General features: G+C 44.2%; 1 long non-coding RNA gene across 2 annotated transcripts; it reads left to right on the top strand.

Annotated features, from left to right (window-relative positions):
• The first annotated feature begins 27,670 nt into the window (after positions 1 to 27,670).
• LOC123801591 (uncharacterized) lies at positions 27,671 to 37,534 on the top strand. Of its 2 annotated transcripts, none has more exons than XR_006782265.2 (5): positions 27,671 to 27,822; positions 33,386 to 33,431; positions 36,267 to 36,389; positions 36,771 to 36,881; positions 37,248 to 37,534. It is a non-coding gene; the product is annotated as an uncharacterized LOC123801591 (long non-coding RNA). The 2 variants fall into 2 exon arrangements; XR_015722524.1 differs by having other exon boundaries at positions 27,671 to 28,159.
• The last annotated feature ends 34,555 nt before the right edge of the window (positions 37,535 to 72,089 follow it).

Genomic DNA, 72,089 nt, shown 5'->3' with positions numbered 1-72,089 from the left:
GTACCAATTATTTCAATGTTTATAGTTATTCAGTTGTATATATGCACATACATACGTTTTTTAAAAAAAAAAAGATTTTATTTATTTATTTTTGACAGACAAAGAGAATGAGAGAGTGCCTATGCAGGGATCCAGATGCAGGACTCGATCCCAGGACACTGGGATCATGACCGCAGCAAAAGGCAGACACTTGACCGAATGAGCCACCTGGGCGCCCTGCACATACATACTTTTAAAAACAATCCTCTATTGCTGAATAGTCAGGCTGTTCTCGGTTTATTCCTATTATAAATTATGACGAGATGAGTACTTTATGGCTATTTTTTGCACACATTCTCAATTATTTATTGACAGAAATTCCTAGGTATGCTATTGTTGAATCAAAGATATGAATGTGAGGCTCTTAATTCGTAATTCTAAATTGCCTTCACTTCGTTTTAAAAGGAAAAAAATCAACAATGAAGAACCACCCACACCACCATTGCCAACCCCCAAAATTTAACTGGAAAATATTTACATTTATGAGGACAAGAGGAAATGGATACGAGAATCTGGTCAATAAAATAGAAATTGTATCCGTCAGCTCTTTTGCCAGATGGCTTGACAATTCTGGAAAGATGAAATTCTTTACAATATTCATCTTGGGACTGGGGATAAACTTTTTTCAAAGAACTGTGATTACTTTCTGACTCGATTTTTCAGAGTTGCCATCTACCATTCTTGCCTGGGATGCAGTAGGAAAATGAAAAGAGAGTAAAAGTAGACACTCCACCAGAGTTCTTTCAGCAGTTACCTAAACTTGAAATTCTGAGCATCTGCTTGAAATTTTCATGTAAGAGGAATTAAAAAGAAATTTTGATAGGTATGTCTAAATTAGTACATGTAACATGCCAAATCTAGACCATAGAAAATTCTCCAGAGAAGTTCCTTACCTCGGAAAAATTGCATGATTTTACCAAAAGCATAAGATTTCATCCCCAATTGCTTATTAGGGTAGATTCTGCACATTGACCAGAGGGCAGGGATGTGAGCAGTCATGCCACATAGCAGCTCCCCCTTATCTGTGATCTCAGTTACCCGAGGTCAACCACTGTCCAAAAGCAGACAATCCTCCTCTGACATGTGGTCAGAAGGTCAACAATAGCGTAGTGCTATGTCACAATGCCTGCGTCATTCAGCTCATTCCGCCTCACCATGTAGGCATTTTATCATCTCATATCATCACAAGAAGGGTGAGCACAGTACAATAAGACATGCTGAAAGAGCTAGAAAAACCATGTTCACATACTTTTGTTACAGTATATGGTTATAATTATTCTATTTTATTAATAGTTATTGTGGTTAATCTCTTACTATGAGTAATTTATCCATTACACTTTATCATAGGTATGTATCTATAGGAAAAAAACATGGTAGATGGAGGGTTTAGTACTATCCATAGTCTTAGGCATCCATTGGGGTCTTGGCATGCATCCCCCATGGATAAGGGGGAACCACTGTAATTAGAATTACCTGCTGTAACTAAGTCACCTGTCTCGGTCCATTTGGGCTGTTGTAACAGAATACCATAGGCTTCTCTCAGTTCTGGAGGCTGGGAAGTCCAAGATGAAGGTGTTGGCAGATTTGGTGTCTGGTGAGCACCTACTTCCGGGTTCATAGATGGCTGTCTCATCACTGTAACTTCACCTCATGGAGGGGACAAGGGAGCTCTCTGGGGTCTCTTTTACAAGGTCCCTAACTAATCCCATCTGTGAAGATTCCATCCTTCTGACCCAATCACCTCCCAAAGGCCCCACCCCCACCTACCATCATACCGGGAATTAGGCTTCAACCCATGAATTCGGGGGTAACACAGTTGCCCTCTTGAAATGCTTCTCAGACTTGAGTGTGCACCAGAATCACTGAGGGCTGTTACAACACAGCTGCCTGGGCCTGTTTCTGATTCAGTAGGTCTAGGTGAGGCCTGCATTTCTAGCAACTTCCAAGGTGCTGCTGGTTACGGACCACACTGACAGAACGCTGTCTTAGGCGATGCTACCTGTCACTCATGTCCTTCAGAGTAGCTTTGGATGATCATATAGGTGAGTGATTAAGAGCAGGGATGCTCCATGATCAACAAAACAACTATATAGCTTGTGATAATCATGATGACGAGCTACGACTATGTTTTATTCATGGGCACTTTTTTCCTAAGAGAATTATTGGCGTCCTAATCCTTAGAATTGGCATCAACAGAAGACAAACTTCTCTACACACACACACATCCACACACGAAGTGTCAATCTGGATCATATGTTAACTCTGATACTTGAGTTTTTCACTGTGCTGACTTCGGTGGCTTTAGCAACTGATATTTTTATTGTATGCATAAGTAACACTGGTGTGTGGCTTAAAATATTTTCAGAGATATATCTTGTAGGTCCCCAAATAAAAATACGTAGTCCTTGAGGCAAGGATCCTATTTCCTATCACTTCAGAGCACTTGACATCCAGCCAACGTTCAGTACATGTTGACCAACTCAACCTGCAAGGAAGTCAATCAATAAGGTACATTGACCCATTGGCATCTGAGATAAGGACATATTCACGGAAGGGTGGGAGGTGCGGTAGACAGCTACATGCCCTTGTGTGGTCCCTTCCACAGTGGTTCTGGGCTTGGCCACATGACTTGCTTTGACCAGTAGGACAGCAGCAGATGTGATGGAAAAGCCCCGATTAGCACTGGCACATTGGGGCTTGTCCTCTTGAAATGCTTCCTTTTCAAACGCATCTGCCCTGCTGTAAAAAAGCTTGGGCTAAATCAATGAATGATGACTATCCCAATGGAGAAAGACCCCAGGGATAAAGAGGCCATCCAGAAATTTCCGGCCCCAGCTCCCAGGTGAATGCAGTCTCATGAGTAACCTCAGCTATACTGCATTTGGTGCTGAAGAACTGGGAAATGATCCTTGTCGAGTGCGGACTCCTAAGAAATCAGGGCAGGTGGTTGTTAGAAAGTAAGAGGCAACTGAAACAGCAGGAATGCAGGATATTTTTAAAAGCAGTGTATTTTAAAATCTAAACAATAATTCAATAATCACACGAGATTTCCCTGAGGTCATTTCAGCTTTCGTGATACGTTTACAACAGTCCTTTGTTGAAATCTGGGAAAAACTAGTGATGTCACGAAATTTTCATTCATGTATTTATTCACTCAATAGTCTCCTGTTGACCTTCTAGTATAAGCCAGGCTCAGCGTGAATAGAGGGGATAGGGAGGGAGGGAGACTCAAGGAAGCCAATGATCCCGGGGGAGTGGGGGGGCGGTGTGTGGAAAGTGCCCGGAAGGGCAGCGTGAAAAGCGTAGGGAGGTTAGAAAGGAAGGGAGGAATGAGGCGATTTCCCAAGATGGGCCATCCTAGAGGGAAAGATTTTGCTGGCTAGTGACTTCTATGGACCCCTGACTTGGGGTGATTTAATTCCAGGGAGCTTTATAAAATTCAGGATAGAAGGTAAACATTAGAACAAAACAACTATAGAGGTAGACAAGAAGATAAAAGCTTTCGTTATTTATTTCAAGATTTCAAATACAGCTCCTCACAAGATCTGAACCATCCTTCCTGGCTTCCTTAAAGCACATCCTGGACATGTGGCCAAGAAACTGTTTCCTTCAATCACCGTGACAGAACGCCTCCTGTGACAATACAGTGCGCCCTCCCCACCCCTCCCCCCACGCTCATGCTGAAAGTCGGGGCTCAGACTCACACACACTCGTCCTGCCTCTGTCACTAACGACCTGGGAATGGCTGGGAGAGAAGCCTGGCATGTGTGGGAGCCACCGTAAGAGAAACCGTCCCAGAAGAGAGGCGCTAACTAGGTGAAGACATATGACTCTGAGCGCTCCTTCCTAATTCTAATGGAGGGAGAGCCTGGCACTGAGCCAGGAAACAGAAAAGGCATGAAAGGAAGAACTAATTTGGAGCTGGCGAAGGGAGTGTTTTCTGGCTTATTTAAACACATAGATATAGAATTCAAACAGGGAGGAGGAATCTGACTACCAGATGGAACTGCTGCGTGAGGCAGGATGTCAGCAATGGAGTCAACAATGCCCAGGCATGAAAGGAGACATTTTGACAGCAGGGAAGCCATAGAAAGAAAGATGCTTGGTGGACTGGGTGGGTTCACCTTATTCTCAGTACTTTATTTCCATCTAAATCCCTTGGAGGCAGAGGTAGAGGACAGCTACTCGAGACCTCACCAAACATGGTTTTATTGGATGTCCATTATGAGGCAGGCACTGGGTTGGCACCCAGGGATCCATCAAGGAGCATGACCGAGACTCTCTGCTCACAGAGAGCATCCATTCTTGTTGTCATTTAGTCGGTCAAACACACAAAGGTGAGTGGAGCACAGGGGAGGTCAGAGGGATAGCTGCCGGTGTGGTGGGGAGCTCCCGGGAGACCTGGCTCAGAGCGCTCTCTGCAGGTCACTCACTCTGTGACCATAGGCGCGTCCCTGACCCTCTCTTTTTCCCATCTGTAAGTTGGTGATGGCAATATGTACCTTATAGGGTCATGCTGAGGAGTCACGGAGGCAATGTTAGGTGGTAACGAGTTGCTGGAGGGGAGAGGAAGGGCAAGGCTTTGAGAGGAGACAGGCTTTGAACTTACGCTTTTGGCCGGATGGGGACCGAGACTCCTGTGTATGGTAGCTCAGAGGGAATGTGGTTGCCCATGGGTAAAGATGTGGGAATGAGAAAGATGAGAAAAGCCAGCAGGAAAACTGAGAGAGAAGAGCCAGAGAGAACACGTATGCCATCCATCTCCGGATAATTTTGTAGAGTCTGGAATTCATTGCCTTTCCCTCAATGTGATTTCGTGATTCATGGTTCTCTGGACGTGATGTCATGCGCTCTGTGATGTTTATTACACTGCATTCCAGGGATGGTGTGCAGAGCCATGGCCAATGTCGGAAAGCTTGGAAAAAGAGTCCTTGGTTTATTTTTAACTCTTTCTATAAACAGTGACTTAGTTTGAGGAAGGCACAGTCTGGCCAGACCGCAGCCCCTGTCTTTCTTCCTTCTCTTCACCCCCTTCCTCCTGCCCTCAGTCAAACTGTCTTGCCTTTATCTCACACATGGACTGTGCGAATAAGTGCAGGATGATTTGTGTGCTCAGCTAACTTGAGAAGAGAAAAAGTGTGTCAGCGAAGCAAAACACTCCAGCCAAGTCAGGAACCTCTGCAGGCGGGAGCCACCTCCTCTTTTCTCCTTGTGAAATGTCATCTCGGCAGGGGGGATGAAGGTCCAGGCAAAGGCCATGACTACAGTGCCAACAAATGACTGTCCAGAAGAGAGCCCCTTCTTTCCCTCGCAGCCCCAGCTCCAGCTGGATTCTCCCCCCGCCCCCCACCTTGAGCAGTAGGTCAAGTTCTCTTTCTATTCTTTGTGTAAATTAAGTGAGCTTCTGAGGGCTGCTTGTGGCTGAGGGAACTACCCTCTGGTTGTTTATGGCTTTTCCCTCCTTCACTCTACCCATCAACGAGGCTGAGCCTGCTCACATTTATAGATGGACAGCATCTTGAAAACACAGAGAAATAAAACCTCCCCTTTAATTGCTCAGGTGCAAACAAAGGAGCTGAACTTCCCACTGGGAGCCCTCTGGTGAGTGTGTGAGTCCCAGTTATTGGCCCAGGGATGGGCGGGAACGGGTCAGGGGAGACGGGAATGTCAGAGTCACGTGTGAACTTGGTGGGATGAGGGGACAGCGGGACAAGCCGAGGCTGAAATGGCAAGTTCTGACTGGGTCAGCAAACTTTTTCTATAAAAGGCCAGATAGTAATTAATTTGCTTTCTTCATGAGCCATCCCGTCTCTGTCACAACCACTCAACTCTACCTTGTAGGGCACATTTGGCCTGAGACAATTGAAAAATGCTTGAAAATGACCGTGTTCCAACAAAAAAATGGTTTACGACAACAGGTGGCAGGCTGGATTTGGCCAGTGCGCTGTATTCTTCTGATCCCTGATCTAGAGGACACACTTTCCCTCTTGCCCCCTCCACAGTTACTTTTAACTAACTATGTCCTGCACGGAGACCGGTGTGCCTCCCTGCTCCCAAACCTTTGCGTGATCGTGCTTTCTCCACCCTCCTGGGCCCTATTTCACACCCCAAGTGCTGGAATTGACCATTTATCTCGACAAGGTAAGGCAAAATGGGGGTCACGACTACAGGTGTCATGATTTTGTTGATAAACTCCCACTACTGGCCGGAATGGGACAGGTAGAGAACGTAGGTGCCAAAACTCACCTCCTCTTGTCAGTTAAGGAGAGGCGTAAGGGCATCACGTAAGCAATTTGGTTTAGAGTCATATAGTTCTCCTAGTTTCCATCTCTGTATGGAATTATTGGAATGTTGACACTTACAATTATGTTGACACTTCGACTTCATTTTCTACATTTCTTGGCGTTCCTTTTACATTTTCTATCACTTTATATATTCTTTGTGCTTTCAAGGCCTTGGCCTAAGTTCAATCCATACGTTGAACTTCATTCAAGGTATACGTTGAATGCCTTCTTTGGCTGCGTTCATGGTGCCATTTTCTTCTACCTTTCGTCAAGCATTACCTTTCTGGGAGCAAGGGAGTGGGATACGGTTCAGGCTGTTCTAGGAGATACACTGGGTTCAGTTCTAGCTCTACCTGTCATCACAGGCAAGGCACTAACCCTCTCTGTACCTCAATGTGCTCATCTGAAAAATGGGCTTAAATACATGAGGGACTTGTGTGGGGCACTTAGGTCAAGGGCATATTTGAACCCATGGTGTTTTCATACCTAGTGCTTCACCTTCCTTATTGGTACTCACTAGATTTTATATTGATAATGCCTTCCCTGTTTCTTCACTTATATGTATGGTGAGCAGTTTAAGCCCCAGCTCTTCTAATCCATCTGGATCAGGTAGTATTTGTCCTACAGATTGTAGCCCTTTTCAGCCATCGAGGCCCTCAGGGGTCTGGTTGTGCTCAGGCGAGCTCACAGTCTTGAGAACATCTGCTACAGTTTGGAGTGCTATGTATTTGAGAAGGGCGGTGAGTTTAGGAAAGAGGCAGGGCATGAGTCCCTAATTGGAGCCTGAGTCGCCCTAGGACCACTGTCCATTATTACATCAGAAATCTCTCTGGTTAGGGTTAACTTTCATGCTTTACAGTGAATTTGCACGGGAAGGCAGCATTCTCCAGGGTGGCTACCCATGACCCTAAGGGGGGCTGCTCAGACCTAACTCCACCTTCAATTAGGGTTCCTTCTGCCCAGGTATGAGCACTGCTCATACCCTAAGCCTTTAGACACATGGACATCAGTGATGAGCCATTGCTGTGACATTGGGGTCCTCAGGATTGTCCTCAGGCTACCAGGAATGGGCATGGGGTGGGAAGACCAGAGCAACTTACAAAGCTTTCTGCCAACTTCTTCTTCCCCTGCCACTTCAACCCACTTCACAGGCCCCAGACTTCAGGTGCCTGTCTCTCACATTCTCACCAAAAGACGAGCTTCCATCACCCAATGACAACTCAACGTTTTATGTGGTTATCATTGTTCTCAGTTCCTGGAATCCATCTTTCTCTCTCGTGTCTGCTGTTTCTTGAGGAATGACTTCGGTGGCAGGAGAATGCATGCTGTGCTAATTCCCTATCTCAGGAAGAAACAGAAAATAGAATCACAAAGTCCAAAGAAACAGCAACACTGCCCAGCTTTCTGTGCTAGGTAGGAATATCCCATGCTTGCCCAAAGAAGATGTCGTCTGGCGTCTACCTCAACAGCTCCACAACGGGAAACACAAGCATGAGACGAACCTGTTCATTTTTTTTTTTTAACTTTTTGGCTAAAAAACAACAAAGGTACTGAGAAGTTCACAAGCTGTCAGTGTACAGCTCTATCAACTTTCACAAAAAAGAACCATCCAAATAATAGACATCCCAATTTCAGTCTTGACAAGTTAGCTCTTTGAGTCATTCCACAGGCTAATTTTCCAAGACTAAGTATTTACCGGAGCAAGTAACTTAAGTTATTTTTACCCTGGCCCAGCATTGTTCAGCTCAAAACCAGGAAACTAGGCTTTATCCCAGAATTGTTTAGCACAGCAATGGGAAAATGTGTTAGTTTTGGTTCTTATGGGTTTGCAAAATTTGTTTATACTACAATTTAAGCATGTGGAGGAAATATGGTTTTAATATTTTGCCTATAACTGATCTGCTCTTCAGGGCGAGCTGGTTAGAGGGGAAATAATAATGAAGTCAGTGAAGCAGCCCTGTTAGCGAATACTTAGCTGCTCTAAGTAAAAATGCCTGATCTTGGCAATTTTTCATACTTCTACTCCTTTCTCCAGCTCCTCCCCAAGCTTGTGTCTAGGTGTCTAAAGGAAGGGATGGGACTTCTGTGTCTTCTTGGCAGAGGCGAAAAGGGACAGCTCAGAGTTTTCTGGTTCCCATGGTCTCCAGAGCAATGACCCTCGGCCACCTGCTTGCTACCTACCCTGTCCGATTGTACAACTAAGGTTGATGATTCTCACTTTGTTTAGGACTAGTGGTTCAATCTGGGTGAACTGATCTTCTCTTGGCATTAGCTGTTTGTAACACTTCTAACTCTGTGTCCCCATTCTATTCCCCAGCGTAAGTGGGCGATGTCCTGTGTATTGGTCTGTCTGAGCTGCTGTCACAAAATATCACAGACCAGCGGTCTTTTACACAACAGAAATTCATTTCTCACCATTCTGGAAAATGGAAGTCCAAGGTCAGGGTGGGAGCATGATTGGATTCTGGTGAAAACCCTCTCCTGGATTGCAGACTGCTGACTTCTTGCTGTGTCTTCACCTGGTGGAAGGGGCAAAGAATCTTTGTGGGGTCTTTTTCTGCAAAGGCACAAATCAATCCCATTTGTGATGGTTCCACTCTCATGACCTAAGCCCCTCCCAAAGGCGCTACCTTCTAATACCACCACATTGGGCATTACGATTTCAACATGTGAATTTTGGCAGATACAAATACTCAGGAGGAAGCACTGCCCTGTCATAGGAGCCCCCAGCTTGGACCAACTGGCTCCATTCAAAGCTTCTGTCCTGTCAAAATAAACAAAGACCACCCAAATGAGAAAAGCAAAGGTGATTTATTCCGAGCTTGCTGTAGCATGGGAGTCAGCCATTTTGCATTATGGCAGACTGAAAGGCAGGCACAGGGGTGGGAAAATTTTATAGTGGGGGAAAAAGGGAAGGCTTCACCTATGACCTGATTGGAGGCTGTAAGCGAGCTCACTAGTGGCAGGGTATCCTATGTGATTGATTGGGTGTGCCTTCTTAGCTTTCTCTGCTTGGTTCTAAGTTGGAAGCAGGGATGAAAATTAGGGAGGTTGTCAGTAATTAATCAAGCCCTGGTCATTCGGGACCAGTTATAGAAGGTGCTGTTCAGCTTCCGGGATTAGCGCTAGAGATAGCGATCTGGCTTCCTGGAAGATGGACTTAGAGCAGGCTGCCTTCCTAGGCTGATTATTGGAGAGAAGGGGTTGGTTTCCTGGGCAGATTGCTGCAAATGTGGGGTCAGGCTTCTCTTTTTCAGTATGGTCTGGCCATTGTCCATTTGTATATTCTACCTCTCACTGTCAAGCGGGAACTGACAAAATCTCCCGGAAGTGCTCTAGCTCCTGTTTCCAACCCCACCCTATCCGTTTACCAATGGTGGGCGCCTCCATTTTGTCTCAGTGCCCCTACTGTTTACATCAGTTCCTTCTGGATATTCCTAAATCAAACTCTCTGTTCTACTCTCTTCATTCTTCCTCTCCTCAACTCCTGGGACAGGAAGGGCGGGACTTTCCTACCTTCCCCTGTGGCATCTTCTCTTCTGGTGGAGAAGCAAGCATCAAGTCCTCGTAATACCTCCAGGGGACAAACTTTTCTACCCGCAGGAGAACTCTCACATCCTGGGTGCCTCTGGCTGGTGCTTAGTAAGCCAAAGGAGAAGATAAAGGAATTCAGACTGGGTCTCAAAAGAACCATCTTCTTGCAAGACTATTATCTTTCTTCAAATCAGATTTTGAATATCAAAAGCTGAATATCAATTCTTTCCTTCTCTTTGCATACCGCATGTGACCTACCCACAGACCTCCGGGCAGATGACCCTGAAACCAATTAGGAAGAAGGACCTATCATTGCACACTGAAAGAGAAAATTACATGAATATTTTTTCAAAATATGGCTCCCATTACAGAAGGTATTCTTCTTTATGTTCACACAGAATTCCTTTGTCCTGCTTGCTTCAACTGGCTTTCTTTGGGGGAACAGAGGTTAATAGGGAGAAATGAAGCTATTTCTAGTGCCCTGTTTGGAAATGATCTCTTCCTCTTCATTTTAAGTGCTGGAGTATAAAGTCTCTTTTATCCCTTTAGCACAGGGCTCCATCTTCTCAAAAGGGTCTCCATTGGCTTTTCTGTTTCTTCCCCATAATTTGAGCTCCCCACCCCCGCTTGCTTGAATCTTAATGGGAAATAGATCTGCAATCCATCACTTTTAAGGATCTTGTTCACAGGGCTCCCCACTTAGCTCCCCCTTTACAGCAAGCTCTCTTTAAAGTTTGTGTGCGTGTGTGCACGTGTAATAATAGGCCCTCTATCCCTTCCCTGTCTTGATCGCTCTTACAGACTGCATGTAATAATAATTTTATATCTGACTTTGGCTGTTACTTCATTCCCTCTAGTTCTAACCCATTATTTTACATTTTCAGAGGCTCATTATGACTCATTGGGTAGCCGAAGAAACATAATGAGTCCAAGATGATTGCACATGGCGGTGCTCCACAAATAGATATTAAACAGCTCATGAAATCTATAAATGTCCTTACTATCCTGGGTGCATTATAAAGCTATGAATCAATAATTCAGGCAAGTTTTTTTATCCTCTCTAAAAATCTAGCTTTCTGGACTTTTTTCTTGTGGAAATGGAAGCTGGATACATATGGGGGAAAAGAAAGCTGAAAGAGAGAAACAGGAGGTGAATAGAGGGAAAGGTGGAGAAGAAGAAGAATACAAAGAAAAAAGAGAAAGCAGAAATTATTTTAAGAGTATATGCCTTTTCTCACATCTCCTTGACAGGTGTCCACATCAGGGATAAACAATGGTAGGCACAAAGTAGTTGCTCAAGAAGAATTTGTTGAGTGAGCAAATAAGTTTTATGACTGTTTTGGATTGAGTTGATACATTGGTTTTGATAATACCCTTTACTGAATATGTAATCTGTGCCTGGAACAATGGATATATCGCTCATTAATCCTTAATATGAGGAGAAAACTAATATTATACCCAGAAGCCACTGATGCACCAGCAATATACAAGCTGAATATTTGATAAAAGCTAATAATCAAAGGGAATTCATTAGCACACTGAAAAAAAAAATTGAATGAAGAGTGAATTGAATCACATCCCCCCTTAGGAGTTCCTCTGTTGATAGATGAGTCCACCACTTACCAACTTGCCAAACCCAGAACCCTGGGAATCATTCTAGAATGTTCCACCAGAAATAGTTCCCCACCAAGTTCTCACTATTTCTCCATAGTTCTTATATACAATCTCTTCTATCCCACCACCGTGGGCAAAGTCCAAATTGTCATCGATTCTTGCCTCGGTCATTATATACACTTGCTAATCAATCTTCCTGCTTTCTTCCACACTGCTCACCAAAGTAATCCTCTAAAACACAAACCTGATCATGTCATTCTTCAGTTTAAAAATATTTCAGTTATTCCCTGTTTTCTGCAAGATACAATCCAAACTCATTAACAGGACATACAGAGCCCTTCGTAAGCTCGCCCTTCTTCCTGCTTCCAACCCGATCCATTACCAGCCTCTCTCTTCGCTAGTCTTCCCCCGTCATCTTGAACATCGCACCTTCCCGGGATATGCTCATGTCTCTGAGCATCTACAGTTTGCTCTCTGAAGTTCTCTCTCCCTTCTTCTCCTTTCTTTAGCTGGCTACCTACAAGACATCTTTCAAGATTTAGCTCCATTTTTCTCTGGGACACTTTCCCGTTCTCCTGTCCCACCCCTTCCCTCTCTTCATCTCACTACCCCCCGACTATTTCCAATGCACACATGTCTCAAAAGTGGATTTCATGCCTCTATCAGCTAGGGTCCCAGCAGGACACAGATGGCACCCTCCGATCCATCTAAATTGAAGGAGGATTTATTTATAAGGCACTAATTACAGACATGTGGGTAGGATGACATGGAACCCCAGGAAGGGATATAAAAGCCGACCACATTGCAGAACTGCCACCGTCACTAGGTCAGGAGGGAAAAGGTGAGAAACAGAGCAGGTCAGCTGAGGATGAGTTGTGATTTTTGATTGTGTCATCCTCCCAGGAAGGGAAATAAATACCACGGAGCTCCCTTTCTCTCTTCTTTTGATCTGAAATGGTCCACATCGATGGAAGCCACCAAGAAGCCAGAGGACCCCAGAGCCTGGTCTCCACGGACAAGCAAAGGGTAGCAGAGAGGAAGAAAGGCTTTTCTTCTACCCCCTTCAAGTCTGTGCCTGGGCCTAGGAATTAAACTGACAAAAGAGAGACTCATGGGAGAAAAGCATACAGATTTTATTTGATATTAACATTTTTACGGGACACAGGAGTCTTCCTAGCAAAGAAATGAAGAGCCAAAGAAGTGGATAGGCCTGAGAGCTTTTATACCAATTCTACAAAGAACAATACAGTGTGGAGATGTGCCAAGAGGAAGGGAAAAGACGTCTGGGCTGGGGTGGTAAATAATGGGAAATTGACCAGGAGAACATAGGAGGGAAACTAATGGAACAGAAGGATATTTTTGTAGGTTGGTTTGTACAGATTCTCCTCAGGTGGTGGAGAGGTACCATTCTCAAGGGAAGTGTGTCCTACTTTTAAGGTCGAAAGGGAAGATAGGAGAGTCCTTTCTGCATCTTCGATTTCTCAAGTGCTTTCAGCTCAAAACAATCAATATGTCACAGTGACATATTTCGGGGTAGGCTGTTCGGATCCTCTTCAGCGGGGAAGTGTCAGGAATGGAGCTGGAAGGACACGGTGCCCCACAATGTCCCCGCCCTGTATATTCTGCAATCCTCCCCCTCCTGCTGGACCCTGATCGCTTAACTGCTGGACTCTCCAACAAGTCTATCTGCTTCCTCCCTTTACCCCAGCGCCTGCCACAGTGACTGGCATGTGATAGGGACTCGGTAGGTGCTCTCTAAAACGAAGTAACAACATTTTCATGTATTCGGTGCCAGAATTGTTAGAAGCTTTAGAGGTACATCAGTCCACTCTTCTTATTTCAAAGGTGGGGGGAAATGTAGGATAAGAGAAAAAATAAAATAAAATAATATAATATAATAAAATGAATTTGGACCAAAAATGAAAAAGAAAGAAAGAAAGAAAGAAAGAAAGAAAGAAAGAAAGAAAGAAAGAAAGAAAGAAAGAAGGAAAGAAAAGAAAGAAAGCCTAGAGGTAAATGGACTTGGCCCAGGGTTGCAATTAGATCAGGACCAAATCCTACGTCTCCTGCTTCCCAGCTTCCCTCTACTTCCTTCTACTGGTCCTTCTACTACTTAATTTTAATTTTCAGGTTATTCGCTGGAAGGAGACTTCATGCGAGTTTCCCATAAAACCAAGAGTCTTATGTTTTGGCAACACAAGAGAGACAGAGAGAAGGTTGGATCTGCCTGCTTTGAGTCCTCTGCCAAAAGCCGACTCTGAGCTCTCTGGATAAGCAATGCTTTCAAAGCCAGCGAAGTGCCAGGCACCGGAGTCCTGAAGCGAAGCGAAGCGCCGGGCTCGCGAATAACGCATTTACACAAACTACCCCTGGGGGTGGGTGGTGAGGGTAGTTTTGCTTGAACACCCTATTAGCATACTATCTTCAGTTTCCAAAGCCTTTCTTGGTTCCAAACCTACAGGTGGTGATGGTGGGTGGGAGGGAGGTTGGGTAAAAGGCTCCCTCAGTTGGGAGGCAAAGCTGTTGGCGCCTCCTCACTTGATGATTTCGCGATTGGCTGTTGCTGCTGCGGTCCCTGCTGTTCCCTCCCTGGGAAGAGCAGGCATTGCTTGGAGAGGGACTGTGCGCCAGGAGCGAAAGACATGCAGAGCATCTACTATAGGGGATTAGAATCATGCCTGTACGGCTCTGCCCTCGGCGATCTGTGTGCTCTTCGAGGGCACAAGTCCCGTCTTTGGTCTAGGTAACCTCAGACCCTCGTCAAGCATCGAAAGCATATGGTGCCACCCCACGGAATGAAGAAAACACCAGGGAGACTGGAGGGCATAGATTTGGTGGTGAAGGGCTAAACCCTAACACCTGGCACGCCTCTTAGCACTGTGATGTCCCCTCATCTCTCGGAGAGAGGTGTCTCTATTACCGCCACGTGGCTGATGGGACGATCCAGGAAGATCTGGTGCTGGCAATGCCACGCGACATCAACTGTAAAGGTTGACTACGGCTTAATTTTCCAGAAGCCATTGACTTGTACGACGTTGGACAAATTGAACCACGTGCATGGACCTCAGCAGCCAAATAAGAAGTTTGGAAACTGACATATCGGGTCCCTTACTTTTTTGAAATTCCCTCAATTTTCCCTGCTATCAAACACCTCAATTTCCCTCTTTGGTAGGGTAGAGGCCAATCCCCGAAACCACCGCTGGAAAGGGTGTTGGGGGGGGGCATGCAGATTTATGATCATAACCAGGTTTGCCATTGCCCAAAGAAAAGCAGTCTGAATTTTGTAGTTTCTCAGAGGACATGCAATGTGGAAAATCATCTTCGTTCTTGCAGTTTTAAAAAAGAAAGAGGCAGGTAGAAGAGCTATTACATTCTGTGCATAACTTTTCTACTTACCGACAGAATTTCTAATGCATTTTTTTTCTTTCCTGGAGGTGTAAGGGAGAATTCCCACAGCTGGAGGAGTGTGGCAGTCAGAGGCTGTGCAGGAAGGCAGGCGTGATGCGGAGACTGCACTTAATTCATTAAAATGTGTGGTGTATGAAAACCGTTTTGCCAAAAGTGACTTTGTGGGAAGGAAAAGGCAGTGGGGATATGCATGTGTGGGGGGGAAGGAGGAGTGAGAAGTGCCAAGCGAGAAGGAAGTCTTATTTGTTGCTAAAGGTTGAATCCCACACAAGGACACTTGGTGAGCCAAAGCAAGGGGATTAAAATGCAAATCGGGGGAGTGGAAATCTATTAGGCACAGCTATGGTGTACTGACATTGTTATTGTCCTGCTTTTACACTAATTGTGAATATTCTCCAATGACTAGAAGTTTCAGGAAGCTTCTTTTGAGTTACCAGCCTTTCTCATTTTTTATCTTTTCTCAAATGAAATGGCAGTAACACAATAACATTGTATTTTTATTCCTTTCTGTTAATTCTGTGAATTATTTAAGAAACCAGCTGCATTAGTTAGGGTAACACTAGCTACTGTAACAAATAAACCCAAACTTTGGGGGGTCCTGGGTGGCTCAGTCAGTTAGGCGTCGGACTCTTGATTTCGGCTCAGTTCGTGATCTCCGGGTCGTGAGACCGAGCCCCTGGTCAGACTAGGTGCTGGGTGTGGAGCCTGCTTAAGATTCTCTCTCTCTCCCTCCTTTCTCCCTCTGCCCCCTATCCCCGGTTCCCTTTCTCTAAAAAAATAAAAATAAACCCCAACTTTAGCCACTTAACACAACATATGCTTCTTTCTCATTCTAGAACAGTCCAGTGCAGGAATTCCCCGGGCAAGTTTTGCTCCATGAGATAACTTAAGGATCGAGGCGCCTTGTGTCTTGCAGCTTTGCTTATCTCATAGGAACTGGGAGTCCTTAGGATGTCGCCATGGAAAGAGAGAGTGAGAGTGGAGAAGATAGCTGGCCCTTCCTCTTGATTGCCTTGGCTCCAAGTGACAAATCCTATTTCTATACATATTCTACTGGCCCAACCCAGACTTCACGGGGTGCTGGAAAAGAGAGTCCCTGACAGCTTAGCTCGACCCCCCAGCGACATTTTCCTAGGTAACGAAGAGCATGAATTTTGACCAACAGCCATTGTCGCTCTGGCCATTAGTCTTCATCGCTCTTAGACGCCAAGGAAAAGAGCAGCATTTCCTTGTCCGTTGAGGGTAACTTTTCCTCTAAAGATTTCTGAAGCAGAACCCTAATCCATCTCTCCTGTGAAACCCATGATTCAAAGGGAAGTTCCCACCCAGGCACTACCAGCTTCATTACACATCTGCCTCTAGGCTTTTCCCCTGATCCTTCTCCACCCCTGTTTGGAATCCGCTTCCTTTCAGGAACTGGTGCCCAGACCCTGTGGTTTCTTCTGCATTCATTGTGCCTCTGCTTGTTTTTACCTTGGGGGGTGGGGTCTCCTCCCTCAGAGATACTTCTTTGAAAAGCTTTGTTTCCCTAAAAGGCATTCCAAGCATTCCCAAACCAGTGGGAGGATAACTTCCCTTAAGAAATCTCTTGACCATTCAGCGTCCCTGGATCACACCCAGGCCATCCCTGACAGTAGCCACCAGTAACCAAAGGGTTCCGCTTCCTCACTTGTAAGTCAGAGTGTTAGAGTCAACGTACTTTGTAGAGGTTTTGAAACTGAGGTCCAGGGAGGTTAAGGAGGACCTTAGCTGACATTTCACTGCTAGTTTGCGAAGACCTAGGCCTAGGATCCAGGAGTTTTGACATTCCACTAGCATTGTTTTCATGCTATCCTGTAGTCTTCAAGCACACAGCCTGTGAGTCAATGCCCGCAGATATTTAAACCCCATGGAAGACAGAGTGACGTGAATACATTTATATGTGTCCTACGTGTCATTGTTTGTGTCAGTCTTGCATTTTCCTTTCCCATCCAAATCTTTTTATTTCTTGAGACACGGTATTTTAGATTCCCACAATATTTTCATTAGGGCATGGTTGATCAGTGACTAGTCAGTAGTTGGTTTTCTCTCTCTCTTTTTTTAACATAAAAGCTAGTACTGACATAAATTTGTAATAGCATTCAAAGTACCTAGAAATAAGCCTATCAGATACATATAAGATATCAGTCAGAAAACCTACATATTACTGAAAGAAATTAAAGAAGAGCTAAATAGATTTTTAAAAAAAATACACGACGTTCATGAATTGGAAGGCTCATCATTGTAAATAAGTAAAATCTCTGCAAAGTGATCTGTAGAGACAACGTAAAACCAATTCAAGTCCCAGCAAGTTGTTTTGAAGAAATTGTCAAATTGATGGTAAAATTTATAAGGAGACTCAAAGTTTCAAGAACAGCAGAGACAATTGAAGAAAAACAAGTGGGAGGATATCATGACTCACTATAAAAATGCACCAACTTGAACAGAATGGCATTGGTCATAGGCTAGAAAAATGGGCCAAGAGACAAGATAGAAAATCCAGAAACAGCTTCATGCATGCAAGGTATTCTTGATATATGATGCCACAGAACTGTGGGGAAAGAACAATCTTTGTGACCAGTAGTCTTGGCTTAACTGGATATACATATAAAAAAAATGAATCTCGATTTCTCCCACATACTGTACAAAAATATCAAGGCCAAGCAGGAAAGGCAAAATAATAAAACTTCTCAAACAGAATTCGGCAAATTTTTTTTTTTTTTTGTGAAGAGCCAGATAGTAAACATTTTGGGCATTGAGGGTCATATAATCGGCCACTGTAGAAGGAAAACAGTCATAGAAAATATATGAACAAATGAGAGTGACTCTATCCCGTTTAAAGTTTGTTTACAGAAACAGGTGGCGGAATGGATTGGACCACAGTCTGCAGTTTGCCAACCCTGTCTGAAGATAATAATGGAGAGTTTCTTTATGATCCTGGGGTAGGAAAAGAAGATTCTTTTTTTTTTTCTAAGATTTTACTTATTTACTTCAGAGAGAGAGAGAGAGCATGAGCAGGGGGAGGGGCAGAGGGAGAAGCGGGCTCCCGGGCTCCCGCTGAGTAGGGAGCCTGATGAGGGACTTGATCCTAAGACCCTGAGATCATGACCTGAGACGAAGGCAGATGTTTAACCGACTGAGCCATCCAGGCGCCCCAGGAAGAGAAGATTCTTAAATAGGCACAGGAAGCACTAATCATAAAGGAAGAGATACATTGGATTCCTTTAAATTTAAGGGCTTCCATTCACTAAGAAAAGTAGTATTAAAAGAGTGAAGGGACAATCTATGGAGTGGGAAAAGTTATTTGCCCTGCGCAAGACTCGTATCCAGAATACACAAGAGCTGTAAATCAATAAGGAAAAGACAAATAACCCAATGATGTGGCCAGACACTTCACAGAAGAAGGCAACCAAATTGATGATAAACATTTTAAAAGGTACTCTACCTCATTAGTCAGCAGGGAAATGAAAATTAAAACCACAATGAGCTACCACCACATCCCTCCCAGAATGACCACACAGGCAGTCCCCAGCTTACAGTGGTTCATTCGACCCAGGATTTGTCGACTTTACCATAGTGCGAAAGTGAGATGAATTCAGTAGAAACCGTTCTTCACAATCTGAGTTTGGATCTTTTCCTGGGCTAGCGATGTTCAGAGTGATCCCCTTTGTGATGCAGGGGCAGGGGTGGCCCCAGCCCCAGCGAGCCCCGCGATCACGAGGATGAACAACGGACACACTGACAAGCGCTCTGCACCCACACAACCATTCTGTTTTTCACTTTCAGTACAGTGTTCAATCAATTCTATGAGAGAGTCGACACTTCATTATCAAATAGGTTTTGTGTTAGACGAGTTTGCCCGACTGAAGGCTGATAACGTTAAGTGTTCTGAGCACATTTAGGGTAGGCGAGGCTGAGCTATGGTATCAACAGGTTAGGTGTATTAAATGCATTTTCGGCTTAACGATGTTTTCAATGTATGGTGGGTTTATTGGGACGTAAGTCAAAGAAGACCTATGATTTAAAACACTGATAATACCAAATGTTAGGAAGGGTTTTGAGCATATGCACTGCTGGTGGACGTGTTGGAAAACCTTTTGGCAAATTTCTCTAACATGAATGTACGTATACTCTATGACTCAGCAGTTCTACTCTTGGCATACACCACCCTCCTTCACCCCAAAATTTGTACCAAAAGACACGCACAAGAATGTTCAGAGCAGATGTATTCATAAGAGCCTCAAACTTTAAAGCACCTAAATGTTCATCAAATAGATCGTAGAATAGATAATTATGGCATATTTATAGAACGGAATAGTATGGAGCAATGAAAATAAAAGAACTCCTATTATACACAAATACACAGAAACTTGCAAATATGACGTTAAGTAAAAATAACATTTTGTGAGATCTCACTGAGCTGTATATTTATGATCTGTGTACTTAACCGTATGCATGCAATAATACTACGTTCAAGGTTTAAAAATCTATTGAATGAAAAACAAACAAACAACCCCCTCCCCCTGCCAAAAACCCCCCACCGCTCCTCCTCCAACCCCATTTTTCAACCCCCAGAAGAGGGCAAGAGAGAGTAGCTGCATAGACACTTAGGTAAGACTGAAAAGCAGCTGGACAAAAAAACATGACTTGGAAATGCCCACACAATCAAAGACCCTGATGGCTCCAATATATTAAACTTAAAAGGACATCTGGTCTACTGACAACTGCACAGAAAGAATAGTGTCTGGGGACATCCAGAGGCGTTCATCTCAGAATTACCAGGTCAAGAGAATGAGGTCATGTAGTCAGCAGAACTGTAATGCTCTTCTGTTCTAACAACTGCCCCACATCGGTCTCTCTCTTTGCTGTCACTACACAATTAAGTCTCACAGAAGGCGTTTCTATGCACAGGACTAGTGGCTTTCCATATCAGGCGGCTTAGACTGAGTTTTCCCTAAAGCTGGGATCAGTTGATTGGATATATTTGGGGCTCTCTTGTTTTTTAATATGCAGTAGCCGAGAACTGTATTCCTGAGTTCTGGAGCTGTAATCTTCCTAAGGTAAATAAAGGGAATTTTGATCTCCCCAGTCAGAGTAGAATAATAATTATTCCAACTCCTTCATATTTGCCGCTTCTAATCCTTGAACTCTTAGGAGGTCTGCAATTAAGAACTCCTAAATTTAGTTCCTCTAAGTATTCCACAGTAGCTAGAACCATTATTGGTGCTGAGAACGTTCTTTGGCCCATGTACAATGGCTCTTCTGTCAGCGTCCAGGGGAAGATGACTGTAGTGCCATGTTTTCATAAGCTTCGGTGGTTGAGAGGATGCCGGCAGGATGGCAAGCAGAGGACGTTTCAAACGTGTCACCTTGAATGTAGCTTAACAGAAAAAGCACAGGCTTTGGAAGCAGACAGATCTCGGCTCAAACACAATGTCCAACAACCACTAGGTGTTTGACCGTGCACAAATGACTTGACGTCTCTTAGATCCCGTTTCTTCAGTTATAAAGTCAGTACGATGGTGTTTATTTTACAGAGATGGTATATGTGAGACCTAAGACAATCTATGTAAAATTCCTAGCACCATGACTGACCCAGACGATAATCAAAATTAATAGCCATGGTAGTAATTCCTCAGTAGAACTTCCCGTGTACCAGGCACTGCTGTATGTACCGTCTCTATGTCAACTCATTTATTGTCACAACAATCCTGTGAGATAGGTCCTGTTCATATTACCAATTTATAAATGAGAAGTCAAAGCCCAGAGAAGTTAAGTAACTTGCCTGAGGTCAGACAACAATGCAATGGCAGAGTGAGGACATTGACCCAGTCTGGCCTCAGGGTCCAGGTACTTATCCACAGCAACAAACTGGTTTCTTGCTTCTTCTTCTTCTTTTTTTTAGATTATTTATTTATTTATTTGAGAGAGAGAGCATGAGAGAGGGGAAGGGCAGAGGAAGAGGGAGAAGCAGACTCCCCACTGAGCAGAGAGACCGACATGGGGCTCGATCCACGGCTGAGATCACGACCTGAGCCAAAGGCAGCCACTGAACCAGCTGAGCAACCCAGGCGCCCCTGGTCTCTTGTTTCTAAAGTGGGGGCAGAAAGCATCGGCTCCTTGCTTCAAGCAACTCTCCTTTCATGCTCTTTCTCGCAAATCTTGATGGCCTATCTACTTTTTAGTTTGAAAGAGAGAAATAAACAAGGTCCCTGTCTGTTTTTCTCCATGTAGCGAATCCCCCTTGATCTTGTTTTCACCTCCTCAGCGAGCAGGACGTCTTTGATCAGCTTCCATAACATTGGCAAGCACACATTGAGCACCTATGGCATGCCAAGCACTGTGCTAGGTGACAGAGAAATGAGAGCTCCGTCAGCTTCTTCCCCATCCATCCTTCCTCTCCTTGGGAGTCGCACTCCACATGGGAGCACTGGGACATCAAGACCGGAGAACATGCTCTCGCCCCTTCTATCGGTTTCAGAGAGGCTCCTGTGACTCCAGAACCAAACCCAACCCTGAGCTGGGCCAAGACACCCTCTCTGGCCTGGATTTGCTTTGCTGGTTCGCTGCCCCAAACAGGGAGTACATTGTTCCTAACTCCCAGACACACTTGCCAGCAGCGGCTCATGACCTTCCAGAAACTGCTTTGCTTTTACATAGCAGGCTTTAATTTTAACTCCCTTCCTTTTTATTTTTTTAATCAAAAAATAATTAAAACACCATAGCAGGCTTAGAATTCATTCACTCTGATTGGCAAGAAAGGAAAAAGAAAAAAAAACACACACACTTGTTTGCCACACCTGGGCTGGTGGTGTCCTCAAGGGTTTTGCTGAGGTTGGAATTCAAGACCATCTCTCCTCCAGCCCAAACACTTCCTTTTTTTTTTTTTTTAATTTAAATTCAATTTAGTTACCATATAGTGTATTATTAGTCTCAGGGGTAGAATTTAGTGATTCATCAGTTGCATATAACACCCAGTGTTCATCATATCATGTACCCTCCTTAATGCCCATCGCCCAGTTACCCCATCCACCCACCCACCTTCCCTCCAGCAACCCCCGGTTTGTTCCCTAGAGTTAAGAGTCTCTTATGGTTTGCCTCCCTCTGTGTTTTTATCTTATTTTATTTTTCCTTTTCTTCCCTTATGTTCATCTACTTTGTTTCTTAAATTCTACATATGAGGGAAATCATATGGTATTTGTCTTTCTCTGACTTATTTCACTTAGCACAATTCCCTCCTGTTCCATCCATGTTATTACAAATGGCAAGCTTTCATTCTTTTTGATGGCTCAGTAATATTCCATTATAAATCTACACCACCTCTTCTTTATTTATTCATCTGTCAATGGGCATCTGGGCCCTTTCCATAGTTTAGCTATTGTGGACATTGCTGCCATAAACACTTCTGCTGACTGTGGCTGTGACTCCCTGGGCCTTCCTCAGAGCTGTGGGTTGAACAGAGAGGCCAGGCCCTGAAGGGCACACCTGGCGCAACCTCAATGATTTACTACAAACACAAAGGCAAATTTTATTGCTGTTCAAGGCCCTCCTCTCCCTCACTCTACCTCTCTCCTTCCCTTGTAGCTTCTCCTTCCCTTGACAGATCCAAGCAGCAGCCTCCCTAGGACTAGAGCTCTGCATGGGTAGTCATGCCCCAGTCCACCCTTAGGAGGCTCTCAGGCCTTGCCAGCTGAAACCAAGTATAAGAACTGGGACTTGGAGAGCTTTCTTGACCCTGTAGGCTTCCGGGCCAAGCTTGTATCTTCAGAATTTTTTCAGGGTTGTGCCCAGAGCCACAGTGATCACTGCAAACCCAAACTCTGCTTAGAGATCTGGAGGGAGTTTCCTGGCGTGCACATCAGGCTGAAACAAATGTTGATGATTCTCCTACATGAGGCATGCTTGGAGTTTTTATGAAAGGTAGGAAGGACAAGATGGAGGAACTGTGGTTCTAATGTGCACCATTTGCTGCCCTCCCTGTGCCTGGTCGTCCACTGCCTGCTCCGTGGAATGGGAAGAGTTAATTCCAAGGCTCGCAGGGTTGGGAGGGAGGACAGAGCTGACAGCTCCCAGTGGGGAAGCCATGGGCTTTCCATACAGCTTTCTTGAGCTACAGGATTGATTTTCAGCTGGACTTCCCAAGTGTCAATGAATCCACAGTTCTCCTTCCAGGAATTATTGGACTCTAGGGAGACAATAAGAAAGGAACTAAAAGTATTTTTGAAAAGTTTTCCAGAGTTGGTGAATGCCATATAAGGCCCCCGTTGGCTTTGATTTCTTGCTGCACTGGAGGGAGCAGAAAACACAAGGTGGCTGTGTGGTTGGAAGCTTTGGCCAGGGCCCATGTTTCTCTGAATTAAGACTGAGGAAGCAGAATTTCCCCTGGGGCTCTGGTGCTGACTTTGAGTTGAGATCTTCCAGAAGATTCTGTGGAGTGGGAAAACAGTGGCCCATTATGCTAGTGCAACAGGATGATAGTCCTTCACTCCAAGCCTCTTAATGAGACAGCCTGGGAAGGCCAAACTTTAAGAGGACAAGAAACCATCTGAGCTGAGGGGGAGCTGTGTTGTTGAGCTGGGGTCTCAGAGCAAACATTGCCTCTTGTGCCTTCCTTTGTGTCTTGGGCTAGATTTCCCAGAAGCAGACACGAGGGAGACATTCAAGGAATGTTCCCAGGAAAAACCAGCAGGCGGTTTGAGAAATGACCAAAGAAAGGAAGGATGTCGGGTAAAGGTGCAACATCATGGAAAGCCCCAGGGAGGGAAGTGGTGAGGGGTGACTGACGCTCTCTCCAGAGTGTTCCTGTGGCCCGCGCTGTGGTCCTGATCAGAGGCCAGGGAAGCTGAAGCATTAACACCCCCTCCCGTCTGTCATTCACTAGTTAAGGGATGACATCCCTGGAAAGCTGCAAGTTCTCATCATTGCTTCTTCTATAAGCAGGCAAGGTAGTTTCAGGACCCTGAGGGTAACCTTCCAGCAGAGACGCAGGTGCTGCTTGACACACCTGAGGGGGGTGTGCATGAAAATGATCAAGGGCTCCCCAGGAGCACGGAGAGAGTGCTGACTACATTGCCATCCCTCGTCTGGACTCGAAAGCCCTAGGCCGACAGGACATCCCTTGAGATCAGGGTTATCCAGAGCAGGTACGATTATCCATAAGAGAAACTCTGCTGAAGCAATCCATGGCGGCACAGGTAAAGAAGGATCTAGATGGTCACTGTTGATCCTTGAGTGCCCCAGATGCTGTCATTGATTCCAGAATTACTGTCAACCACTGGTCCTCTGGGGTTATGCCCTTCATCTTCCCTGAACTTGTTTTGGTTCCCATGCTCCGCTCCTCCCCCTTGACTGCGCGGAGGCGAGGCGGTGGCTGGGGGAGGGCTGTTGCATTAGCTGGAGAACAACATACAGCTCTAAGTTCTCTTCTATGTGCCACATCTGAAAGGAGGGCATAAGGCCAGACACCGAAGGATCAGCACATCTTGCTAAAAACCTTGGGCATCCCTCAGTCTGGAGTTCCTACCACAATGTAGGAACCATCCGGATTATAGATGTTCAGCCAGCCTGCTCCTGTGACTCAAAGGAGTGACCGGAGCTCCCAGTCTTTATAACGACCGGGCACAGCACCGCGGGCAGAGCTCTGAAGGCATTGGCTCTTGTTCCGCAGAAGCAAGAAAGTGCTTCTTGAAGCCTGAAGCTCAGCTGTTGGCCTCTTGAGTGAGCCATGCTTAGCGGTGCCGGGCCAGCCTGGAGGGGAACAGAGAAATAAGATGGAAAGCCTGGTCTGGGACCAGTTTCCCCTCTTCCTGCAGCACTGGGAGACCGGCAGGGAGAAAAATAGGAGGCAACAGCCCAGAAGCAGAGCACCCAACGACTGGTTTTGTGCAGGTGCAAATCCTGCTGGTTACGCCAGGCCACCGTGGAGCCTCTCGATCCTTGTCAAGCCTCTTCCTCGAACTAAAAATAATCACTCATATATAAACAAACATAAATATATTTTTAACATGCCTCAGAAAACCACCTTCCTGTTGGGTTTCTGGGCTCTCTCTGCGAGTCAACTGGCAGATCGTAAAAGCAGCTGCAACCCGGGTTGGAACTTTCCACCGCGGGCGGGCCGCTGTGACCTCAGGTGACATCTGATCGTCCGTGCTGAGTGACTTTGGTTGAGAGATTAGGATCTCTAACTGCTTTGTGGTTTCGGGAGGCAAGAGAGACCAGAGCCAAGGAGACGGGTGAGGGCTTAAAACTTCAGGGTGAATACCACCAGAAAGCCCTCACAGTTTGAGGGTCACTCGTGTGGCTTCCTGAGGAAAGTTCCAGCAGCCAGAGCGTGCAATGCCGTTGCAATATTAGCCGGTGGAAACCAAGGAAGCCCATCCCTCTGCCAGGCAGCTCGTTGAGTGATGGAGACGGTATTCCCCCCCATGTGGGCAGGCGGAGGTGGGAAAGAAACTGACCAACTGACAGCACTCCGAGAGAATGTGGCCTGATGAAAAATGTATTTTCTCTTAAAGGCGTACGCACAGCAGATGACCCGTGAGCAGTAGCATATGTCTAATCAACTAATGCTGGGTGTTCCTGCCAAGGTAGTCTTTCTAACTCACTGATCAGACATCAGACGTCTCTTATGTCTCCTTGGAACTTGTCATCATTCCATGAAAGGAAGAGATCGGGGCAAATAAGGATTTGCATCGGGAGGACATTGTGTGCTTTTCAAAGAGTGGTGCACACCCTCAGGGAGGCAAGGAAAGGAATGATTAGGAAAATGTGCGGGATAAAGACGCAGAGACTGAGGGCAGGAAGACATGCACCCAGAGTCACGTGGCTCAGAGCCAGTCAAGTGGCAGAGGCATTTTGCTGGGCACCCAAGTTAAGATGGCTTGACACCCAAGCGCTGCTTTGGCGATGACCTAATGCTTCCAATTCTTCTGAAGAAACAGCGGATGCTCAGTCCAACCAACCAAACAAGAAGTTCTGCTCAGGCGGGCAGAGCTCTGAGCCCCCAACTCCGCCATTCTCAGCCTCCGGTCTCCACCTTTAGACATGTTGGGGAGGTTCCTTCTTTAGCCTTCAGCCCCAGACAGGGTCATTTCTCTGCCCACGGGTAAAAGAGGAATTCTTCTCGCCATGCCAACATCACCCTCTCCTTCTCACCAGTGGAGAGAGCAGAGAGCGGGCGAGACCAGGCCTGCCCAAGGATGGAGTTTTCAGCCATGAGGTCATGTTGGTTCCTCATCTAGGACTGAAACCAGAGGGCGCTTGGCAGCAGCCCTGAGGGAAGAGAGTGTCAGATTTGAGATTTCATGTTTGGCCTGGATGTTTTCCAACCTTAAACTCAAGTGAAAACTTTAGAAATGTTATATGACCCAAGTGGGCGTGCATGCATGTGTGGGGTGGGGGACGGATTGTCTCGGGGAAGTGGGCTTTTATACAGCTAAGCAAGAACACCTGAAATACAGCAGACCCTCATGGGCCCCACAAAGAGGAGGGGTCCTTACCACCCAAATTCTCGGATTCTGTGCTGCAATCACACAGCAGTCCGGGCGTATGACTGAACACCTGGGCTCCACTCCTTTGCTTTGCTTTACCTTAAATCTCCACCTCTCGGGCCCCCAACTTCTCCAGGTGTAAATCACAGGCATGAATCAGAGATTAGGCATCTTTCCACTCAAGAGCGTGGTGCTCGCCTGTGATTTCTGAATATCAGTCACCCAGGCTTCCAAGGCGGATTTGAAAAATGGGAAATGCTGGGAGGCTCGCTGCATCTCGTTTCTGTCCTTTGCAAAGGACTTTTCCCATTTCAGGCAACTCTCTCTGCCGTGAGCTGAGCGTGTGTGTGTGTGTGTGTGCGTGTGTGTGTGTGTGTGTGTGTGTGAAAGCATATGTTTGCAAAACAGATGAAACAGTTGCGTATAATAGCATTTTCACAGCGGTTAGTATAAACAGGGAGAAACTTATCTTCTGCAAGAGATTAGGAGTGGCTTTTCGTGAGTGTCTGCGAAATGACAGATTGCAATTTTTAGGGAAAAAAAGTTTGTCGGAAAAAACCCTACAGGCAATAATATTTCGACCTTGAGGGGAACAAATATGTTAGCTTGTTTATAGAAAATCAACTCCTCTCCAAAGTTTACATTCGGAAGAAACTTGGTTTGCTTGCTCATAAATTGAGAACAGAATTGTGGATTGCTGGGGTTAATGTTCTTTTACGAAAGTGAAACAATTGTACGTAATTAGATTAAGAAGAGATTTCCGACAAAAGGGTGAGGATTTGAATAATCGCGGAATCGATACAGGCACATTTTGGTTTTATTAGCCAGCTATTAGAGCGTCTTTGGCGTTTTATGAGTGACACGCAGCGTTGGGATGTTGCCGTTGAAAGTCATTTGTGTCTGCTGTCTGGACTAATTGAGCGACAATAATAAAACGCTGTTTTTAGATAAACAATGGGTGGCGGAGCTCCCTGGGTCCCTGCAGGGAGCGTGTTGATGCCTTTCAAAAAGCGACTGGCTGAGCTCACATGCCACAGTCATTTCACAGAGGAAAGTCAAGTCGTTTAAATCAACTAAATTGAACACAGTTTTGAAATGGAAATCAGTAATCCCAGTTTGGAGCTGCCTCGTCCTCAGTGGGAAGCTAGAGGCGCAGATCGCCTTCTGGTTCTCTCTCAAGCCTCATTCAGAGGAAGGGGGCCCCTGAGCGACGGAGATCGCAAGTTAGCAATCCAAGGGAATGAACTATCACATGTCATATGTTTGGGGTAGTGTGTGGGTGCCGAACAGGCTGACATGAAGATATCATCATAAACCCCAGCTGCCCGCTTCGGCTCCCTCTCTCCTGCGCAGAAACAAGATGGGCCCCAGACAGACGGACACCCAGAAGGTTCCAAGGAGGATTTAAATGGGTGACTCGCTGCTCCCCGCACCCGGTAGGAAGGCATTTCTCTTTAGGAGCATAAGGTCTTACTTACCTTCTCTCTCCTCCTCAAAAGGTGCTCCTTCCCTCCTTCCCCCTCCATGCCCTTTAGAATAAAGAATGTCTAGAGGCAAACATCTACTTTGCGTAGAGATTAAGATCTCTGGTTACAGACTGAGAACAGAAAGGCATTTGCAGGCTAGTCCCCTTAAAAGTCCTTTATCTTAGCATTGGCTCAGACAACCACCAGGCTCATGTAGCCGCCAAGGGGTGGCTGGGGGTGTCTCAACACCGCCCTCTTCTCAGCTGTCTGCCTTCCCGGAGCTGAGTCAGACAACCACACAATCTAGGTAAGAACGGCGTGCTTGCTTGACGAACGCAGCTTCGAGATAAGGGTCACTGTACCCCACGATCTAAGTTGCTCCCCCCCCCCACTGTGTTATTTTGTTGTCGCCGCTGAGCTTGAGGAAGCTGGGTGCAGTCCAGTGACCTTCTCATTCAACAACTCTTGTGCGAGCACCTGCTCGGCCCCGGGTCTCCGGGGCATCCTCTCAAAAGAGGAGGCATCCTCTCAAAAGACCAGCTGTGGAACCTGAAGACTTGTAGGGACAGAGAGAAGCAGGCCAATATAATACGATAGAATATTGTCCCGGTGAGACACGTTCAGGAGGCTGCCAGTGGCTTCCTCTGTATCATATTTGCTAGGGCCGCTAAAACACAAGACCACAGGCTAGGGGGCTTAAACGACAGGTGTTTATGTCTTAAGAGTTCTGGAGGCTGGAAGTTCAATCTGAAGGGGCTGGCAGATTCGTCTCTTGGTGAGATTCAGTTCCAGGCTGCCTTCTTGCTCACAGCGGGGAGAGAGGAAGATCTGCCGTCTCTTCCTCTTCTTACAGACGCACTAATCCCATCACACAACCTCATCTGAACCTAATTATCTCCCAAAGGTTCCACCATCAGAGTGGAGGTTAGGGCCCCACATATGAATGGGGGGGCTGCCAGCGTACCCAGGCCCTTAGCCAGTTCTCCTTAGTGCCCCACCTTATACCACCCCACGCTGACTTTCTAGTCACCCCCTTTCCCACCCTTTATGCCAGGGCAAATTCCCTTGCTTCCTGATGGCTGAAAACACGGTGTTCTTTCTGCCCATTCCCCTGGTCCAAACCACTGGGACAGATTAAAACTACTCTTTACACAATGGTTAATTGATGACCCCTCGGAGTCCTGCCCCACTGGTACATTGCTCAGGACAAAAAGCCAAGATTTCTCCACTTTCTCTTCTGATTACCATTTCCTGGCTTTCCCTATCTTGGACACATTGTAGTATTCACTCAAAAATAATCTGCAACGGCTAATGTTATTTGTCAACTTGCTTAGGCTATGGTGCCCTGGTTTTTGGTCCAATACCAGTCCAGACGTCGCTGTGGAGGTATCTTTTAGACGAGATTGCCATTTAAATCAGTAGACTCTAAATGAAGGAGATTATCCTCCATCAGGTGGACGGGCTCAGGGGACAGAGCATGGAGCCAAAATGGGTTATTCTCAAGCTTTAAAATCTAATGGAACTTACTCTGCTAGGTGTTAAACTTCCTTGGGACCCATAACACCTTTTTGTTGTTTTTTTCCTTCCAGGTTTTTGCTTTTGGAATGGGAATGTCTAGCCTTGGCTCGCTCCACCTTTGTATTTTGGAAGCAGACAACTTGCCTGCTTTTACAGGTTCACACATGGAAAACAATTTTGCCCCAGAGTGAGTCATACTCTGAGTCTCACCCTTAGCTCATTTAGATGAGTTCTAGGACTTAGAGTTGCTGCTGGAATAGCTTAAGACTTTGGGGGCTGCTGGGATGGGGTGAATGTATTTTGCATGTGAGAAAGACATTAATTTGGGGGGAGGGGCGAGAGGGTGGACTGTTATGGGTTGAAATGTGGCCCCCCCACCACATTTCTGTTTTGAAGCCCCAGCATGTGACTATTTGGAAATAAGGTCTTTGCAGATACAATGAGTTGAGATGAATCCATGCTGGAATAAAGCGGTCCCCTAATCCAATATGACTTCGGTTCTTATAAAAAGGGCTCCTTTGGACAGACACACATAGGGGAGGACCTTGAGAAGATTGGGGCATGCTGCCATGAGCCAAGGAACTAGCAGAAGCTAGGAGATAGGCATGGGACGGATTCTTCTCTGGAGCCATCAGAGGAAGCATGGCCCTGCCGACGCATTGGTTGCAGACTTCTAACCTCCAGAACACAGAGACAAGACATTTCTGTTAAGTCACCCATTTGTGGTACTTGGCCACAGCAGTCCTAGCAAAGGAATAGTGCCATCTCTTATCACGTCTGCGCTGTTCTCCCCGCGGGATTATCATCTGGAAGCCCACCTTGTTGGACACTCCTATGTCAGGTAGGGGTGATGAGGTGGTCCTACCCCACAGCCCCCATGACTCCGGCCCCTCTGGCTTGCCCACCCTGTCTCTACAGCACGAGTATCAACATGGGCAGGAGGCAGCCGCACTCTGATTAAAAAATTGTTTCAACACCAGTTTAACCGAAAATGAAGCCCCAAATTATTAAATGGCTTAAGTGTATTAGTATCTCACATACGGAGATCACGCTCCTACCGAAACACCCATTCGTGTAAAAAAAAAAAAAAAAGTGAAAGGAGAAAAAAAATGCAACCTCAAAAGTGATCTTGGTCCTTGTTGAAAATGCTGGCAACATTAGGTCCAGGTTCGTCAACAAGACCCAGGTGCTTCTTACATGAACTAGCCCTGAAAACCCAGGGGGCACCTGGCTGGCTCAGTCCGTAGAGCTTGCAACTCTTGATCTCCAGGTTGTAAGTTCAAGCCCCACACTGGGTGTGAAGATCGCTTAAAAAAAAATAAAAGTAAAACCCAATTTATTTCTTCCAGTGAATGCCTCTCATGAATTAGGAATACGGAACAGTGTAAGAGGCACTGGTTTGGGAGTGTAGGACCTGGGTTCGAATTCTGACTGGCTCTCTGACCAGCCACCTGATCTTAGATAAATGACTCACCAAGCCTTTTAAGCATCACCTTTCTCTTTTGCAAATGAAGGCAAACAAAAGCCCAACTCAGCCCTGTACGGACTTTCCCTTTGAGTCCCTTATTATCTCAGGCCTCTGACTCCTGTATGGGAAGGAGTATGTTAGCATGAAATACTCAGGTTATGTAGTGAGAAGCCATCATGATTCACATGAGGAAGGTTGGCCGTGTAGACGTCCCACCATGAAAAAAGGGAAACACAAGAGTGCGGCCCAGTTGGGGCCAGGAATGGCCATCAGCTCCCAGAAGAGCATTATTGTTTCGTGGGGCCCTGACTTCATCGATTTGGCGGCCTTTTTGAAGGTGTAGAAATCCTACATGCAAATACAGAGTAGGTTGGGACCTTGAAAAAGCCTTGATGACTCCAACAAGCCCACTTGGGACATGGGAATAGGGCCGAGACCTCAGGTCACAGAGAAGGGAAAAAGGAGGAGGATTAAAATAATAACAAAAAGGATTCTAGAACACCCATCCAAAGACGATCCGGTATGGCTAGAGGGTCAATCAATGTCCACGTTCAGGTGTTTGTGACCACTAGCAAGATTAAACGCCTGTTTTTGTTCTTTTTTTTTTTTTCCTTGCTAACTGACCAGACCTGAATATCTGCTCAGATCTAAAAATATGGTATCTACTTGTCTCTTTCTTACTATGGTGCTAAGAATGATTGTTTCCTTATGAAACTGCCACGTGCGCTCAGGGCCCAGCTTTGGTCCAGCCATGGATCATTGCCCACTGGTCCTATTGAACCCGAGGAGACCTAGCGAAACCTGTTTGCACGAGCCTGGAGGGTGGTCCCTCCCCGCAGAGGAAGGAGCCAAGAGCTGAGAACTGGACCCATAACAAAGCCCGGGTGTGGGAGGAAGGAGCCCTTCAGACTCATTCAGCTCTTAGTTATTGAAACATGCCTAAGCCACCAGCACAGATCCAAAGCCCCTGAGGTCAGACGGGTTTCAGAATTCAGTGCTGCAGGGTTTAAAAGAAAAGAGGGTGCATACACCAAATACAATGTAACATCCCAAGGGGTTTGAAGTGGCACTCTGTGAATCAAAGATGCTAATGTTTCCACCGTCCTGTATCAGCAAAATATATGAATATTCACACTAAGTGGGATAAATGGCGCTTTATATCACTTCACTTCCCCTTTGGCCACCAAAGCGGTTATAAAAATCTGTTTTCAAAGCCTTTTGGAGTTTAGAATTATGGATCCGAGGCTGTGGGGCTGGGCCAAGCGCCAGGCAGGGTCTAAGTGCTGGGGAAACAGCGCCGAGGACCTCAGACTGTGTCCCCGCCGGAGCTGGTGGGTCCTCGCCAGGCCACATCACACACAGGTATAAACCCAGGGGACGAAGGCGGGTTTTAAAGAGAAGACTCCACCGTGTTCCATTAAGGCCTTATAAAACAGTAGAGGATAAGCCTGAATGTTTTTTTAAAAAGTCTCCAACGGAAAATCACACAGAGAAGAGAGAGAGGACCACCCCCCAACACACACACACACACACACACACACACACACACACACACACACACACACTTCATCCGTCCACAATAGGAGGCTCAGTGGCTCTGGTGTCCTGAGGGCCAAGGACCTCAGCTGTGGTTGGAGCCCCGAGTGCCTGGCAGGGCACGCAGGCCACAGCTGGTGCCTGCCCTGCAGAAACAGACTCCCATGGGAGGAGACCCACTTCACGGGGTGTGTGTGCCACTGTGCGTGTCAGGTGGGGTGACGAAGGGGCATTGTGGGACCAGTAGCCAGAGGATTTTCCGATTTCAGTATTGTCAGAGGGCCTGCAGCTACTGTCGGTTATCAAAATACATAACTCTGTGTGTGTGTGCAGACATGTAAACATACACATATAAAGTTGTATAAACACACGTTTATAAACCGTTTATTTGTATATATAAATTTGTGTACATATATATGGATGTGTGTGTATGTATATATACATTTGTATATATAAACAGCTGGGAGAAAACTATTCCTCTACCCACTTGGGTTTAAATGGCCAGGCCTTGCAAAGGAACTGACAATAGAGGAACAGGAGAAAAGACACGGTTTATTTACTGTGCATTTGGGAGTTTTCAGTAATGAGTAACTCACCGAATCGAATACTTAGAGGTAAAGGTTTATATACCAATTTAATAAAAATGTGTATGTGTGTGTGTTGTGGGCGTCTTAGGGCTTCAACAGGAAAGGATGGAAGGTTCTGCAGGGTTTTTCTTGATGCTAATGGGAATGGGCCGTCTGTCTTCTTCCTGGAATTCACAGGAAACCCCCTTGGAGGGCGGGGGGCGGGGGAGTGGCAGCTGTATTTTTCGAAAGGCTCTGGCATAGTCAGATAAGGGAAGTTCAGATAAGATTTCAAATATTTTCATTTTAAAGTAATCTTTATGCCCAAACCATGATGCCTTTAATGCCTTTCGACACCACATAGAATTAGCCTTAGATGGGGGCCTGTATCACTACTTTTAAAATCTCCCTGTTTTTTCTCTCACTGTCCTCTGCCCCCTCCCAGGACCCTGGCTTGCAGGATCAGAACTCAGAGGACAGCCGAGGAGAAGGTAGGAGAGTGGCATCAGGCTAGGTGGGGGTGGGCTGGGGTGGGAGGAGCGGCTGGCTGAGGGCAGCTCCGGGCTGTGGATTTTAGAGGAAACCAGCTACGTGTGGCTCAGGTTCATTACCCTCCAAGAAGACTTCCCAGGCAATCTCAGAAACACCAGCACGGAAGGGAGGGCTTTTTGGGGTGCATTTCTTCCTGCATCAGCAGGTGTGAAAGATGAGCCAAGGAAACTGGGCTGGACATTCACTGGCATCCCTCAGGGTATAGACACCCTGGTGAAGACCTCCCACAGAATCGAAGAACTTTCTGCCTCTTTCTGCACTGTGCCATCCCTGGTGACTCCCCCACTTTCCCAGAGGTCATTCTGAATTTTTCCAAGAAACAGCTTAGGGACAGTTCTCGCTCCTTTTTCTCTTCCTCGGGGATAGCCTGTGCGGACCACCTCCCCGGACCACCCCCGGTGCTCTGCGTCTCCTCCCAGCCCTTCCATCTGATTTCTGGGCCGCAGGGCATTCCCACCTGCACCACCCACACGGACACACCCCACCCGTTCGGGGCTCCCCACAATTAGCAGGGCTTTCCCGCCACGGGGAAGCCTCTGCCCGGAGGCATATGTGTCGCTAAAGAAAAGGTGAAGACATTTCTGCAGCACAGCTCCCTGTGAGAAGGGAAAAGCAGCTCTGGTCATACTTGGGGCCAAGTCTCTCGTGAGTGTTTTGGTTCCCTTGGTAGACGTCTTCCGCTACTGTTTATGCAGCGCAGGGGAAGTGCTTTGAATAGATGTCTTGGCTGACACGGATCCCTTCGCTCTGTGAATAGGGCGATTACCAAACAATGAAGCTATTACATAAGGAGCCCGGAGCTGGCTGGAGCCAACAGATCTTGTACTCTAGCTTTACAGAGCTATAATTATCCAAAGTTTTAAAACACAATGGTATCTGCTGAAAGGGAACATCTGGGAGGCAACCAAGCCATCCCAATTAAATGAATGATACACATCCCCGGGATTGCATGACTCCGTGTTAACCGGGTGGCGATTTTTTTCAATGTCACTCAAGTTAACAAATGTGCTGAAAGGTTTAAGCAGAGCAAATGCACGGGGCAGGTGGGATGGGGGTGGCCAAATCAGATCAAGAAGAGAGATCCATTCTAGAAGGTCAGCTACAAATTGGGGAAAGCATTCCAGGCTGCCCTCGTGACAGAAGTCTTGCCTTCTGCCAAGAGACGGAAATGCATGATGAGGTTTTCCCCGTATGAAACAAAAAGCTTTTCCCAAGTGCCGTTTCACTTCCAAATGGACTCTTCTAGCCTCCAGGGGACAACGAGTAGAAGAGGGGTGTGGGGCGTGGTGCGCTAGTGGGGAGGCACTGGGGCATACCATTAAGGTGAGTGGAAATCAGTTGTTACAAGAGATTGGAGCAGATTTATCCAGAAAACAGATTTGGCTCAGATTGTAGCCTTGGACTCCTCTTTGAGCGTGAAGGTCACGGTGTGTTGTCTCCTGTAATGATCTGTCCCCCACACTAAGTCAGGGCCATATGTTTAGGGCTCCCGAATACTTTCTCAAGATCTACCACCTAAGTGAATGTCTCTATCCAAACTGTTTCTTATGTTGGGGGCAGTTCTTTTCGGTAAAAAACTCAACAAGAACAACAAAAGTGGGCAAAAAAGCTTTCATTTATCACCTTATACCTAAAATGATGTTATAATGGTGTTTTGATGGAGCGAGAGTTTTAGCTGAGGGGAGGGTGGGGGTTGTGGTTGAAGATTATTCTTTCTTTTCTTTTTTTCTTTTTTTGAGATTCTATTTATTTATTTATTTTAAAGAGAGCATGCATGAGCGAGGGGAGGGGCAGAGGGAGAGGCAGAGAATCCCAAGCAGACTCCCTGTTGATCACAGAGCCCCATGTGGGGCTCAATCTCACGATCCTGGTATCATGACCTGAGCAGAAACCAAGAGTCAAATGCTTAAGCGACTGAGCCACCCAGGTGCTCCTAGAGATTATTCTTTCAATTGTTCTTCCTTGCCATCTGCTCGGGGTGGGGGTTGGCAGTGGGGGTGGGGGTGGGGGTTACATAATTGGGTAATTATGGGCTGATGATGCAGCTTGATGGATGATGGACAAATCAGGTAAGAGGTCGATTTTCCAGGTTTTCTCTGGCTGCCCTTCCTGGTCTTATGCTAAGCCCCCTGCTCCAGGGGCCCCCTCCCCACCTCACCCTTTCGCTGCTCTCCCCTTCTGATTGTCTCACCCATAGGCACAGCAAAGCACACGGACGAGCACCCGCTAGCTTTCACTTACTCCAAGGGGTGAAAAAGTTTAAATCTATTTATCAATTTTCCCATAGGTATTTGTATTTTAATTGCCACAAAAACAATATTATAGAAACATGAAAAAATTAATAATTAAAAACAGTTACCAATTAACCTGCCACCCTAATGCCATCTGAGCCAGCCCCGGGCCCTTTTGTCCTCTGAGCCATCACGTGCCTTTTCTACCCTGCTTTGTTAGATACTTGCCATTCCTAAGTTCTCCTGGAAAAAGTAGTACCACCATCAACATGTCCATTACTTTTACCTTCTGTGAAAGATCTTTCTAGAATCTTGGACTCTGATGCCCAGTACTATGAACTGAATTATGTTCCCCGCCCCCCGCCACAATTTGTAAGTTAAAGCCCTAACCTCAACTGTGACTGTATTGGGAGATAGGGCCTTTAAGGAGGTGGTTAAACTTAAATAAAACCGTAAGGGTGAAACCTAATTTGATTAGACCCATGACCTTATAAGAAGAGGAAGACATACTGGAGGTCTCTCTCTCTCTCTCTCTCTGCACAGAAGAAAGGCCATGGAAGGACACAGCTAGAATGTGGCTACCTGCAGACCAAGGAAAGAAGTCTCACAAAAACCAATCCTGCTGGGACCTTCATCATGAACTCCCAGCCTCCAGAACAGTGAGAAGTCCGTGCCTGTGGTTTAAACCCCCCAGTCTGTGGTACTTTGTTCTGGCAGCACAAGCTGACTGATACACACTGTGTTTGGGCTGAAAGGCAAGAAAAGGAGAAAGCAGCCGTTGTCAGCCAGGAGCTGGCCCTGTATTTACAGTTCTCTGTGGAACAGAAACAGTTTCACAGAAAACATTAAACCAGGCCACCACGAGGCCATCATGGGTCAGGACAAAAACAAGATCACACTCCAGAACCGTGTCTTGACCCAGATAAAACATGAACGTTGTCCAAACCACAGAAATAACCAAACATCTGTCTATTTTGGTTAATATGAGTGACCGCTGCCTCTTTCCAAATTTGAGCGTTAGCCTCACCCACCCTTTCCTCCTTCTAGATAAGATTCATTCTTGAATGACCTTCATTTCCTGACGGCATCCAGTCCAGAGGAAGGCTCCACTTCTCTAAAATCTCTCCCAAAACACCGGACACAAGCCCAAATCTTATCGTAAGTCCTGTCTAAGACTTACAGAGGTTTCCCATGGTTCCCCATGGGCATTAAACCCAGCGTGGTCAATTATAGGTGTGTCGTGTGTCTGGTGGTCACTGAAGGACATTGACAAAAGTATGAGTGTGTGCACGGTTTTCGAAACAAATATTTAGCATTGCATATTGTTATGAACTGAATGTTTGTGTACCCCGTTCCTTTCCGAGGTCCGACCCTTAATCCCCACTCTGGTGGTGGTTAGAGGTGGAGACTTTAAGAAGTAATCAGGTTTAGACGGGGTCATGAGGGAATTCCTTATGATGGGATTCATGCTTTGGAAGAAGAGGAGGACAGAGAACTCTCACTCCCTTCATGTGCCTGATCCAGGAAAAGCCATGTGAGGACACAGCAAGACAGTGGCCATCTATAAGCCAGGAAGAGAGCTTTCACCAGAAACCGAATCTGGGGGCGCCTGGGTGGCACAGCGGTTAAGCGTCTGCCTTCGGCTCAGGGCGTGATCCCGGCGTTATGGGATCGAGCCCCACATCAGGCTCCTCCACTATGAGCCTGCTTCTTCCTCTCCCACTCCCCCTGCTTGTGTTCCCTCTCTCGCTGGCTGTCTCTATCTCTGTCAAATAAATAAATAAAATCTTAAAAAAAAAAAAAAAAAGAAACCGAATCTGTCAGCACTTTGATCTTGGACTTTCAGCCTCCAGAACTGTGAGGAATAAATGCCTATTGCTTCAGTCAGTCTAATGGTATTTTTTATAGCAACCTGAGCAAACTAAGATACTTATCAAAGAAGTTGATACATTTTTCTTGCTTTCAAAAATTCTCGCACAACCTGGCCAGTCATTTGAGTGTCAGGATCTTTTAAAATTAATTTGGTAGTGCAAAATGCCTCTTGTTGAAATCAGTATGCTTTATTCATTTTTGGACTGATCATTTCCTGAGTTTTTTTTTTTTTCTACTCGTATTTTCTCTTGTCTATCAGCAGGTTGAGATTCAATGTGGAAAAATAATTTTTGTCCCCTAGTAAAGTAATTTCAGAAGTCTGGAAGGGAAGAGAGGTATTTGAGAGATTGTGGTAATATAAGGCTGTCTTTTGCTTCTACTTCTGGAATCAGTTCACGGTCTGGTGTTTGGGGTCCTCATAATAGCAACAGTATCGCATACTCCCACACACTGTATGGGTTGGTACGATTTGGGCTTAAAGTATAAGAGAATCTCAACTTAAGCAAAAAGGTTATTTCTTTCACTTAGTAAGAAGTCCAGAGGTAGGGCAGACTGCAGACCTGGTTGAGTTGCCCACTTAAAAAATGTCCTTACGGATCCAGGTTTCTGTCTCCTGAGTCCGTTACTTTTAGTTTATGTGACTGGTCATGTGGTCATAGTTGGCATTTACCTTCCTCCATCTACCTTCCTCCACTACCCATTCTGTATTCCCTTGGCCTTTAACAAGTACCTCCAGCTGGTTGGGGTTCTTTACCTGGTAGAGAGAAACCATGGTTCACAAATATGGGCCATTAGTAGTCCTGCTTGGATTGGGTTGTTGTAGTTTTTCATTGACCTTACTCACAGGGCATGATAATATTAAAAGATTCCATAAGGGACTTCTTGTAGTCTAGACATATTTTTCCTTATCTCCATCATGGAGTCGCCGTCCAATTTCCCCTTAGTACTCAAGATCAATCACCCTAGGCAGCACAGTAATTCCCTTCTTTGTCTTTTGATTCAGAGGCATGAAGTGTCTAGATGGGCCAGGCAGTACTCCTCACTTCCAGTTTAATAGCATCTTTGTGTGTCTTCTGGTGGGAACATTCCTCCCTTTGGATCTAGGACCTTTAGGCCAACAGAGCATAAGGCCAAGAGAACAAGAAGCAAAAATGTTGGTAGCTGGTCACAAGGGATAAGAGTGAGGGGTGCCACTTTCAATTCCACTCTTCGATTCCTGTACCCGTGAATCCTGGCTTTGGGAGACACAGCATCATACATTAGACACTGATTCAGAGCACACACAACCTTCTGGAGAACTTGGCCCCAGGCCTGCAAGGTATTACCATCTACATGGTGCTACATGGTAATGAGTCTTCAAAAAGCCATTACACCATGCTGTCAATCCAATGGCTACAGGATGGTGGAGGACATGGTAAGACTAATGAATTACCTGAGCATGGGCCCATTGTCATACTTCATTTGCTGTGAAGTGATTTCTTTGATCAGAGACAATGCTATGTGGAATATCATGACAGTGGATAAGGCATTCTGTATATCCATGGATGGTAGTTTTGGCACTGCCCACAGACAAGGCAAATCTGTACCTGAGTGTCTATTCCAATAAGAACAAAACACTGCCCCTTCTACCACAGAACTGGTCCAATGTAATCAACCTGCCCCTGGGGTAGCTGGCTGATCACTGCAGGTACTTGTGCCATATTGAAGACTCCATGTTGGTCTCTGCTATTGGCACACTGGACACTCGGCAGTGGCTGTAGCCAGGTAAGCCTTCGCAAGTGAAAGGGTCTCCAGGGAGAACCTCCATCCCTGCCATCATGACTACTTTCTTCATGAGCCCATGATGATGATGACAACGGTAACTGGAGAAAGAGGCCAACTGTTATCCACAGAACAGGATATCCTATCTGCTTGACTGTTAAAATCCTCCTCCCTGAGGTCTCCCTTAGGTAAGCATTTATGTAAGATGCAAGTATCTTCGTGTTTCTTGCCCATTCAGAGAGGTCTATCCACATACCTCTTCTCCAAGTTTTCTCATCACCGATTTTTTTATCATGTTCCTTCGAAGTCCCTCACCATCCAACCAAGCTATTGGCCACGGCCCATGGATTGGTATATAATCATATAATTGCACATTTGGTCATTTCTTTTCCATGCAAGTGAATAACCAGGTGCACTGTTCAAAATGCTGACCACTGGGAGGATTTCTCTTTACCATTGCCCTCCAGGGATGTCCCAGCCAGGGTCTATAGTGCTTCGGCCATCCACTTTCTGGTGATGCCTGCCTATCGTAAAGAGCCATCTGTAAACCAGACTCAAGTCTTCTCTCCTGCTAGGAGATAAAAGGCAGTGGAGCAGGGATGGGGACTACAGGCATTTTTTGCCAGTTCTTCATGTAAATTCCTTGTGCCTTAAGGAGCTGCTCAGGCCTAATCACATATCCATTTGATGACAGAGTGCTTCTGTGCACATCCAAGTTTATGCTTTGGTGGGTCAGATAATGCCTGGTTCATGATGGGCAACTCAGGTAACGTGGTAACTCATTCACTCTCCACTAAGGCCCGGTAGAGGTGAAGAGCTCTTCCTCAAAAGGAGAGTAGTTATCTGCAGAGGATGGAAGGGCTTTGTTTGCTCTAAAATCCGAAGAGTCTGCACTGTGATTCATTTCTAGGAGGCTGCCAAAAGCTCCAAACAGCATTTTTATCTGCTGCTGACACTTCAAGCACCATTGAATTCACTGGATCATATGCTCCAAGTGGCAGAGCAGCTTGCATAGCAATCCAGACGTGCTGCAGAGCCTTCTCCTGTGCTGGGCCCTCCTCGAAGCTACTGGCTTTTTGGGGTCTTTGTAAATAGGTAAAAATAACACACCCAAATGCAAAATACGTGGCCTCCAAACTCCAAGGAAGACCAAGGCCTTGTGCCTCTTTCTTGGTCATAGGAAAGACCAGATGCAACAATTTAATCTTCACCTTGGAAGTGATGTTGCAACATGCCCCACGTGACTGAACCCCTAGAAATGTCACTGAGGTAGAAACTTCCAGGATTTTTGTCAGACTTATTTCTCACTTCGGACACACAAATATCTGACCAATACGTCTAGAGTGGTTACGGCTTCTTGCTCACTAGGTTCAGTCAGCATGATGCCATGAGTGTAGTGAACAAGTGTGGTATCTTGTGGAAGGGAAAGGCAACCAAGACCCCTGTGAAATAAGTTATGGTATAGAGCCAGAGAGTTGATATACCCCTGAGGCAGGACAGTGAAGGGGTATTGCTGGCCTTGTCAGTTGAAAGCAAACTGTTCTGGTAGTCCTTATTGACACGTGTGGATAAAAATTCCATTTGCTTCTTGGAGTCCTAGTCTCTCATGGTTTGTCTCCCTCTCTGATTTCCCGCCCTCCATTTTTCCCTTCCTTCTCCTGATGTCCTCCATGCTGTTCCTTATGTTCTACATATGAGCGAAACCATATGATAATTGTCTTTCTCTGCTTGACTTATTTCACTTAGCATAATCCCTTCCAGTTCCATCCGTGTCGATACAAATGGTAGGTATTCATCGTTCCTGATGGCTGAGTCATATTCCATTGTATATATGGACCACATCTTCTTTATCCATTCATCTGTTGAAGGGCATCTTGGCTCCTTCCGCACAGACTCTGGGAAACAAACTAAGAGTTTCAGAGGGGACAGGGGTGGGGGAATGGGTTAGCCCAGTGATGGGTATGAAGGAGGGTACGTATTGCATGGAGCACTGGGTGTTATACGCAAACAACGAATCATGAACACTACATCAAAAACTAATGATGTACTGTATGGTGATTAACATAACACAATAATTTTTTAAAAAGTCCATTTGCCAGATTAGTAACTGTGCACCAGGTACCAGGCAAGGTCTTAATTTGTTCAAGATATGGCACCACATTAGATATCAGCTTCCAAGCTTACAATAACCCAGTGTCATTTTTCAAGGCTCATCGGTCTTCTGCTCAGGTCCAATAGGCAAGGTGAACCGAATATGCTGGGAATCACCACACCTGCATCTTTTAAGTCCCTGAGGATGGGACTAATCTCTGTAATTCCCCCAGGAACACAGTATTGCTTTGGGTTTATTATTTTCTGTGGTAGAGGCATTTCTAATGTTTTCAACTTGGCCTTTTCCACCACGATAGCCCTCACTCCATAGGTCAAAGAACCAAGCTGTTGAGTACATCTATTCCAAGCACGCATTTTGGAACTGGGGAAATAACCACAGGATGGATTCAGGGACATACTGGGCCCACTGTGAGACGGATCCGACTTAAAACTTCATTGATCACCTGACCTCCATAAACCCCTACTCTGACTGGTAGACCACAGTGACATTTTGGGTCTCCTGGAATCAGTGTTAGTTCAGTGTTATCAAATGTCTTATTATTTCCTTTTTTACAGTGCACATTTGCCCTGGTAAAAGGCCAGAGATCCGTCTGGGGAAGGCTGGTAGAAAGATTAATCATTGAAACATGAGAGATCTTTTTTCAAGGGGACCTGGCTTCTCTTTCATTCAAGGGGTTCTGGGTCTGTAAACTGGCACGAGTCTGGGAATTGATTGGGGGACCATGACTCTCTGCTTTATGATTCAAGTTAGACTTTTGTTCACTTTATGTAGTACCTGTCTGCCTGTAGAGATCCTGGAATGTTTTCCAGCACCCCTAAGCAATTTTCCAGTTCTTGGCGGACAGCAACTGGGTGTCCTAAAATTCCACACAGTTGACATTATCCAACTGGAGATAGCTTCCGGTGCCACAGGTTTAGGAGCTCAGTCTCACAAGACTGTTCTCTTTCCAGAAGCCAATTGCAAGGGCAGCTTGTCACCTATGCTTCTGGCTAATTGGCTCTAAAGCAGAGGTTCCCATAACCCTCCTGTCAAGTTCAATCACTCGTTAGAGTGGCTCCCAAAGCTCAGGCAAAGATTTACTTACATTTAGCAGTTTATTATAAAGGGTACAGGTGAATAGCCAGGTGAAGAATTACAGAGGGCAGGGTCCAGATGGGTCTCGAGCACAGGAATTTCTGTTCCCGTGGACCTGAGCTATGCCACCCTCCCAGCATGTGGATGCATTCATCAACCTGGAAGCTCGTTGAATCTTATAGTTCAAAACATTTTTAGAGTTTAATCTCTGGCCCACCCCATCCCTTTTCCCCTGTAGGTCAGTAGGTGGGGCTGAAAGTTCCAATCCTGTAATCACTTGACCTTTCTTTCTAGAGATCAGCCCCATCCTCTACCACCTTATTAACATAAATTCAGGTGTGTGCAAAAGGGGTTCCTTCTGAATAAGGAAAAACCTACCAGGTTCCTAGGGTTTTAGGAAATCTGTGCCAGGAACCAGGAACAAAGATCAAATATAGTTATTATCCCTTGTAGATCAAGTAATAATTTAGTAGGCTTCCTATCTAATTCACTTCTAGAAACAACATGATCAACTAGCCAAAGCCATAGGCCTGCATGAGTCAGACCATCCGATTCATATGGCTGCTTTGAGTTAGCTGTTCATTATGATAATCATGTGTACCTTGCTGTCGGCAGTAAGTGCCACTTGGCTCCTGCCACCCTGGTTTCCAATTACTTCCATTACATTTAACATACATTCTTAATTCAGTGGTTATAATTCTTATGGTTAAGGTCCGACCTACATAGAAGAGTGATCACAGAGCTTTTCAAGGATTCTAGAACTCTCTTTGTGAATTTATTTCTCACGGTCACAGTGAAAGGTACGTTTTTTCTACCCTTTGAGAGTGGATGAGTAGGTCCTAAATGACAAATCCACTCTAACACTCCAATTTCCCTTCCTCTACCTCAAACCAAGACAGGTCTGGCATTTATAACTTACTCACTGGGGGCCACCTTTGGGTCCACGTTTCAACCAAGCAACCAAGCATATTATTAGAGCCCTTTCTAACTCTCTGAGATGCAACATTAAATGCAGAATCTCTGCTTAGTGAGCTCACGTCAATATATTTGGTCTGACCAAACTTTATGCTCTTTCCACCATTTTCCCTCACCCTTAAAAGCCATCCGCATGTGTGTTCCCTAAATTTCTGTCTGTATAAATTAGAAAACTGAAGTCGTTTTTTTAGAGTGTAGCACTCTTCCTCATGAGTCACACATTGTACGTCACCTTTAGGGACCTGCTGGACCTTGAGTCTCATTATAGGTCTAGAAACGAAAAGAGGTGGTAGGGGTGGGTCCTGAGGAGAATCAGCATTATCGTGTATGGCAACTGCCTCTGGGAAGGCCAATACAGTTTCTTCACATAATGCAGGGCTGATCCCCCTGAAAAGAGAGTGGAAGGGATGGAAAAAGCCACTTTCCCTGGAGGTGGAGTGCTCTCTTCCACCAGCAAAGAAGGCTCATCAGAATTTAGGGGCTCGATGTCCTCATCTTCATCAGCAACTTCCCATATGTCCCCATTCAGACTTTCAGAATCCCATTCCTTTCTAATAAATGCCCTCACTGGCACTATAACTCAACCAGTCATAGGTAAGATTCTGTGCTTGATTTTCAGCCATCTCCGGAGATAAGGATCTCCTTGAGGGCTCACATAGAAGCTTCCAGGTCATTTATGTGGCCCTGGAGCTGGGAATTCAAACCACTGAACTCATCTTCTTCTGTCCCCACTTTGTGCAAGGACATGAGGAACAGCCAGCCAATCTCGTTGTATGTGTTAGCTTACAGAAAATGTCCAAAATGATCATATACACGGTCACTCAGCTCCCTGCTTCTTATAAGTGGTTGAGTCAAAGTATCCAGTGGAAATGTTTTATGTATCTCTATGGCCAGATCTTGCTATGGACTGTATCAGTACTCTCTTTACTACTGAAAATAGAATCATTAGCATTTTAAAATCTAATCAGATCGGGGAGTCAATTCCCAGGACCAACTGAGAAAACTCATCCTTAGAAGTTCTGCTCTCCCAGCACGACTCTCAGTAGTGGTGATGATTCTCCAACATTGTCAACACACTTAAAGCCACTGAATTGCACACTTAGAAATAGTTAAAATGGTAAATTTTATGTTACATGTATTTTACCCCAGTAAAAATATATAGCTGCAGAGGAAGGAAAAAGAAAAGAATAACCCAGGCCGAATTAAGGCAGGAAAGTGGCAGAAAGGCCTTAAAATCAGAATTCAAATCAATAGAAAATGCTGGTCCTTTGATGGCTAGATGACAGTAAAAACCCAAGTTTTAGAGTTTTAAAGAAATAAAATGTGAGTCTAAGGCTTTCTATTTTTAATTTTACTTTAATCTTTCTTCTTCTTTTCCCTCCCATCTCAAGAGTTTGATTTTTTTTTTTTCTAGGACTTAGTCAAAAGTCTTTTCAGCTTTTGAACCTATGATTCCATATTAATTTCCACTTTTACCTTAACATCGGCAATATAATTTTCTCCTTGGTAAAATTAAAAGAAAGACTCAACATTAACCTACTTCTCCAGGTATAATTGTAGGGAACATCATATATGGTTTGTAGAGATTTCACAAATGTGCCTTCTAATGTAAATTCCAAAGGGTACCAACAAATTCACTTCACCATATGCCTATAGGGTTGTGGCTCAGGCTTACATCTTAACTCTGCTCCTATCTCACCCGACACCTTTTGCCTACTTTCCCAGAGATCATAGAAGTAATTGTAGGTGGTAATTTGAGTCCCATAGTCATTGGTACATGCTCTTCTGCTTTCTGTTGTCTCTTCCGGGCTCCGTATACGTGGCTAGAAGGAGTAAGGGGGCCATAGATCTTTTCTTCTGACATCCAGGAATCTGCCCAGTGTGCCGGGAATGTTCAGATTTCCCAGCCTCATGTTTGCTGTGCCTTCTGTGCTATGTACAATTGTTCCCAAATGCTTGGCGGTTGCAAGATGACTTTCCCATCCTTCAAGTCTATTAAAAAGGAAGAGAGTCTTGCCTCCTCTCCACCCCACCTCCAGACACTTCATATGGCAATTAGCACCCTGCACAGCCCCTCCCCATACCATCATCAATTTTTTGCCTGCATTCCATCTACTTCACAGCTCGAGACATGCCAAATCACACACGTTCTACGTACTCGTTGCTAGCAACAGATCCATCTTCCTAAGTGGCCAAGCACGGGCTATATTTGGAATGTCAGAGCACCTCACTCCTCCCTGGCTCATTTCCTTTAGTTGAGATGACTCCAAGCCTTAAAGTAACCTTGTCTATGCTTCTTGGTCCTGCTTCTCAAGAGAGGAACTCTGGATCAACTCGGCAAAACACAAAGTGACACAAAGACAGAGAAGCGCTAAGGCTGTTTCCCATCAACTCCTTATTCCTCTGTGAAAATGAGGATTATTAGTAATCCCTACCTCACGGGACGAGTGTGAATATTTAATGAGATCATCACAATATTGAAAACTGTCAGGGAGTGGCAATTGTAAATCGAGGGCATGTCTGTACTCCATACTCAAATACTGCCAGGTATTTCTACTTCTTTTCTCATCCTCTCTCTTTTTTTTTTTATTGAAGTGAAATTCACATAAAATCAGTTTCACTGTTGGGACACCTGGGTGGCTCAGTAGGTTGAGCATCTGACTTTTTGGCTCAGGTCATGATCTCAGGGTTGCGAGATCGAGCCTCATGTCAGGCTCCATGCTCAGTGGGGAGTCTGCTTGAGATTCTCTCTCCCTCTCCCCTAGCTCCTGCACTCTCTCTCTCTCTAAAATAAATAAATAAATAAATCTTTAATTTAAAAAATCAACTGTTTCGAAGCGAACAATTCATTGGCATTTAATATTTACACAATACTGTGAGATCGCATTTTTATCTAGTTCCAGGATATTTTTATCATCCCAAAAGGACACCTGCATTCATTGTACTCCTTAAGCAGTCATTCCCCATCCCCTCCACCCCTGCCCAACTCACCCGCACTTACAAACAATAATGTACTTACTGTCTTCACGGGCTTACCTAGTCTGTATATTCCATTTAAATGGAATCAAACCAGTCTTTGTGTCTGGCTTCTTCCATTCAGCATTGTTTTCAAGGTTCATGTATGTTGTACTTCAACCCTTTTAAAAATTGTTCTTATTCAAAGGTAATTAACATGAGTCCTATATTACCTTTAGGTGTATGATATAATGATTCAACAATTCTATACATTTCTCAGTGCTCATCAAGATAAGTGTATTCTTAATTTCCCCATTAATTCACCCATCCCCCCCCCCCCCCGCCCTGTGGTAACCATCAGTTTCTTCTCTGTATTTAAGGGTCTGTTTTTTGTTTGTCTCTATTTTTTTTCTGTGCATACTCCATGGCTGAAGAATATTCTATTGTATGGATAAACCACAGTTCGTTAGTCCGTTCATCCTTTGTTGGAAGTTCGGGTTGTATCCTCCTTTGGCTTTTGTGAATGGTGCTGCTGTGGACGCGCATGTGTGTACATTTGTTTGACGGCCTGTTTTCAACTCTTTGAGAAGGAGTGGGATTGCTATTCACTGTCTTTTATTTCTACTTCTTCTCTCAATAATCTCATGTCTGCAGGATCTGGAACGATGCCCTATTTTAAAATTCCTGACATATGTGCCTCTTCTCTATTTTAATTGATGAGTTTGGACAGTAATTTTTAAATTGTATTAGTATTTTAATGAACCAATCTATGGTTTTGTGGATCTTATCTATTTATACATTTAAATTTGGTCTTATTATTGTGTTCCTGTAGGGTCTGTTTGCTGCTCTCTTTGTAACTTCTGGAGAGGGCTGCTAGGCTGGGCCTGCTGAGACTGCCCATAGGTTTTGAGATCCCCTTCCCATTCCCATGCACACTACGCTGACTTCCAAGGGCTGGCACCGAATTTTTTGTCAGGAGGTTGCCGTCTAAGTGCCTGAACCCACTTAGTCTGTAGACACAGAGGACTCGATGTGCCTAACGTGCCCCAGGGGAAACCCTTAACTAAAGACCAAACGCTGTCAGGGTATAAATACCCCAGCTTCTTGCTCTTTGGCCAAGAAAATTCTGAAGCATATTTTATATAGTTTTCTAGAGTTTTCTTTGGCAATCGAGCTATAGTTGCCTGCTATTATGGGGCCTTAATAATCTACCCTTTATTGGCTGCCTTCCCTTCTCTGTCTCACTTTCTACTTGTGTTTCTACATGTGTTCCCAGAACCTCCCTGTTATGGGCTGAACTGTGCCTCACCCCACCCCCAATTCATCTGTTGAAGCCCTACCCCCCAGTACCTCAGGAAGTGACTGTGCTTGGAGATACGGCCTTTAAAGAGGTGATTAAATTAACATGAGGTCATGGAATGAGCCCTAATAAGAAGAGGAGATTAGGATTCACACACACACACACACACCCACACACCCACACACACAGACACAGAAGAAAGTCCACATGAGGACACAGGAAGAAGGTGGCCATCTACAAGCCAAGGAGAGAGGCCCCAGAGGAAGGAATCCTGCCAGCACTTTGACCTCGCACTTTCAGCTTCCAGAACTTGTGAAGAAATACGTTTCTGTTGTTTGACCTCTTCAGTCTGTGGCACTTTGCTGTAGTAGCCTTCGCCGACTGCTTATTTCCAATAAACTGTTTGTCCTTGAATCCCTGGCTCGGGATCTGCTGCTGTGGAATCCAAACCAAGATTCAAAGTTTATTGACTTCTTAGCTTTTTTTCTCTCCTAATACGCACTTGAAGCTATACATGTCTTTCTAAGTAAAGCTGTAACTTTGATGTGCAGTATTTGGTAGTCTAATGATACGTATTTGTAGTAGAACGATAAATTTTGACATGGAGTATTATTATTTTATTTGAAGTATTTTCTGTTTTTCATTGTAATTTTTTTTTTGACCTACGGGTTATCGTAACTTGGAAGAGTCTTGCACTGGCCTTGTATATTCTGCAGCCGTGATATGTGTCACTTCTGCTCAAAGCTCAATGGCCAGAACTAGCTATGGGGCTCCACCTAGCCACAAGGGAGCTAAAAGCACAAGCTACCATGTGCCTGGGAGGGATGGGGAAAACCACACTATCTGGCTAATAGCATTAATGACTACCACATAAACCAGGCTGCGTTGGACATCCTTCTACAGATTTCCTCTTGCATATGTGCTAGGATTTCTTCAAAATAGAGGATAAACATGGGAATGGAATTGTAGGTCATCTTATGAACATACCTTCCATTTTACTAGGAATTGCCAAGCTGCTCTCCAAAGTGGTTGTGCCAATTTTCATTTCCTCCAACAACGTGCATGCATATTGCTCCGTATCCTCACAACACATCAAATTAAAATTTCTTGATGAATTGGTAGGTGTGAAACAGTATCATGTTGTGGTTTTAATTTGCATTTCCCTAATGGGTTGGTCAAATATCTTTCATGCCACTTGTCCTGTAGTCCATTTCTAGGTGAGAAAAATGAATGGCTCCTTCCCCAGCGGATGACGTAACAATCCCCTAAAAAGGAATCGATGCATTTGAGCGAGACTTCAGGCATCTATTTAAGGACCAAAGCTGAATTTCAGAATGAAATTTATTGGGGATCTGCAAACTTTTTCTGAAAAGAGCCTGAGAGTAAGGTTTTTTTGTTATTTGTGGGGTTTTTTGTTTTTTGTTTTGCAGGCCATATGGTCTCTGTTGAGACTCTTCCTCTCTGTTGGTGGAGCATGGAAGCAGCTTTGGTCAATATGGTGTGACGGTGCTCCAGTAAAACTTTCCTCTTGGACACTCAAATGTGAATTTGATATCATGTCCTTGTGTCACAAACTATTACTCTTCTTTGATTTTTCCCCAACTATTTAAAAATGTAAAAATGATTCCTGACTCACAGGCTATATAAAAAACAGACAATGGTCCACATTTGGACCATACTTGGTACCCTAGCTTGTTGTCCCCTGAACTATACCAAAAGTTGATCCAAAGGACCAAGAATCTTAATCATCTTGGAAGGCATCTGCCTCCCATTAATGCAACTCTTACTACAATCAACGTTGAGACTTACCATCTTGGCTGGGTCTTTCAAACTTCTTTCTCCACTTTTGTGCTACAAGGATTTTCTTAGATGAATTTCATGAGCACAGCTGGGTCCAGTGTTCCCCAAAGATTCATTCAGCTTTCTGGCTGCACAGCTGCTTCACACAGCAAAGGCTGAGGGCACAAAACTTGCAGTCTTTCGATAGCTGGACCCTACTCATCTCTCACCAGTGGTTCAAAAACACCCATATTACCCATCATCTAAATATGCTTTTAAAGTGCTTTACAAAATGATTTATCCAGAACACTGAATGCTGGGCACCATGTTGTATGGAAGAAGGGAAGACTCAATCATGAGCAATGAATATTTTATCCAAAAAAAAAAAAAAAAAGAGAGAGAGAGAGAGAGAGAACAGCTTAAGAAGGCCTTGAGATTCTTTTTTTTTTTTTTTTTTTGGAGGATTGTCATATGTTGAAAGGGATGAAAGGATTCTAGGAGACAAAACAGAGTATTAGGAAGAGCCGAGAACATTTTTTGTGAACAGTTCCCCAGAGCTGATTTTGGACAGATGCTGGTTATGTAAATATTACACAAGCCCTGAGACTTATCCCAGGAATCTGACTTCGCACAGCTGATAGGATGGTGTCTCAGCATCACTATACTTGATTTTCACTGAAATGCTCTGGATCTATTCAGGGTGTAATTGAACATTTGCTACTGTCTCATTTTCGTCAAGTAGAAAACCACATTTAGGTCAAATACATCTTTGGTTTCTTCCAGGCCTGCAAATACCCTCCACTTGCTGGTATTCTCAAGAATGGAGATTCAGATGACTATCGTGGGATGTCCCAGCCGTATCTCTCAATAGCTGGGATTTTACTTCTATTCTATCCTTGAACACTTTTGTTTGAGTACAATACATTTATTGATGCTGTCAACTCAGGTCGTTGCAGAATGTAGACTTAATACTGCCTTCTTCCAAGGGCTGAGCAGAATCTTCTTTCCATGAACATTTTCAACAGATTTTTTTCAAGGTGAGGAAGTAAGAAGCATAAGGGGACTAAAATCAAGGCAAATCTTTTCTTTCTTCTTTACTTTTTTTACTGAGAACATTTCTATCAAGGAAGTCAATTCCCTTTCATTTTGCCAGATCTAGAGAAACTATGGTATCTCTGTAACCAATTCTTTATTCATAACATATATGAGTAACAAGGGACCTTGTGATCGCAGTTACTGATTACGACAAAAGCTGATGGCTTTCTGAAAGGAGGAGGCGGACCCTCTCAAGAGTGTGGTTATATCATGGCCATGCTGCTCTGTCTAAGGCTCTGTCTTTTCCCTCCTTTGGGGTCTGAGTTATCCACCAAAAAGAAAGAAGGAAAGAAGCAAAAGGTATGTATAGTATTTCTGTGACTTAGGTGGATCCAGAAATTAAAGTCTTCCCCTCTTCCCATTCGTATTTGATCCCAATTTACATCTTTTTGTGGTAAGTAATTTCAGGTTTCAACAACCCACTATAGTATATAATGCCTGTTATGGCTGTTAATGAAGTAGAAGTAATTCCTGTGGTAACTGGCGTAATGTGATTTCTGATCTCCATGCACACTAGGATCTGTTGAGAGATAGAGCCAAACAAGCCTTTAAAATCTGGAAGTGAATAAGAAAGATCCACTTATCCATGGGATATTTATTGAATACCTACTCTTTCGAAGGCATTGGCTCACCACTCTGGGAGATAAATAAAAAATCAGAGAAGAGAGGATGAGCACAAAAAATATAACTGATTAAAGAAGGACTGAAGAAGGGTAGTCAAGGGTTCTGTGTCTCAGGAGGTTCCAAAGGCAGATAGAATCTACAGATAAATTTCAAAGACATTTGTTCTCCCTCCACCCAATTCTGCCTCATCGAGGCTCCATCTTGCCCCTTAGAGACTCAAGTTTTACTTATATTTCGTAGAGGAGACCAAAAGTGATTCTTCCCTACAGCCAGAAATGGAAACATCCCTTGCTTAGGGAAATGACTTCCTTTTCCTCATATTAAGGTTAAATATTTTTTATGGGGCTATAATTAAATACCACCTAAAAAGCAGAAATCTAAGAGTGAAGAGGGGTACAGAGGGGGGTTTTGGCAGTTTGTTTCTAGGATTAGACTGTAAAGTTTCTTTTCTTATGTAGTAATTTTCACATTTGCTAAATTCTGAATGAATCTAAACTTTGTTGCCTAAGAGTTTATTTTCCTCATTAGTATAATAAGTTTTCTCTCCAGAAGATTTTGAAGATGAGGTAGGTTTTCAGTCTAGCTCACTAGATGCCAAGCAATGATAGCCTTTTATATAAAAAAATGAAACAATGAAGAGGCTGTCCGCAACAAAACTGACTCAGTCATTAAAATATTCTACATCTAATCCATTTGCAGTGGAAGATTTTGCATTGTTTTATTTTATGTGGGGGCATCTCCAGCCATGGGTTTGGACCATCTGCATGTAGTTATGGAGTCACTGTCTCTGAAGATACTCTTTCCTCTTTCCTGAGCTGGTGAAACCTAGGGGAATCACTAGAATCAATCCGACTCTATTTATTTGGACGCGTTTCACAGGGAATCCTTTGTATCAGCTCAGTCCCTCCCATCGAAATATCCATGGGAAGTTCACATAACCTCATTTCCCTCTGTTAATGTTACTGAGTTAAGCAAGAGACAGAAATATTCTTAGAAGATATATGGCTTCCTCTTAATCAGAGCTGGCCTAGAGTGGAGAAACAGAGCCCCTAGGGACAAAGTGAGACACTCATGAACTCTGGCCACTGTAAGACAAACAATGGGGACCTTATTCTTAATTTAGTTTCTAAGCAAAGGTTTTCCTGATGACCTTGTCTCCTAGAGCAATCACACCGCCTACTGAGGGATTAGCAATTTACCCCGCTACTGCTTTGCCCCTTACCTTCCATCTTCTTTCAGAATATCTGGCTATTTTTTCTAATTATACATTTCTTCCACAATTGTGCACAAGAGCAAAATTTAATATAACTTCCTGCCTCTTAAAACTTGACCAGGATTCGACTAGAAAAAGTTATTTTGGACATGGATAGAAATGTCTCCATGTGGTGTCCTACCTAGCTATTATCCCAAATTGATCTCATTATGAGGACAAGCCAAGGTCTTTCGTGCTTAGAAAAGCACCGGCTGTGGTGACTTAGCCGGATGTAGCTATTGTACTGGGGTCCGTGAGCCCTGAGGGGTCCACACGGTTTATCTGAAGTGAGAGCTCTTCCCAAAAGTACAATGCACCGGCTTCTCCCTTCAGTGACACCTTCTCAGCATCACCCGCCTTGCCTTCTCTTGTGAAATGAGGAAAGTTCTCTGATAGGGGATTTGGAGACCAGGGAAGAAGAAGTGTGTTGAATATACAGAAAGATAGAAAAGGAGAGAAAGGTGATTTCCTTCCTCTTACTCTCAACCACTAATGGTTTAGAAGAGCATTCTCCGAGGGGCACTGACCCAATTCTGCAGCTGCTTATGGAAGCCCCAAGGGTACTGAAATATCAGCTTTCTTTCACCATGGAAATCACCCACAAAGAACAGTATGCATGCTTTGCATCGATTACACTGTCTTTCAATGGAGCCAATGCAGACAGTTTTTTCCATTGCTGGAACATGACTCTGTATCTTTTTTTCTTTTTTCTTCTTTTTTGTCCCAGATTAAGTATTGAGTATGTACTTAGGGGCCGTGTTGTGTAAAAAATATGGTTGTGGTGGTTGTTGATTTTCCCCAAACATGTGGTTGAATGTGTATATGTTATGTTGAATGTGAGCGTGATGTGTCCCCACTGAAATACAGAAAGTTATGGGGAGCTCTTTTTCCCTGTCCTGGAAAACCTGGCAGAATATCTATGATACTGTAAACTTGATATGGTCACAAGAGTGGTTGACAGGCAGAATTGCACTTCCTTCCTCCTCCAGGAAATGCTTGCTGTTCATTCTGTTAAATCTGCTTGATTCCTAAGACCTACTGGCTTACTCATCCTCCCCTTTCTTTCTCTTCACCAAATGCCTTCTCACTCTAACTATTTCCCTAGGAGAGGTCAACATGTGAGCAACTAGTAAATCATGTGAGGGTCGGATTTCCATCGTAACCTTGTGACTTTATGCCCCAGAGAAGGGAGTCTGGAGGGCAGGGCAGATAGCTTGGAGAGGTTTCTGCTCATGTTTTACTCAGACTTTACATGAAAAATTCTCTTCTGCTCCCTCGTCTCCCCCCCTTTAAACACACAGACACCCACAGAGATGAGCACTACTTTCATTGATTGCTGTCACATACGGAATGGAGACGGCAGGGCCAATCTATATTTCTCCCACAAAATTTAGGGGTGGCATGATATATGTTAGGGAAAAAAAATAAATGCAAATATAATAGAATGGTGTTTTGCATATTGTGGTTTGTTAATATATGTTGATTGACTAAGGTAGATAAAAGTAGATACCATAAATACTTGTCTTCTGCCAATATGCTTAGAAGTGGAATTTTGTTTCATTTTCCCTATCGTCTTGCAATATCGCCAAATAGTAATCAAAATTTTGCATAACTCCAGTATATGTTTTACATTGGGATAATGTAGTGTTGTGTTGAAAAGATTGTCACAATTTTCTGATCAATTCCAAGGCTGATATAATTATTAAACCCGAAAAAGTAAATACAGATGGGTGACAGAATAAAACTTAGAGGTTGAGATCATTTTGCCCAGTACGGATCCTGTTTTCAATTAAGATTTGAGATATTGTTTCAGGGAATTCCCAACCAAGATAGAATGAAATAAAAGCCACATGAGTGAAACAAGTAAAGAGCTATGGGAAAGCAAAAGAAGAGATGGTCATGTTTGTGAGAAAGTTCTTAGAAAACTTTCACAGAGAAGATAATGTTGGAGCAAAGGGCATGGACCCTACTGGTTTTGCCTTACATGGTACCTAGAGACAAACTTTACAATTAGTGGATTCTCAATACATAGTTGTTGAATTTATAATGGAAAGGAAGATGAAGACATAAGAAGTTATAATCTTGGAAAATATCCATATTCACATGGCAGGAAGAGAAGAAGAAAGAGGACAAGAATATTTCAAAAAAGGAAAAAGGAAAAGGGAAAGAAAATCATGCGAAGTATGAAGACATGCCAAAGAGAACTTGTTGAATAATATTTTCTAATGTTGTAAAACGGTGCTATTCGAAGTGGTCCTCAGACCAGCAGCGCAAGTTTCCCCTGGGAACCTGCTGGAAGTGCAAATCTCTGTGCCCATCTCAGATCTAATGAATTAGAATCTTTTGAGGTGGGGGCCCAGAGACCTGTGTTTAGTAAGCCCCCAAAGTGATCTTTATGCACACTAGGATCTGAGAAACAACTTTGTAGCATATTTCTGGAAGATGGGTTGCTACTGGCAAAAATAAGTTTTCTGATTCTGAAATTTCAAGAGTTTTGTTCTAAGATCTTCCCAGAACTAAGTTGCAGGGCGACTGCTATATTAAATTTCTGAAGATTAAATTATATTTAAACTATTCAAGGTAAACAGTTTATGCCATGCTTTATTTCTTAAAATCTTTCTTGCTCTGCCTCACTTCAGTTAGAGTGAAAAGGAAAACAATGTTAATGTTACCCAGTTAACCGTACCTAATGACCCCTCAGACTTATTTTTACAACTCCACTCACCTCTGTCAGTTACAGTCTCAGAGAAAATTTTAAAATATTTTCAATTGAACATAAATAAAAATACAACATCTTTGAATTTGTTGGAGGAAAATAAAGCAGTGCTTGGAGGGACATTCATAACATTAAATGCTTCTGTTAGGAAAGAATAAAGGCTTCAACTCAAAATTGTAGCCTTCCACTTTAAGAAACTAGGGGAAAAAAAAAGAAACCCAAAGGAAGCAGAAAGACGGGTATGATAAAGATAAGAACAGAAATTAATGGAATTTATTTAAAAAATAAAGAAAATTAATGAAATTAAAAAATTGGTTCTTTGACTAGATCAATAAAATTGATAAACCTCTAGTCACACTGACAAAGGGAAAAAGGAGAAAGGACACAAATCACTACTATCAGGAATAAAAGAGAGCACATAGTTACAGACCCCATAGACATTAAAAAGATAATAAGGGAGGGGCGCCTGGGTGGTGCAGTCGTTAGGTGCTGGGTTCTTGGTTTCAGCTTGGGTCATGATCTCAAACCTTGCAAGGACCTCCACACTCAGCACGGAGTCTGCTTGAGGCTCTGCCTCCTGCTGCCTCTGCTCCTTCCATTCGTGCTCTCTCTCCCTCTCTCTCTCTAAATTGAATGAGTAAATCTTAAAAAAAAAAAAAGATAATAAAGGAATATTACAAAGAACTCTACAAACATAAACTTAGATAAAATGGACCAATTCTTTAAAGACACAAGCTATCAAAATTCACCCAAGAAGAAAAAGATAATCTGAATCATTTCATGCTTATTAAAGGAATGGAATTTAGTTGGGGAGCCTGGGTGTCTCAGTCATTAAGCGTCTGCCTTTGGCTCAGGGCATGATCCCAGGGTCCTGGGATTGAGCCCCACATCGGGCTCCGTGCTTCTCTGGGAGCCTGCTTCTTCCTCTCCCACTCTCCCTGCTTGTGTTCCCTCTCTCGCTGGCTGTCTCTCTCTCTGTAAATAAATAAATAAAATCTTTAAAAAAAAAAAAAAAGAAATGGAATTTAGTTTAAACTTACCCAACAAAAGAAATCCTCAGACTGAGATGGTTTTACTCATTAATTTTATTCAACTTTTAAGGATGAATTTATGCAAATTCAACATGAATTTTCCTGAAATTTATGGAAGATTTCCTGAAATTTAAAGAGAAAAGCCTACTTCCCAAGTTATTCTTTTAGGTCAGCAATACCTTAACATTAAAAGCAAACAAAGACCGTTAAAAGGAAAGAAAGCTGCAAAAGAATAACTCCCATAGATATAGATTAAAAATTCTTAAATAAATACTAGTTAGTCACATCCAACAATATATAAAAAGACAATACATCATAATCAAGTAGAATTTATCCTAATAATCCGAAAGAGATTCAATATTTGAAAGCCAATCAAAATAATCTTACAAACAAAGCATCATACAAATAGACCAAAAAAGAAAACCATATGATCATATCAATTGATGCAGAAAAGTCATTTGACAAAACTAAACATCCATTCCTCATCAAAATTCTCTGCAAAGTAGGAAAAGAAGGGCACTTTCTTAACTTTATAAAGGATTTTTTTGTATGATTAGAAACAAAATAAGTATATCTGCTTTTACCACTCTGATTCAACATTTTACTAGTAGTCCTAACCAGTGTAATATAAGGCAAGAAAAAGAAATAAAAGGCATACAAACTAAAAAAACTGCTTCTATTTGAACATGGCATAATTATCTAGAAAGATCCATGGAATCTTACCCAAATCCTCCTAAAGTTAATTAGCATACTTGACAAGCTTACAGGATATAATATCCACATGCATCAATTATATTTCAATAGACTAGCAATCAACAATTGGAAACTGAAATTAAAGAAATACCATTTATAGTAAGTCCCCAAAATAGAACATTTAGGTGAGATCTAATAAAAAAATGCAGAATCTGCATGTTGGAAACTACAAAATGCTACTAAAAGAAGTCAAAGAAGATTTAAATAAGTGGAGAGGCATACCATATTCATGGATTGGAAAACTCACTAGAGTTAAATATCAATCCTCTACCACTTAATCTATGGAGTTAATGTAAACTCTAGCAGGTTTTGTTTTATGTTGTTTGTAGGTACAAAAATATTATAAAATTTATAGGGAAAGGCAAAGAAACCAGAATGACTGAAATAATTTTGAAAAACAGAAAGAATAATGTTGTCAGACACACTGCTTGATTTCAAAAAACAGTATTCCTGTTGTATTGCAGAGTCTATTTGTTAGGTGCTGATTGGGGGGGGTGGTGGAAAGGAATAATACTTACTCTTCCCCTGAAGCAGCTCATTTGGTGTATATTCACCCTCAGTTTCACACTGTGATTCCCTTCCTCCTATGGTCACAAACACTTTTGTGTCCTTGCTACCCAGCAGGCAAAACTAATAACCATATAGATACCATTTGAGAGGTTTAGAAAGACCTATGCCTTGGGCAGTCACCATTCTATTAGAGCTAACACTTTCCAGATCAACCTTCTCTGAGCACTAGAGTAAGTCGATACTCTGAGTTTTGCTTAAACAATGCATTAATGCAGCACTTGTTAAGCACATTTTACTACATTTGCATTTGGATTGGAATATGATATGATCTCTGCCTTGAAGGGGTTCCCAGCTTTGTGGAGAAATCCAACTACTAATAAAAAGATTAATGAAAAAATGAGATGGGGCCATAAAAGAGGACTGAGCAAGTTAATGAAAGTTCTCAACTGTCATGCTAAAAAGTTGTAATTTATGATACAAGTGATGGTAAATCATTAAAGATTTTAAGCAAGGGAGAGCTGTCACTGACATTTTGATTCATGTGTTCACTCATTCATTCATAAAGGGTTATTGTCTCCTATACCTTAGATGCTACTCAGGATTCAGAGAATGCAAAGAAAACTAAGTGGTGACCCAGCCTCCAGCCAACTCACAATACCAAGAAACACTCTACTGTGTGATACTTACTGGTTTACAGGTAAAGCAGTATATTATTTTGCAAAAATAATCAATGAGTTCTTATTTCATTCCCTCTCCCCTACCTTCCCTCCATTCAAGCAGGCTTCAAGTTAACATCCTCAGGCAAAAAAGCTGGCTGGACTGAAAGAAGAAATAGGCTAGTATACTTCCTGGCTTTAGTTTTCAAAAGCTTAAGCCCCAGAATGGGCAGAATATTATTGCAATAGACAAATATTGGTGGCCAGGTGGATGATTGGGCTGAAACATAAGTGTTTTCTTTCCCCACCTTCTCCCTATCAGACTAGAATCTCCTTCATATTTCAAGGAGTGGGGGGAAGTGAAGGAATTGAGGCCTGTGAGTCTTAGAGCAGCAGGAAGCCAGCCTGGCTCCTGGGTATCCTGCTGTGGCCCGAAAATACTGCAAAGAGAAATGGATGCATGACTCATTTAGGCAGCAGATGAGACCAAAGATAGGTTTGCAAATATACAACCGGACATGGCAAAAAGGCAACCGAATGGGAAAACACCCCAAAAGGCTGTATGGAGAGAGACCTAGAGCAGAGGACGTCCATCCCCACCACTGCCCAGCACTGTGCAGCTGCAGTCCCATGGCACAATCCAGGGCTGGGAACAGCAGATCCCAAAGGTGACTGAAGTTAAAATTTTCTCTACCCTGGCAAAGTAACACTTGCCATCAGAAAGTTGTGTTGTGCTGTATTGAGTGCAGAGACAAGTCCTACACAGTTCAGTAGGTGGACTGAGATTAGCTCTGCTAGGCACATCAAATTACCCTATGGAAGGAAAGTTAACAAATTCTGCTAGGGCATAGGAGTGGCTGTATGAGAAAGATGAGAGGTCTTCTCAGAAAGGCTAAAGTCAGACCTGAGCTTTGCAGAGTAAGGTGGGAGCATGTGAATTGGGAGGAGATGTCAGATAAATGGAAAATTAGTGCAAAAACAGTCATGTCAGGAAACTTGAAAAGTTTAGTTTTGTTCTCATGTAGGTACATTTCGAAGATATGCTGGAAAAATATGTCAGAAAATCAGGCACAGAAACCAATATGAAGGGCCTTATTTCTAAGGGTAAGAATTTTGAACTTGAAGATTGACGAGTTTTAAGATGAAAAATAATATGACTAAAATGTCATAGAGAGACAAGAAAAATATTTCAAAGATATTTAATCAGTGCCATGTGGCATAAAACCACATTATTTATTAACCACTCAACTTAAGCATATGTGTGCATATCTAAATCTTAATAAGTCAAAATTCATCTCCGTTTTGCTTACTTTTTTAAGTTCTAACACAGTCCCTGAAATATCAAGGTGCTTAATAAATTTGTTAAAATGAATAAAAAGATATTGTCTGTCTTACATCCCAAAGGTATTTTGATTATTCAACACTGTATTCCAAATGCCAAGCATAGCATCTGGCACATAGGTGCTCAGTAAATATTTGCACAAAAGAAAAGGAAAAAAAAAAAAAAAAAAGGAAGGACTTACTCTGTAAGTGTGAAAAAACTCCAAATAATGAATACATAAAGAACAGTTAATATAAAGATGCAACCACCATAGATTTCTCATGTGAACCGCATTGCTTTTGATCGGGATCGGGTGAAACCCTTCATGAAGTGGGATTATTGTAAGTATTTCTACTGTGGTGTGAGTCCTGGGACCATGGTCAGCCTGATTGTGGTCATGGTCATGTCTTAATGGAATACCGGTCTATGTTCCATGGCGGTTTACACCAGAGTGGTTATTCCCAGATCAGGGCTGTGCTCCTGAGTGGCACTGGGTAAGTTTCCTTAATATCAATCCTCTATAAATCAATCCTCTATAAAATGAGAATTATATTTTCCATCTCACAGGGTTCCTTTGTGGATTGATATAAAGGGAAGCTCAATGGATGATGGGGATGATGATGTTGATGATGATGATGATGATGATGATGTTGATGTTGATGATGATATTGATGATAATGATGTTGATGATGGTGATGATGACGGTGATATGGTGATGATGATGATGGTGATGTTGATAGTGATGATGATGGTGATGATGACGGTGATATGGTGATGATGATGGTGGTGGTGATGATGGTGATGATGATGATGGTGATGTTGATAGTGATGATGATGGTGATGATGACGGTGATATGGTGATGATGATGATGGTGATGTTGATAGTGATGATGATGGTGATGATGACGGTGATATGGTGATGATGATGATGGTGATGTTGATAGTGATGATGATGGTGATGATGATGGTGATATGGTGATGATGATGGTGATGTTGATAGTGATGATGGTGATGATGACGGTGATATGGTGATGATGATGATGATGGTGATGATGATGATGGTGGTGGTGATGATGGTGATGATGATGATGGTGATGTTGATAGTGATGATGATGGTGTTGATGTTGATGTTAAGGATGATATTGATGACATTGATGATAATGATGTCGGTGATGGTGATGATGATGGTGATGATGGCTACTGTAATGCCAGACAAAGATGATTAAATAATCAGCAACCTTTGTGGAGATTGGAGAAAGAAATAATGAAATGGGCACATGAGATGGGATGTGGGGAAAGGACTTTGCGTTATAACTAATCAGATATGAGAAACAAAGGACACAAGAAAAGGCACAGTGATTAAATATCTGTTGAATGCTTCCTAGGTACCAGTCACTCTAGGATTGGTAGTTTGGTCAAAAAATTGATGTTAACTCTAAGATTTACAACAGGTCATGGAGACTATGGCATTGCCCCTGGTTTGGACAAATTGGGAGGGGCAGAGGAAGCCAGAGGGAATAAAGGAGTTGGATCTTTACCATATTCAGCTGAATTGGTGGTGAGACGTCCAGTATGAAATGCCTTGCAGACATGGTAAGAGTTGATCTTGAACTGTTTGCAAAACAATCACCTGAGGAGCTTGTAAAAATTGTTAAGTTCCTAAGCAAAGCCGGCCTTTCAGAGTCTCTGATTCTTGGGTGAGGTTTTGGCCCACTGCCAGAGTAGATAAAGTGTTATATGAACCACAAAGGTCAACTAAGGGCTAGAAAGTCAATTCGTGTGTCATCAGATAATAGACTGTAATCCTATACTTGGGTGTGATAACATTGGCCTGAATCCTGGTTTATAATAAGAAGATTTAGGCACCAAGGTCTTTTACAGCTAGATGGAAGCAATTGCACGTGCACGTTGCTGGCAGAATTGACACAGGAATAGCCAGAAAGGTCTGCAGCAGCTCGGAGTTGTACTTCAGATCGGTGCTGCCCAGGACGTGGCTGCTAGCCACCTGCGTGCGATTCAGATAAAATAAGAGAAGCAATAGTTCATGTACTTTTAGAATACACTCTTCTGAGTGCTCAGGGTCATTTTAAAAAACGCTTTTATTATGGAAAATAAAAAATTGAATTGAATTTATATTTAATTTTAAATGAATGAAAAGCATATAAAATTGAAATTTAGCTCCTCAGGTAAACTAGCCCAGTCAAGTGCCCAATGGCTGCATGTAGCTAGTGTCTGCTATCTAGGACAGACCTGCTATCTAGGTTTAGAACATTTCCATCACTATAGAAAGGTCCGCAGGACACTGTCCCTGAGGGAGGTGTTGATAACCTGCCCAAAGCCCACTCATGATGGAAAAAAGTTGTTACTGGTCTCACTTGAAAGACCAAGCAATGCTTCATGTTTAGTGAATAAAAGACCATTTTAGTTGGTCTTAGTGCCAATGAAAGGACAAAGAAGACTGAAGCGAGCCAGGAGAGATTTGATGACGTGAAGACAAGGCATCCACTTCCATTCGTTTCTTCTCTTTGGTGTCAGAAGTGTGAGGCAGGGACTGAGCCTCTAAACCTTATGGCCCCCATGAGCAATCTACCTAGAATACCCTCTCTCAAGGGACTGTCCTATGAGCCATTGTTGGATCCCGCTGTCCTCCAGGCCCACGCCTTCCCAGTCCCTGGGCTGCCTGACTGCCAAGCGGGTTGGCAGTGCCCAGGTGTGAAACCAGGTAGCTGCATTTCCTCTCTGTGTGTGCTCTGTTGGCCCTCTGCGAGCCCCGTTCGCCTCCATCTGCTCCTCTCGCCCTTCCACGCTGCAGAGTTAGGTGTTGTTTTGTCCCCTGGAGGAAGCCCATATTGTTCTATTCCTACCAGAGAAGAAACAAATCAGGAGCAACAAGGAAAAATATGGAGTGTAAGCATGTGTTTCCAGGTCATCAACATGCAAGCAAACGTGCATGAAAATGAGTGTTAATTTTCTGCATGATTCAGTGTTTGCAAGACTATCAAGTCATTTCCCATAGGCAGTCCAACAGCCATCACATGGGAATGAATTTCTATTATAACCATGATGGTTGAACCAGCAAACCAATGATCGAAGAAAAGAACAAAATAATGACGATGGTGATAACAATAGCGACGGTGTAATAATTAACTGGCAAAGGCATTTCCAGCTGGGGTCGATTGGGTAATAGTTATTTGGGGCAGTAATAACAGAGCTGATTTTCACACTTTAATATTTGCGCTTTCTGCTGCCTTCATGTAAAAAAAAAATTTTTTTTTTGATTCTCAACTATGAAAATAGACCCTACCTAAGAATAAAATAAAAACAAGGTGTGTGCGTAGTAGATTGCAATTTTATTATTATTATTTTATTTTTGGGGTTTTTTTGTATTGGGTTTTGGAGATCCCCTAGAATTTGTCTGGACTGATCTAGGGAAGAAAGATTCCAACTTTTTGGAATTTGGGGTTCAGTACTGAATTATAATCTTCATTTCCAAAGTCCTCATTCATACATAAGTGTCTTTGGTATTACATTAGTTATCTGTAACACTCAGAGCAGACTTGGCCTTCTACGTGGACCAAACCACTTGGAAACAAGCCCCTTTTAAAAAGCATATTTTATCCTTCTTTATCCCTTTTTATTTTTTTCCTCTTCTTGTATTTTTTTTTCTTTTTCTCAGTTAGCATCAAGTATGTTGCAATATCCGATGGAACGGAGAATCGCTCTGATTTTAACACTGGGAAAGTACATGATGAATTTAAAACGTCCGACAGAGAATTCTGAATAACGTTAAGTAGGGTTCGATGCTTAGTTAGCTTTCTTTTTTCCTTTTTCTTTCTCTCTTTCCTCTTTCTTTCTTTCTTTCTTTCTTTCTTTCTTTCTTTCTTTCTTTCTTTCTTGTGTTTTTCATGTGGCACGGGACTACACGTTGCATTTAGTTGTCGTGTTTCTGGTTTGCTCTTTTTCATGAAAAGTTGCCTGCGTTACCCTCATTTTCTTTAATGCAGTGTTGTTATCTAATTTTCCGCAAATATCCTCCAGCGGGTTTCAGCCAGAACAAATATGTACAGCTAAGCCGTCAACTCCAGAAAATGGCTTTGCATCCGCACGCTGGAGGTGGGGTGGGAGGGGCCCAGGGAAAGGCTGACTTTGTCTGGGCTTTAAGAACACAAATGGGGCCCCCACAATACATCATTCAAAGACGCTCCAACGGATGTTTATTGGAAGAATGCTTACCTTGGGGACGCTAAGGTAGAGAGTGTTAAGTCTACGGGGGCTGTGATCCCACGTAACTAATGGGCACACTTTTCACAGCCAGAAGGGCCATGCTTTAGTCATAGTGGTAAAACTGTAGTGACAGACGTTTGTTCTATATTTGTGAATGACCTGATTTGGCATGCATGCAGCTCGTTCTACTGACAATAATGGTAGCATGGTGTGAGGGAGAGAGAGGAAAGAAAGAAGGAAGTGGGGGAGGAGGCGTGGTGGAAGGAGGAGAGAAGCCCAGGCAGACGGCGAGGGGAGAAGGGGCAGGGAATGGCAAATCACCGGAGACCATGAGCACGTTAGGGGGACTCAAAGGAAACGTGCCTTTAGTGGATGACTATTTTCATGCGGGTGCAAGTGTAACCGAGTGGAGGAGAATCGTCTTTCCTTCCTCGGTGCTGCCTCCCTGTTCTTCTCTGCTCCTTTCATGGCAATCTCTGGGGAAGACAGACACTCAGACAGCTGTCAGTCCATGGTAACTGGTAATGGGAGGCTCCTGTACCAAGCAGTCCCTTGTAATTTGCAAAACTTGCCTGGCCCTCCCCCCTTTGTTGCAGCCCTGCAAGCCCTTTGGGTAAGAAAGAAACTGGCCCAAAGTGATGACAAGAATAAGAGGCTGTCAATAATTGAAAGAGAAGTAGCGTTATGCTCTCTGCTACCCCCCTCCCCTCCCCTCCAGCCATCCCTTCTTAAAGCAACAGATGGAATCCATGGTGAGAGCAGTTCTGACATCCAAAGAGACCTCCACGGAGTGAGGAGACGGAATCTTGCATCCAGGTACTAACTTGCTGTGTGACCACAGAGAAGTCTCTTCCCCTCTCTGAGCCTGTTTCCTAATCTGTAAAGTGAAACAATTCAAAGCAGATCTCTAAGGACCTTTTAGCATTAAAAATCATTGTTCTTACGGTAGCTAGGCAGCCTGAAGTCCACCTCCCCAGACATCTTCTCCGACCAGTGTACCCAGAGTATTGCCTGTCCCCCTCATTCCCAAACACAGCTCTTAGCATCATCTGAAACCTCTTGTCGATTTCTTTATAGTTGTTTGATTGACAAACTGGGACATAAGCTCCATAAAAATAGGGATATAGTCTGTCTTACTCACCACTTCCTTAGTGAAAAATACATATATTCTTTATATTCTCAGTATTAAATCAATGCCTGAGGAATCCTGAATGAATCTATCCCTCTCTTTTTCTATTTTGAGTTCTTCCGGTTTGCAAACCATTGAGACACACCAGGTTACCTCCGCAAGCGAGCGTTGATGTGGGATATGCACGCAAGAAAGAGGTCAGGGGACCCTGGGTGGCACAGCGGCTGGGCGTCTGCCTTCGGCTCAGGGCGTGATCCCAGCGTTATGGGATCGAGCCCCACATCAGGCTCCTCCGCTATGAGCCTGCTTCTTCCTCTCCCACTCCCCCTGCTTGTGTTCCCTCTCTCGCTGGCTGTCTCTATCTCTGTTGAATGAATAAATAAATAAATTAAATCTTTAAAAAAAAAAAAGAAAGAAAGAGGTCAGGCGAACCTGGAGGCCGCAGGCAGGCCCTCCTGAGAAATGAGTCACTATCAAGGGTCCAGTCAGACCTTTATAACCTCACAGCTCCTCACAGAAGACACAGCATCTACCCTGCTCCCTGTCCACTCACATCAAGTGTCCCTTGCTTTCCGCGCCAGGGCTCTGATGTGTCAGCCATAGCGGCCCTGGCTCACCACATCCTTCATTCCAGACTCCCCAGCATCCCCACTGCTCTGTGGGTCCTGCAGCCAAACTCCTCCAGAAAGGGTTGTATTGGTTTACCTAATCACTATCCAGTTTAGGGAACCCCTTTGGGGCAACATTTCTGTAATGCCAGCACACAGCTTACCTGGGAAGCACACTTTTCAAAGCACACTTCCTGGGGATCCGGTGATACATAATAAATGAGAATCTCCAGCTGGTGATGAATTGGACTTTGGTATTTTGGAAAGTCTCCCCAGGTGTTTTTGTGGTGCGCCTCTGGACCAGATCCACTGCCATTGCGGGTTGCCTTTTGACCAGGTGCTCATCCTTGGTCCACTCAGCTGTGTCCACGGAGGTGGGGACTCAGGTTCAAGGCACGAGGAGTGAACACTGCAGACACCCAGAACTCCATAGGGTCCTTCCAGATACCCCATCTACCTTCCCATCTGCCTGTCCATCTGTCCTGGTATCTACCTGTATTTTTATCTTCCTAGGTGTGAAATTTAGATTTAGGATCTTGGCGCTAATATCCCTCTCCTTTCCCTTCAGACACACTTACGGGAATTAGGACAAGCCAGCGTGGGTCTAAAAACTGGGAAGAGAAGGGCATGCCTTCCAGCTGTGGTTCTAGAGAGCAGAGCATATAACTCAAGATTCCATTTCAGAATTCAAATTCGGCTTCCTAAAAAATAGTAATTCTTTATTCTGTAGTCTTTCTCATGAATAGTATCTTCAAGGTAGGAGTACCTAGACAGGAAGTTACTCTTTCCTGGGTCACAGGGGGGCAGCCGCTGAATTACTTCTGCAGGATAACTGCTGCTCATTTCCCTTAGAACACCAATGAAACAAGGATGAAGGAAGAGAAAGAAAACAACATCCCAGATGGGCTGGTTTCCATGGCGGACATCAGGAGGCCCTTGGGAAAGAATGGACAAGTAGGAATTAGGGAAGAAGGGGGAGTAAAGTATCCAACATAATGCGTCCTGGGCTCCAATTGTCATGATGTATAGAAGAAATGGAAGATACAGCCCTGCCTTCACCGAGCTGGCTACCCAGCAGGGAGACACATAGAAAGGATGTACAATATTAAAGATCAAGGAGATGAAGAACCTAGTAAGTGCCAAGACTGCTGTGCAATCACTAGATGCTAGTTCCCTTCCACTGAAACCAAGAAGCTGATTCAATAAAAACTGTGTGTATCTGACTCACCTTTCCTCCATTCCAACTTCCTTCTCCCTTGTGTACCTCTACTGGATTTTCTGGGCTTCCTTGCAGCTAGCATGGCCCTAGAACACAAGAGAAGCCTGTCAGTAATTTCTCTACCCTTCCGTGCAGGGTTGAATAGTGTCCCCAAATAATTCATAACCACCAATGAATGCGACCCTATTTGGAAATAGGGTCTTTGCAGATGTAATCAAGTTAAGATGTGGTCCTACTGAGTTAGGGTGGGCCCTGCATCTAATATGATGGTGTCCTTATAAGAAGAGGGACATTTGGACACAAAGGTGCAGACATCCAGGGTTGAAGACCAGTTGAAGATGAAGGCTGAGGTTGGAGTGATGTATCTATAAGCCAAGGATTGCCAAGAATGGCTGGCAACACCAGAAACCAGAAAAGGCAAGGATGGATTCTTCCTTAGACCCTTCAGAGGGAGGACAGCCCTGCCCACACCTTGATTTTTGACTTCCAGCCTCCAGAACTTTGAGAGAATAAATGTCTATCATTTTATGCCACCCAGTCTGTGGTATGTCGTATGGCAGCCCTAGGGAAACAACTTCTTCCTTCTTCCTCGAATGAGGATATGGTGCCTCAAGGAATAGCAGACAGCTTGAGTATGAGGACAGAAGCCATGTGCTAAATAAAGATGGTAGACCAGAAAGACAGTAGAAACCTGCTTCCTTGCGGCAAATTCCCCAGACTCAAGATGACTCAATCCTACCTACTGTTTCAGTTATTGGCTCTCAGATTTTCTGTCAAGGATGGCACATTTCTGATTAATGCCCTGTGGTCGACAGGAACTGACATAAGAGTAACATGGGTCTGTATCTCTGCCATATTGTTATGTCGATGGGTGGCCCTAGGCAAGTCATGAAAACTTCTCCAACTTCATTTTATTCCTGTAACATAGAAACAATAATATCTACTTGTGTTTTAAATGAGATATTTTATGAGAAAGCCAGAGGTCATCAGTGGGGCAGGGGGAAAGCAAGTAGAAATTACTGAGACTATGGAATCCCAAGGGGCCTGGATCCTGTTCGTGTTGCATATTAATACGAATGCTATATAAGGACTGTTTTCCCACCTCCATCCTCCATCCTTGCTGGGAGGACCCCTGATCGTTTTGTTGTTGTTGTTGTTGTTGGTTTTGTTTGTTTGTTTGTTTTGGCAAGAAGCAGCTCTTGGCAGCCCTGGTAAAAGTACTTCATAAAATTAAAAAAAAAAAAAAACTGTACCAACACTGGGGATTGTTTAAGAATAAATTTTTTTTAAAAGATTTTATTTATCTATTTGAGGGAGAGCATGAGTGGGGGGGGAGGGCAGAGAGAGAGGAAGAGAGAAAAAATCTCAAGCAGACTCCTTGCTAAACACAGAGTCCTGCTCAGGGCTCGATTTCACGACCCCAAGATCATGACCTGAGCCAAAGTCAGATGCTTAACTGACTGAGCCACCCAGGCACCCCTAAGTATAAATTAAATGGCTGTGTTACACAACTCATATGAGAAGGGTTAGCGGGAAGAAGGCTCCCGCACTCTTATCCAACAGAAGAGAACAGAAGTGACTTTCCAAGTTCTTTCTGAACTAGTCCCACCCCACCAACTTCCTGACCCTTGCATTCCTTTCTTGCCCAGGGTATCTCCTTCCCGTCCCAGGACACTTCCTTTGGTTCTGATCAAGTACGAGACAAGAGCTTGTAGCCTATGGTGTTGACATTTTCTGGTCAGGAAGCTGCAGAAAGGTAAGGATGGAATGGAATGGCCCATTACATCCGATGGGCCTGGATGTGATCTAATGGCAAACTTCGGGGCTGCCACAGCTCCCTGGAAACCTGAGCCGGGAGTGGACTTTCTCAGGGCACATGACACTAACTATATCTTCACGCTCTTCCCACTTGGCCTAAAGACCTCTCCAGGGCAAGCTTGCTCTGCTAAAGGACTAGACCTTCCCAGGGCTCTGTGCGTCAAGACCCGGGTCCGTCCCTGGCCTGCCGTCCCAGCTCCATTCCTGTCCTGTTCCTCTTAGAATCCAATTCAAATGACCTGTTTGCAGATTCAAGTCTACACCCAGGCAGGCCCGGATCTGTCTTTTCCTCTTCCTTCCGCCCTTTCACACCCTCTCACCACTTCAGAGCTAAGTGAATACGGTTTTCCAAATATAGTTTTGCAGCCAGTGTGTTAGGCCTTCTAATGAGGCACGGTGATTGCTTCTGCTGCTTTGCGAAAGGAAAATCAACCCCCGAAGAGCAGCTGGTTTGTTGTAATGTTCTCCTCCCTCCAATTACATCCCTCTTTCCTACGCGTCAGGCAAAGCCTAGCCTTGACTGCTTCATCCGAGAGCAGGGCCTGTGGGACGGGGCGGGAGGAATGTGCTGATGGCAGGAAACCATTGTGTACTTTCTTGTATTTAAGGACCTAGGGGAGGAGGGCCAGGGAGGGGAGAGATTACTTTTGATTTCTAAGATATCCTATTATGTGTTGTGTTCATCAAAAGATCAGAAGAGATTAACCAGGTTTTCAGATGACGGAGCAAAGATGTTTCTGCCCTCCTTTTTTTTTTTTTTTTCAAGAATCTCTCCAAAACAGCAAAGAGAACAAGAAACAGAAACACAAGCCCCGTATTCTTTGAGGGCAGGAGACATCACGGTCTGGAACCACAGCGCAGGAAGATGAGAAACAGATGGAGGGAGGGCGAAGCGCTTAGTGGATCTACGGAAAGTCAACCCCAAAAGCCCCAGGGTGATGTCCTTGCGCATCTAGCCAGCTCACTCTCAGAACACGGCACTGTCCCAGGAGTCGGGAGGCCCACGTGCTGCTGCGGGCCAGAGCGAGCTCGGTCCTGCCAACAACCCCGTGGGAAGAAGGTAATAAGTAATACCAGCTACATTTATGAAGCACATGCTCGTGCCTGGCCTTTTACGAACACTCTCCCCTGCAATCCTCCAACAATGGCAAGAGATGGTATGGGCACCTGGGTGGCTCCGTCGCTTGGGTGTCCGACTTCTTGATCTCAGGGTCGTGGAATCGAGGCAGGCTCCACGCTCAGTGAGGAGTCTGCTTGAGATTCTCTCTCTCTCTCTCTGCCCCTGCCCTTCCCCCCCCTGCTCAAGCACTCTCTCTCTCTTTCTCTCTCTCAAATAAATAAATAAAATCTTTAAAAGAAGATACCATTTTCCCCATTTCAGAAATGCAAAAACAAAGGCTTGGAGGGAGGGATTTGTTAAGATACAGAACCAATGCCTTCTTAATTCCAAAGCCTCACCACTCAACTCCACCACCACTCCATGGGAAACGAAGGCGTGAGTACCAGCTGTACCTGCGTGGATGGCGTGGCCAGGGTGCCGTCTGGCTGGTTGGCGTGACAGCCGCCGTCGGAGGTCTGGCTACACGGCTTCGCTCAGCCATTAGACGCAAGCTACCCAGTCTACTCTGTTGTTTTGAAAGTTCCTATCGAAACAAAAGTGTCACCATCGCCCCCTCCAGAGGATCTGGTCTACAGGGGCCCCCCCTGCGGAGGTGAGGGTGTGTCTAGGAAGTGAGTCCTTTGAGGTCCACAGTAGCTGAGGGGCCACCCAACAACACAGTGGCCTGTGTTGTGAGAGAAAGGTGGGTCATCAAGGAAACTGCTCTCCCCTTCCTCTCCTCCCCTGTCTCTTGCTGTTCTGTTTCTTGTCCTCCAGGACCCAGAGCAGATACAGATCCCACTGTCACTTCCCACCGCACTCCCTACCCTTGGGGCCATGGCTCGCCAACAGCACGAAACTCTGGGTGCACTTGAGTCACGGAGAAACAAAACATCCAGTGTCAAAACTGCAAAATAAAGTCTGCCATGTCTCTTTCCTAGTTTATATATGCTTTCTGTTCATGGCTCCCAAAGCAATCAGAGGCTTGATGCAAATCTACTACGTAAGGAGTCACTGTGTGAGGCACTTCCGAGGTGAAAAAAAAGGGCAGAGCATCTGCCCTCAAGGAACCATAACCAGCTGGAAAGCAATAGCATCCACCGCTGAGAAAGCATCTGAAGGTCCCAGGCTGTGTGTGGGGGAGAGCTGATGGGGAGTTTCTCGGTGTGGTCCAAGCCTCTCTCATCGTCTGTATCTCTGGCTCTTCCATTGCATTGCGAACTCTCTGAAGGGAGTTTTTGTTTTTCGTTGTTTATAGTTCTAGGCTACAGCATTTTCTGGGGCACATACCGGCTTCTCAGTAAGCAGCTGTTGAACAAATGAATTGAAAAATTGATCAATTAATCAGTATGTTCAGAGGAAGGAGCAGTGAGCAGCCTGGAGTTTGTGGGTGTCAGTGAGGGGACGGGACCACAGCCAGGCAGGAAGTTGTCACCCAATGAACGACGTCATAGTACCAATGGAAACTTCCAAAGAACAGGACAACCCCAGAAAGAGACCAACTTTGGGGAGTAAGCCCAGAAGGCTGACTTATTGCAATGAACTTTCTTGGGACAGATGGAGACAAACGGATGCCATGGGGGACACCTCAACAGACCTTTTCTGGGAAGCACGAAGAAAAAGACAGCTGTGAATGAAAGAAGTATGTGTTCCGATCCAGATGTTGCCACTGAATCTAAATCCCTATCTTGCAAAGATGGGGCAACTTTTTCTAGTGTATTGATTTTTACCCTAGCTGGACCGTCTGGTCATTAATGGTCCGAATTGAATAGCAATGTGTAATTGTAATCAAATGCTATTCAAAAAGGTGTGAAATTCTTGTTGGCATTGAACACGTTGGAGTCATGGGCTCCCATTTGTCACTTATACTGACATATCTAGTGATCAGAGCCAATACGAACTGAATCCTGGTCATGCTATTGACAGGTAAATTGAATTGATGATTAGTCCTTCATTTAATAACTATTTAGAAGATGTACCATATGGTTAGGCACAGTCCTAGGCAGCAAACTGAGTGTGGAGATAGAATGGGAGATAAACAGACCAGATGGGGTTTCTGCTCCGGGGACTCTGGGTCTGATATCAACATAGACATTCAGTTCTTTTACTAGCTATACTGCTGCCAAGCTGGGGACTGGCAAAATATGACCCACAGGTCGAATTCAGCTCACTACCTATGTTTGTACAGCCCTAGAGCTAAGTTTTTTTTTTTTAAATGTTAGTTGGAATTTTAAACGTGGTTAGAAAAAGCCGAAAGCATAATATTTCGTGAGACACGAAAATGACATGAAATTCACATTTCGATGTCCGTAACCGAAGTTTTATTGGAACACAGCCGTGCTCATTGGTGTTAGGCGTTGTCTGCGGCTGCTTTTGTAGCGCAGAAGAGTAATTGCCACAGAGCATATGGCTGCAAAGCTGAAATGTTTCCCTATTTGATTTTTTACAGCAATAGTTTGCTGACCCTGTTCTAAGCTCACTT

This window comes from Ursus americanus, chromosome 32 (assembly GCF_024610735.1).
Source record: "Ursus americanus isolate L20-20 chromosome 32, mUrsAme1.1.p, whole genome shotgun sequence".
Lineage (NCBI taxonomy): Eukaryota > Metazoa > Chordata > Mammalia > Carnivora > Ursidae > Ursus > Ursus americanus.
Note: the sequence above shows the minus strand (reverse complement) of the source record. Positions and strands in the feature narration are given on the sequence as shown.